General features: G+C 33.5%; 4 protein-coding genes across 5 annotated transcripts; 3 read left to right on the forward strand and 1 right to left on the reverse strand.

The window, feature by feature from the left end:
* Positions 1–17,010: 17,010 nt before the first annotated feature.
* LOC114284599 (phospholipase D alpha 1-like) lies at positions 17,011–27,396 on the forward strand. Its single transcript, XM_082909409.1, has 3 exons — positions 17,011–17,402; positions 24,553–26,422; positions 26,738–27,396. Exons 1-3 carry the CDS (start codon positions 17,310–17,312, stop codon positions 27,172–27,174), a joined length of 2,400 nt encoding a protein of 799 aa, XP_082765535.1. The 5' UTR covers positions 17,011–17,309; the 3' UTR covers positions 27,175–27,396.
* Positions 27,397–38,947: 11,551 nt separating this feature from the next.
* LOC145812889 (protein FAR1-RELATED SEQUENCE 5-like) lies at positions 38,948–41,978 on the forward strand. Its single transcript, XM_082908119.1, has 5 exons — positions 38,948–38,977; positions 39,353–40,555; positions 40,658–40,903; positions 41,625–41,780; positions 41,898–41,978. The coding sequence occupies exons 1-5, from the start codon at positions 38,948–38,950 to the stop codon at positions 41,976–41,978; spliced, it is 1,716 nt and encodes a 571-aa protein (XP_082764245.1).
* Positions 41,979–44,052: 2,074 nt separating this feature from the next.
* Positions 44,053–45,109, reverse strand: LOC114288694 (protein FAR1-RELATED SEQUENCE 5-like). Its single transcript, XM_082908120.1, has 2 exons — positions 44,242–45,109; positions 44,053–44,099 (listed from the first exon to the last, which is right to left on the reverse strand). The coding sequence occupies exons 1-2, from the start codon at positions 45,107–45,109 to the stop codon at positions 44,053–44,055; spliced, it is 915 nt and encodes a 304-aa protein (XP_082764246.1).
* A 10,707-nt stretch (positions 45,110–55,816) lies between these two features.
* Positions 55,817–59,213, forward strand: LOC114289270 (cytochrome P450 family protein). 2 transcript variants are annotated; one of them, XM_028232943.2, is made up of 2 exons: positions 55,817–56,394; positions 58,914–59,213. In XM_028232943.2, exons 1-2 carry the CDS (start codon positions 56,232–56,234, stop codon positions 59,126–59,128), a joined length of 378 nt encoding a protein of 125 aa, XP_028088744.1. In that variant the 5' UTR covers positions 55,817–56,231; the 3' UTR covers positions 59,129–59,213. The 2 variants fall into 2 exon arrangements, with proteins under 2 accessions (XP_028088744.1, XP_028088751.1); XM_028232950.2 differs by having other exon boundaries at positions 55,834–56,394; positions 58,917–59,213.
* The last annotated feature ends 12,876 nt before the right edge of the window (positions 59,214–72,089 follow it).

Consider the following 72,089-nt stretch of genomic DNA (forward strand, 5'->3'; position numbering starts at 1 on the left):
ACTGGACCAGATCCACCAATTTGCATGACTTCACTGTTGAACATTGAGGCATTCTGGCCTGCTACAGGCCTTGAAATAGGTTCGTACCAAGATTGAGGTGGTAATCTTTCATGAATTTGATTACTGATTTGACCATTAGAATGTCCATTAACTTGCATAGGCTGTTTATCTCTAGCCAATCTTTGCTGAGGGACATTTACTTCCTCCATGTGTCTTACATTTGTTGGTTGGTGGTTATTCATTCGATCCAAAAAGGATACTACCCACCTTTCCATTGTGTTTATTAATTACTGTCCCATAGCATCTACTAAGTCGCCCCACGGATTGACTGGCTGAGTAGATGGGACACTGGATGGTCCAATTCCTTGGTCTCGTCCACTATTACGAGCAAATGGTATTTGCTCTGAAGTATTGGTCTGTTCGACCATGGGTTCCGATAAGATAGGAGTCTCCACAGGATGTGTTATCACATTATCCTCTGGATTAGATATCTCTACCTTTCCTTCCACACCTTCTTCCAAACGTTCATTTTCTCTTTGTCTCCTACGTCTAGCCATTTTTTAAAGTGTCCCACTGGGCGTGCCAAAAATATATGTTGGCTTTTTGGCTTTCGAAGGTTATTTTTTGTAATTATGAGCGTGCCAGCAAGGATTAATCAGTCCTTACAGAATTGTAATTGTCAACCAATTATTCAGACGATTGTGTTATGGTTCTTTTAGCCTAAAAAAAGAGGACTTTTACTGGTGGCTTACTTTAAGCATAAGAACAGTTAAATAAATTGAAGCATTTCATTAGCATGAAAAACTTACAATGATCTCAGCTTCGTAGAGATTTATAGCGGCAATATACTCGAAAACTACTCCTACAAATGAAGTGCAGTGCAGGAACTAAAAATACAGAAATGCAAAGAACAGGAAATAAAACTGGAATATGTAAAGTAAGACTGGTTTTCTTTAGATTTTTCTCCGTCCCCTTCTCTGAAGTCCTTCCTGCTATTTATACTCTCCGAAGATAACCATCGAACTATATTTCAAACCGTCGAACTGCTCCTCCGTGATCGCTGATCATGCTACCTTATAAGTAGTTCCACTACGCCTTCTCTTGCAGTTAGGCTTCCCTCCTATATTTGAATCTGGATGTGAGCAACCGTTGAAGCCACGTCAACGTACATCTCTTTGTTGATCCGCTGCTACTCAGATCTTATAACAACCAATATTAACTGCCACGTGTATGATCAGGATCGAAGACCTGACTGATCTCCCCATATTACCCTTACTTTGCCACGCGTCAAATTGTCACTGGCTAGCACAAAATATGTAGCCAACATATATATTAAGCAAAATGGAGTTTTTAACCCCAAGCCTTGTGGAAATTCCAATCTCCCAATCTAAATTTCTTGATTTTTTGATTTAAAAAAAAAAAAAACTTAGCATTTATTAACTTCTCCCAACCTCCAAGTCTTACCCTTATAATAACACTTTAATGCATAAAGAATATGCATAAAAAAAATTCTTTAAAATCCAACACATGAATTCCTTGAAAAGACCCAATACATATGATTATTATCCCTCATAATAACACTTTAATGCATTAAGAACAAGTATAAAAAAAATTTCTTGAAAAGTCCAACACATATAATTATTATGAAAATATTAAATTTTAATATAATATAATAAAAAAAAAGACATTTAATTCCTTGAAAAGTTTGAAAAATATGATTATTATCAAAATATTAAACTTTAGTATAATATAAAAAAGAAAAAAAAGAAGGCATTTAAAAAATAAAAAAAGACATTTAAAAATCGCAATTCACATATATAGATAATTGTAAACGCAATCCATGCATAGCATGGGTGATATGCTAGTATCTATACAATATATTAAGCAAAATGAGGTTTTTAAACCCAAGCCTTGTGGGAACTCCGATCTCCTAATCTAAATTTCCTGATTTTTTGATTTAAAAAAAAAAATCTTAGCATTTATTAACTTCTCCCATCTCCCAAGTTTACCTTCATAATAACACTTTAATGCATTAAGAACAAGCATAAAAAAAAAAATTTAAAATCCAACACATATGAATTCCTTGAAAAGTCCCAACACATATAATTAGTATCCATCATAATAATATTTTAATGCATTAAAAACAAACATAAAAAAAATTTCTTAAAAAGTCCAACACATATGATTATTATCAAAATATTAAACTTTAATATAATATAATAAAAAAAAGACATTTAATTCCTTGAAAAGTCCAACACATATGATTATTATCAAAATATTAAACTTTAACATAATATAATAAAAAAATACATTTAATTCCTTAAAAAGTCTAACACATATGATTATTATTAAAATATTAAACTTTAATATAATATAAAAAAAACAAAAAAAGAAGATATTTAAAAAAAAAGACATTTAAAAATCGCAATTCACACATATAGATAATTGTAAACACAATCCGTGCATAGCACGGGATGATATGCTAGTACTATATATTAAGCAAAAGGGGATTTTTAACCCCAAGCCTTGTAGGAGTTTCAATCTCCCAATCTAAATTTCCTGATTTTTTTATTTAAAAAAAAAATCTTAGCATTTATTAACTTCTCCCAACTACCCTCACAATAACACTTTAATGCATGAAGAACAAACATAAAAAAAATTCTTTAAAATCCAACACATATGAATTTCTTGAAAAGTCCCAACACATATGATTATTATCCCTCATAATAATACTTTAATGCATTAAGAACAAGCATAAAAAAAATTTCTTGAAAAGTCCAACACATATAATTATTATCAAAATATTAAACTTTAATATCTATACTATATATTAAGCAAAAGAGAGTTTTTAACCCCAAGCCTTGTGGGAGCTCCAATCTCCCAATCTAAATTTCCTGATTTTTTTATTTTTTAAAAAAAAAACCTAGCATTTATTAATTTCTCCCAACTGCTAAATCTTACCCTCATAATAAAACTTTAATGCATTAAGAACAAGCATAAAAAAAATTCTTTGAAATCCAACACATATGAATTCCTTGAAAAGTCGCAACACATATGATTATTATCCCTCATAATAATACTTTAATGCATTAAGAACAAGCATAAAAAAAATCTCTTGAAAAGTCCAACACATACGATTATTATCAAAATATTAAACTTTAATATAATATAATAAAAAAAAGATATTTAATTCCTTGAAATGTCTAACATATATGATTATTATCAAAATATTAAACTTTAATATAATATAAAAAAGAAGAAATTTAAAAAAAAAAAGACATTAAAAAATCGCAATTCATATATATAAATAATTGTAAATACAATCCGTGCATAGCACGGGTGATATGCTAGTAATATAATAATAAAAAAAGACATTTAATTCCTTGAAAAGTCCAACACATGATTATTATCAAAATATTAAACTTTAATATAATATGAAAAAAGGCAAAAAAGACGACATTTAAAAATTAAAAAAAAAACATTTTAAAAATTAAGGTATATTATAATGTTATGTAAGAAATGCTACAATTCTAATTCTGTAAAATAAATAATACGAGACTTGGAGTATCCAATGCAAAAAATAAGTATCCGATACGTTAGAATAAATGAAAAATTAATAAAAGAGTTGCTAATACTTTTAATAAATATATGCTACATATTTGAGAGTATTAATATCCGATACGAATATGTCTCTTTTTTAGAAGTATCCATACTTCATAGTTCATGACTCATACACGTGTCACCAAGGACATCATATAGTATATAAGTAAAGTTGTGCATTTCATAAGTATAGTCTAGAAATGCGCCATGTGTCTAGCAGGTAGTATTATCATTAGTAGTACTAGTTTTAGAATAAAGCTTGAGACCCCACCCCAGTGACCCCAGTGTCACGTGACACCGCGTGATTGGAAGGAAAGAAAAAAAAAAAAAAATTGTTTTTGACCTACTGGGGTTGCTGGGGTTCCCTAGCACCACTGCTAGTTTTATTCCTGTTGTATTTTATGCATTTCCTTTTGTTTTGTGTTTTTGAGACTTTGTTCTTGTTTCTATCTGAGCATTGATTTCTATTTCTTTTTCTTTTTCTTTTTCTTTTTCTTTCTAATGTGAAAATGGAAAAGAATGAAGAGTCTCTAATAAACCCTATATATATCCTTTAAATATGGAAGACTAAAGGAGTATATTATATTGGATGATTATTGAGTACTTTTGGAGTATGGTCACATGGTGTTCTATAATATTATAATTGGTGAAAAAGGTGGAGTATTATGATTTTGTCCTGGGTAATTGAGGAACATATGAAGAAATATGGTGAATAATAATTGGTGAATGAATATGAACACGTAATATTCGGAGTAGCATTTTATAAATCTAGTGGTATTTCATGTACCGTAGATAATGCGCATTTATTAGTTACTTTTTTCATTGGTGCTATCTATCAAGATTATCTGTTACATTGCAGCTCTTTCAATCATTTTCTAAGGCCATTGAACGGTTAGCTACACTATGTGGGTCTCTAAAATTTTTAAAAAACGCAAAATGCGGGCTCAAGAGAATTTTTATGTCTCTTGGTAAAGATGAAATTTTTTATTTGTCATCTTGAGTAACAAAATGAATGGGCCATATACAATGATGTTTCCTCTATCGTTTGCTTGATTATTTTCTTCTTTCAATTATTTTTTGTTCAAGAAAAAAAACTCAAAATTAGATTGTAAACCTCAGTACAAACTTGTGGTGCATATTCCTTCCGTAGAAGCTCATATTTTTTTAAAATTATTATTTAGTGACTAACTCTTTTTTTTTCATGAATTACAATTCTATCATTATTTACATATATAAGTCAAATATTCAAAATACATATATAGTTTCTATTGCTTATCAAACAAGAAATTATTGAGCCTCCTTAAAAAAAAAATTGCAAATGATTGGTAGTCGAAAATTTTTATTGTTCCAATTTGAACTCTATTACATCACACAAGACTTTTATTTTTATTTTTTTCTTTTATGCGGTACATTGCTAATGTAGTTAATTTTTGTCCCTTATTGAACTACATTCCTAGAGAGTTTTTTGGTCTTGTATCTATATATATATATATATATACTATATATTAAGTAAAAGAGAATTTTTAATCCCAAGCTTTATGGGAGCTCCAATCTCCCAATCTAATTTTTTCAATTTTTTTATTTAAAAAAAAATCTTAGCATTAATTAACTTCTCCCAACTCTCAATTCTTACTCTCATAATAACACTTTAATGCATTAAGAACAAGCATAAAAAAAATTCTTTGAAATCCAACACATATGAATTCCTTGGAAAGTCCCAACACATATGATTGTTATCCCTCATAATAACACTTTAATGCATTAAGAACAATCATAAAAAAAAAATTGAAAAGTCCAACACATATGATTATTATCAAAATATTAAACTTTAATATAATATAATAAAAAAAAAAGACATTTAATTCCTTGAAAAGTCCAACACATGATTATTATCAAAATATTAAACTTTAATATAATATAAAAAAGGGGAAAAAAAGACTTTTAAAAAAAATTTAAAAATCACAATTCACATATATAGATAATTGTAAACACAATTCGTGCATAGCACTGGTGATATGCTAGTATCTATCTATACTATATATTAAGCAAAAGAGAGTTTTTAATCCCAAGTCTTATGAGAGCTCCAATCTCTCAATCTAAATTTTCTGATTTAAAAAAACTAAAAATCTTAGCATTTATTAACTTCTTCCAACCCCCAAGTCTTACTCTCATAATAACACTTTAATGCATTAAGAACAAGCATAAATTTTTTTTTGAAATCTAACACATATGAATTCCTCAAAAAGCCCCAACACATATGATTATTATCCCTCATAATAACACTTTAATGCATTAAGAACAAGTATAAAAAAAATTTCTTGAAAAATCCAACACATTATTATCAAAATATTAAACTTTAATATAATATAATAAAAAAAGGCATTTAATTCCTTGAAAAGTCTAACACATATAATTATTATTAAAATAATAAACTTTAATATAATATAAAAAAGGGAAAAAAAAAGGCATTTAACAAAAAAAAAAAAGACATTTAAAAATCGCAATTCACATATATAGATAACTGTAAACACAATCCGTGCATAGCACAGGTGAGATGCTATCAATACTATATATTAAGTAAAATGAGATTTTTAACCCCAAGCTTTGTGGGAGCTCTAATCTCCCAATCTAAATTTCCTGATTTTTTGATTTAAAAAAAAACATTAATATTTATTAACTTCTCCTAACTCCTAAGGTTTACCCTCATAATAACACTTTAATGCATTAAGAACAAGTAAAAAAAAAATCATTAAAATACAACATATATGAATTCCTTGAAAAGTCCCAACACATATGATTATTATCCCTCATAATAACACTTTAATGCATTAAGAATAAGCATAAAAAAAATTCTTGAAAAGTCCAACATAAATGATTATTATCAAAATATTAAATTTTAATATAATATAATAAAAAAAGACATTTAATTCCTTGAAAAGTCTAACACATATGATTATTATCAAAATATTAAACTTTAATATAATATAAAAAAGGAAAAAAATAAGATATTTAAAAAAAAAACATTTAAAAATCGTAATTCACATATATAGATAATTATAAACACAATCTGCGCATAATTTCCTATTTTTTTATTTTAAAAAAAAAATCTTAGCATTTATTAATTTCTCCCAACTCTCAAGTCTTATCATCATAATAACACTTTAATGCATTAAGAACAAGTATAAAAAAAATTCTTTAAAATCCAACATAAATGAATTCCTTGAAAAATCCTAACACATATGATTATTATCCCTCATAGTAACACTTTAATGCATTAAGAACAAGTATAAAATAAATTCTTTGAAATCCAACACATATGAATTCCATGAAAAGTCCTAACACATATGATTATTATCCCTCATAATAATACTTTAATGCATTAAGAACAAGCATAAAAAAATTTTCTTGAAAAGTCTAACACATACGATTATTATCAAAATATTAAATTTTAATATAATATTAAAAAAAAGACATTTAATTCTTTGAAAAGTCCAACACATATGATTATTATCAAAATATTAAAATTTAATATAATATAAAAAAAGAAAAAAAAATGAGACATTTAAAAAAATATATATTTAAAAATCACAATTCACATATATAGATAATTGCAAACACAATCCGTGCATAGCACGGGTGATATTCTAGTACTAATTTTCAACTGACGTGAGCCATAGGCAACCACTTTCCCTTCTTGCATCAACACACAACCCAGACCCTCTCATGAGGCGTCACAATAGACTGCATAACCCAACCCTCTCTCCGGAATAATCAATACTGGAGCGGTGGTCAGTCTAACTTTTAACTCCTGGAACGACTTTTCACAAGTCTCACTCCAAGCAAATTTGACTCCCTTCCGAGTCAATCTAGTCAAAGGCGAAGCTAACCTGGCGAAATCCTTCACAAACCGGCGATAATACCTAGCTAATCCCAGAAAACTGCGTATCTCAAACACACTCTTAGGCTGTGCCCAATCTTGCACTGCCTCCGTCTTGGATGTATCAACAGACACTCCTTCCCCAGAAACTACATGGCCTAAGAACTTGACCTCTTCTAGCCAGAACTCACACTTCCCAAACTTAGCATAAAGCTTATGGGCTCTAAGTAACTCAAGCACCGCTCTCAAGTGTTCCTTGTGTTTCTCCTCAGAATGTGAATAAATAAGGATGTCGTCCACAAAGACGACTACAAAGCGATCTAAAAATTCCCGGAATATCCGGTTCATCAAATCCATAAAAACTGCCGGTGCATTGGTGAGCCCAAATGGCATCACCAAAAACTCATAGTGGCCATACCGCGTACGGCATGGCGTCTTCGGAATATCCTCCTCCCTAACTCTCAACTGATGATAACCCGATCTCAAGTCTATCTTCGAGAAACAACGGGAACCCTTCAACTGATTGAACAGATCATCTATACGAGGCATAGGGTACTTATTCTTAACCGTAGCCCGATTCAATTTCCGGTAATCTATACAAAGTCTCAAAGCACCACCTTTCTTTTTAACAAAGAGGGCCGGTGCTCCCCATGGCGAAACACTAGGACGTATATAGCCCTTATCTAGCAACTCCTGGAGTTAGATCTTCAACTCAACTAACTCGGCTGGGGCAAAACGATAAGGTGTCATAGAAATCGGCGCCGTGCCGGGCACTAAGTCAATAGAGAACTCAATCTCTCTGTGAGGTGGCAAACCAACAAGGTCCTCGGGAAAGACATCCGAGTACTCACAAACCACCTGTGGCAACACAATCTGGGTCTCATCACACTCACTACTCAAAAAGCTAGCAAGTAGACCACTAAGCTCACTCCACCCTCGCGAATCATACCCCAGTGGCAAAACACTACCAACCCGGTCCCCCAGAAAATGAAAACATTCCCCGCTTACGGTACAACAAGTGACCCTCTGGCGGTAGCAATCAATAACTGCCCGGTATGACGATAACCAGTCCATACCCAAAATAACATCGAAGCCCTTCATGGGCATAACCACAAAAGGAAACGGAAGTCTATGATAATCGACCTCTATATCACAACCGCTAACACCTTGTTTCAAGATCAACTCACCCCCAAGAGGTGACACTACACAAATAGGAGATGCTAACTGTGCTAACTCCAACTCCAAAACAGATGCAAATGCAGCAGACACAAAGGAATGAAATGCACCCGTATCAATCAAAACACTAGCAACCGAGTTGCAAAACAAGAAGGTACCTCTCACAACTGATGGTGCCGGCACAAGATCCTGCGCGGTAACAGCGTACACGCGCCCAGACGACCTCTGATCAACCTGCTCACCCCTAGGAGCATAAGATTGCTGCACCGACTGGGACGATGAAGCCCCCTGATTGGCCCTCGAGGCCTGACCCGACTGAGCTGGCTGCTGACCCTGAATCTGCCTCAAACCAGATGCACTAGATGTGCCACCCAACTGTGGGCAATACCTCTTCATATGCCCTAGCTGACCACACTGATAACACGAGAGTAGCTGGCCTCTACCCTGACTCTGGCTCTGAGATCGAGCCGAAGATGATGCTGCTCTTTGCACTCCTCCCCTCTGAGGACAAACTAGAGACTTGTGGCCCAGCTGGCCACACTTGAAACAGGTAATGTCTCCCTGACTGCCTTTCCCCGAACTAGCACTCGGCACAGGAAAAGTCGATCTAGAAAAGCTACACTGAGACTGCTGAGGATTAAAACCCTTCTGTCTCCTATCATCACTCTGACCATCCTGACTTCTCTTGGAGCCCTTCTGTCCTTCCTCCTCCTCCTGTATCATGATTTCCATGTGGGTTGCAGCATCAACCATACGCCCATAATCCCGGATCATAGTTCCCCCAACTCGCAGCTTGAGGCCACGCCTCAACTTCTTCTCAAACTCGATACAACGGCGTTCCTCAGACGCCACCAACTCAGGTGCAAACCTGGACAAGCTAGTAAATGCAGCCTCAAACTCGGCCACTGAAGAACTCGACTGCTTAAGCTGGCAGAACTGGTCTCTCAGCTTCTCCCTAACTGCTGGAGATAAGAACCTCTCCTGGAAAGCATTCACAAAAGCCTCCCATGTACCTCCTATACGACCCTTAGTGAACTTCCACCACTGACCCGCATTCCCCTTCAGCTGGAAAGATGCCAAGGTCACTTTCAACCCCTCGTCTTCGATGCCAAGCATCTCAAACGTCTTCGTTGTCTGTTCGAGCCATTCATCTGCCTTAAGCGGCTCTTTAGGATCACCCACAAATTCATCCGGGTTAGATCGGAAAAACTCCCTCTTCAGAAAGAAAGGTCCTGCATCCGCAACAACAACCCGAGCTTGATTCTCAGCTCTGAGAATGCCTACTGACTCCCTGAATGCCCCTGCTATTTCTCGGGCTAAAGCGCCCATAGCCTGCTGGTCTACTGGCTCGGCCACATTGGCTTGGCCAACTCCCTCCTGTACTGTCGGAATCTCCTCTGGCACAGGCACCTCCTGCCTACCCGGCCTACCACGCCTACCGCGTCCTCGTCCTCGTCCTGACATCCTAATAAAGGAAACAAAGACGTTAGCACATTAATAAATGTGCCGAAGCTAAACACTCGCGTCCTAATACATTGGACAACAATAATTCATTCCACATAAGCACATAATCACATAAGCACCTACGAACTTCATTCCCGGATGATGATAGTTCCGAAGCGTTACTATAGTTCCGGTTGGAAGCAGCATTGATCAAGTGTCTTTCCAACAAGACTACTAGAAACTCAAGGGTCCAATCAACATCCTAGGAACTACATTCCATACCCACATAGTCACACAAACTTGTTATCATGTAAGCATATAACATTACACTAAGTCTCTATCAAACGAGACGAACCCATTGTGATACTAATCACTTCCCACGTACCCAAAGTATTCAAACCCAGTACGCTCTGATACCAAGTTGTAACGCCCTCAAAATAAACCCATTATATATATCATTGACATGCAATATTTAAAGAAACTAATTCATTAATTCATTCATTAGAGTATTACTAAATAAAAGCATTACATGTAACATCAAATTAAATGCCCTACGGGCCAACATCTTTCCAAGCCAACACTTGGACACAAAAATATGAGTTCTAACTCAAATACAAGTAAAGCCCTAGGCTTGAATGTTTACATGTACTAACAATTAAAAACAATTAACTAAAGCTAGTCTTCAAAATCCAAAAGCCAAATCCTCCCAAGCTAAGTCCTTGGAGGTAGCTTATCACCTGAACCTGAAAATGATGTTCCCATAAAGGGTGAGCCACAGCCCAGCAGAGAAATACTAAACCAAATATAAGCATTGAATAAAGCTATAGCATTCAATAGCTGGTTAACCAAGATAATCAATTATAACTAAATACAGTCTCATGACACTAATGTCTATGACATGTTTCAATTTCATTATTATCAATATGGCTCAGAACCTGGCCAAACTTACAACAGTGAACTATATATATTATATTCACATTACTTCCAGTATCAACAACACAGATGAGACTCAGGCTCATATCAAAACACTTCATACTTCCCGTTTGATACACATTTTAGTGCTGTATCAATGACATGTAAAAACACTTCAATATAATAAGCACACATAATAGTGATGCTAATGGAGTCCATCCCCTATCTCCTCCCAAACAAAATCCGGTTTAGAGGTCCATCCCCTATCTTCCCCTAAACCGTGGAGTACATCCCCTATCTCCTCCCAAACAATATGCATATGCAATGCTCAATCAATACATGTATTTTCTGTATTAATTCAATAGTCTAAATTTATGACTTAAACAAATTGATTAGTTTCAATTTTCCCTAATCCACATGCAATGTCTACAACAAATACGACTATCCTCCACCGATAGCCCAAAACAGTTATTTCTAGACTGAAAATAAATATATCAACATTTAAATAGGCGAGTGATTTAAGTTATCCAACTACACCATTTAATCAGTGAATTCCTCAATTTCATGAATTAAACCAAATTCCCCAATTTCCTTAAATTAATTATACAAATTAATTTATTAATACAACTAGGGTTTTTCCCAAAATTATCAAAGTACCCCCAACATATCAAAATACCAAAACTTAGAACAAAACTTATAAGATGGAGTAGGAAATCCCTACCTCGAAGAAAATAACCCGAATGGAGAAGACGGAGATGAAGACCCAAATTCCAATGTGCTCCAAACCACCAAACGTTCAGATTAAATGGAAGCCCTCGACTCACTCTATCTTTTTAACAAAGAACTTAGGGTAGAAATACACTCTAAGTAGATCAAACCTAAGAGAGAAGGTGTGTAGGGAGAGGGAGAAGACAGTTCTAGGGTTTTAGAATCAAAAGGGAGATGAAAAATGATCCAGAAAGTCGGGTCTCGGATTTATGTAGTCGACTCCCTGCTCGAGCGTGAAAATCCCCGCTCGAGCGTCAGACACAGACTCACGCTCGAGCGTGAAAAGAGCCGCTTGAGCGTCGATTGCACACTTCCAGAAGTTTTGCAGGCGATGGTACCCGCTCGAGCGCCAAACTCTCCGCTCGAGCGGAGGGACTGCAGAGTAAAGTACTGGGAGATGGAAAAACACGCTCGAGCGTCAAAAATCCCGCTCGAGCGTATAAGCAACAACGAAGAGCCCGCTCGAGCGTTAAAACTTCCGCTCGAGCGTGAAGGCCAAAATCTGGGCATCACCTTTTGGTTTCAAAGTGCAACCAACCTGTTTCAAACCTGCCCATCACAACCTAAGACCCTAATACAAAGAGTAAAGGCTAGAAGTGATAATGATACAAAAACAAGTCCACGGAACCAAGTCCAGAATACAGTATACAAAGGAAGGAAAAACCGGAATCGCTATAAAAGCATTTCATTAATTTAAATTTAACTTCCCCCCAACTCACAAGCTTTTTTGATTTCTCCCATACCTACTACTACACTTTTTTCAACTTCTTCCATACATTATAGTTAGTGATAGGATTGTTAAATTATTTTTATAAAAAATATAAAAATATAAAATTTATATATTAAAAAAATATCTAAAACAAATATAAATTTTTATTAAATCTATCTATCTATATCTATATATTATATAAGTAAAATGGCAAGTCTTGTGAGAGTTCTAATATCTCAAACTAAAATTTCTAATTTTTTTGATTTTAAATAATTAAAAAAATCTTCTGTAGCTTTTATTCAAGCAACAATAAAAATATATGTATATATATATAATATCTCTTAATTTATGACTTTCAAATTGAAGGTATATCAAATACATAAAATAAAAAATAGAAAGTACATAAATCCATTTCCAAATTTAAATTTGAGGGGCACTAGCATTTCATTAATTTAAATTTAAAATTATAATGATTTATCTCATAATATATAACTTGCTCCAATATTCCAATCTCAATTTTCTATTTTTTTTATTTAAAAAAAAAACTCAGCATTTATTGATTTCCACGAACCCACAAGTCTTTTTGACTTCTCACATACCTAGTGCTACACCATTTTCAATTTCTTCCATACACTATAGTTAGTTATGAGATTGTTAAATTATTTTTATAAAAAATCTAAAAAAATATAATTTGTATATTAAAAAAAATATCTAAAAAAAATATAGATTCTTATTAAATCTATCTATCAATCTATATCTATATATTATATAAGTAAAATGGGCAAGTCTTGTGGGAGTTCCAATATTTCAAACTAAAATTTTTAATTTTTTGATTTTAAATAATTAAAAAAAGTGTCTATAGATCTCATTCAAGTAAAAAAAAAAGTCACTTGATTTATGTCTTTCAAATAGAAAGTATAGCAAATATATAAAATAAAAAAAAATAGAAAGTATACTAATTTATTTCAAATTCAAATTTGAGGGGCATTAAATATGGAAAGCATTTCATTAATTTAAATTTAAAATTATAATAATTTATCCCATAATATATAAGTTTTAAATAATGATCTATTTCATAATTTATTTATATATCCATATAACTATATACTATTATAATTACAAAATATTGTCATTTCATTAAAGTCGAAAGTTGTAATTCTTTTTTCTCATTTTTTTTTTTAAATTTTTTGTTAATATGTGTTACAATATGATTAGTCTATATATTAATTTTATATTCTTAAAATAAAATTTCAAATTTGAATTCTTACTTAAATTATGTTACTATAATTGGAATGAGATCAATATTCATTCCTTAAATCTTACATTCTTTATTAAATTATAAAATAAAATTTCAAATTTAAATTCTTCTTCAAATTATATTACTAATGGAATTAATGTGTCATAATAATGCCTCATAATATTATTTGTCTAAATAAAATTTGTTTTAAATACATTTGTTCAAATTATTAATCGCTATTGTTTTTTTTCTTTTTCTTTTTTTGTTTTAAATTTTATAAAAAAAAATTATATCCTTCTAAACTATAAGGACTTGAACAATAATATTTTTTAATATAATTTTTTTTAACAAAAGAATAAAACATAACTTTTTTAGTACTTATAAACATGGGGATTTTGTTAGATTTTTTTTTAAATCTCAATTGTCAATTAAAAAAATTAAAATAAAGAATAAAGATATCTTTGGCTCAAATGTTAAAAAGTTACTTTTGCTAAAATACATTAGAAAGAAACATTATTTTTTTTTAATTAAAAGTGATAGTTCGTCAAACTTTTTTTATTTAAAAAAAAGAAGAAGTTATAGGTGATAATTTATTGTTTATCTAGAATTATTTTCAGATTAAATAAAAATATCATATTAAATTTTCTTCTTACTTTTTCTTTTTCAAATACTTTTATTTTGTTAGAAATTTGTTTTTATTCTATTTAATTTTTTATTGTAATTTTTAAATTAAAAATAATTTCTAAAAAATCATATTTAAATTATTTATGCGATTATAAAAGGTATATTTTTTTAATATCAACTCAGTGGTAGCTTGGGAAGTATTAAATAAGTATAACTTTTAATAAAAATATGTACAGAAAATAAGAAATGCGATGTGACCCAAAAAAATAATTAAGTATGTTTTTTTACTTTTTACGAAAAGATGAATAGAAAAGTAGAGATGTAATGTGATCCAAAAAAGATAAAAAGATAAAAAAGTGAGCTAATATGGTTATTCCCAAACAACCCTTTATTCAATGATCCCTTTCTAAAAGTTGTATTTTTTAAATATTTTCAAGAAAATTTCTATTGGTATTCTTAAGTATATTGCTTTTGCTTTTGTCCATTAATATTAAACTTTTAATTAATTTTATTTATTATTTAAAAAATAAATTAGCAAATAATTTGTATATTTATATATAATTTTGTTTTGGTTGCTCATGTTATTTGGTGTTTTTGCCCAAATTCACTCAAATTTAATTTGAATTTTTAAATTTCTACATAGGTCCTCACTTAATTAAAAACTATATTGTTCAATTTTTAAAAGTTTTTAAGCTCAACTCAAGTTACTTGGGTTGAGCTCATCTAAGTTTGCAATTCTAGCAAGGCGTTGAAAGTTATATGATTAAATTTGTGACAAATTAAAAAATAATAAATAAATTGTGATAAAATTATGGAACTTAAATTGTAAATTTCAATCTTCTTTTTTTTCATGCAAAAATTTAATTATTTATATTATTTTGTATAAAAATAGATTATTAATTTTTTTACATGCCGGGCATAGCATAGGTTACAATTAGTTTACTCGTAAACCAAACGGAGTTTTTCATTGTCAAAAAGACCAAAAAAAAAAAAAAAAAAACACTATTTTTAAAATTAACTCAATTAGTTGGAAAAAAAATTTAATTAATTTTTTTACCAAAAACAAAAAAAGTTAAAAATAATTCAGTGTGTTTAGTTTTAGCTTTCTTAATTTAATTTTCTAAAAATTGAATTTTTTATTTTTCGTGTTTTTTTATTTTTAGTGAAATTTTTTAAAATTTTAAGCAATTTTTACTTTTTTAGATACACCTTACTTAGATGTATCTAAATAGTAAAATATTTGATAAAAAATATTTTAAAAAATTAATAAATACACAAAAATATAAAAAAAAATGTACCTAATTTTTATTTTTTTTTGAATTTTTGGTATTTAGAAAATTTTTTTATAAAAAATTCACAAATATTATACTTTTTAAATTTATTTATGTTAGGTGTGTTTAAAAGTTTTTTTTAAAAAAAATTGCTTAAACTATTAAAAAAATTCATTGTAAACAAAAATATAGAATTTTCTGAAAAGTGTTTTTTAAAAATCAAAACCAAACAAGCAGATTGGCTTTTTTTTTAAGTAAATTTTTTTTCTCAACTTTTTGAATTAATGAGTGTTTTGAAAAGTTTGTAAAAAACAGACTTTTTGACTTTTTTGGTATTTTTTTACTAAAAAAGTTTACTTTTTGTAACTTTTTTATGATTTTTTTAAAGAGTCAGCCTTTTTAGCATCTTTACAAAAGACCTCCAAATTAACAAAAATATTTAAGACCTCTAAATAAAGAACTCTACAAGTAAACCCCATCTTATAATTTAATATTTTAACGTGTGATATTATAATTTTTTTTATATATTATCACATCACTAAAATTGACATTAAAACTTCAATTATAACGCACTCTATCATTCCTCCTCATATTATTCTCTCCCACTTTCATTCCCACATAAACTTCCACTTCCACTTCCACTTCCACTTCTCTCTCTCTCTCTCTTTCTCTCTCTCTCTCTCTCTCGCTCAACTTTAATTTCTTTCACCGTCCACTCTCTCAATCATCCCTTCCACTTCCACTTCCACTTCTCTCTGGCCCTTTTTTTTCCAGAAATAAAATAAAGGAGATTCATAATATGAAAATTAAATAAAATTATGTTTATTTTGATAATAATTATTGATGTAAGAATTATTAAATTATTTTTATATAAAATAATAAAATAAATAAAAAAATAAAAAATATTAAATATTAATATTCAAAAAAAATACCTAACATGTAAAAAATTAAAAAAAAGTTCAGCAAATTATTTTTCTAATACCAAGTGGTGGAGATCCATCTAAATCCCTTCTCCAAGGGGATTGATAATATGAAAGGTATTACGAATCCCTTCTCTATCTTCCAAAATAAACACAAAGATAATGGGTCACACTTTACTATCAATCTCAATCTCTTTCTGTAATCGCAAACAAACGGGCCTCTCTCTCTTAACTTTAATTTCTTTCACCGTATACTAGCTTTCGTTTGAGATATAGATTGACTTTTAACTTTTTAATTTTTTGACTATTTTAACATGGAAATAAAAAATTTCGTTTGGGATAGATTTTTTTTACTTTTTTAACTTTTATAAGAGAAATAATTAAATAATTATAATTTAAATATAATATTTTATTTTATTAAATTAAAAAATTTATTTTATCTTTATATGACTATTTTAGCACAAACATGACATGCCAAACAAAGTCTATATCATCCCTTCCCCTTCCACTTCCACTTCCACTTCCACTTCCACTTCTCCTAACTTTAATTTCTTTCACCGTACACTCTCTCAATTATCCCTTCACAGCATGTATCACACACACATTCACTCTATATAATCGGATCCAATTTTGCTCCTCATGTGTCTGTTTTTTGGAAACTATTTGGGTTCAAATGTTTTGATTTTCCTTGTTTTCTGATTTATTTTGGTGGGTGTGATTGATTATACTCAGAGAGAAGTAACTCACAAGTGAGTGAGAGTTGTTGTGAAAGATGGCTCAGATTCTGCTTCATGGAACTCTTCATGTTACTATCTATGAGGTCGATAGGTTGCATACTGGTGGACCTATGGACATACTCAAAAAGGTAAAATTTCATTAGAAATTTATTATACTAATGATTTCATTACTTTAGTTTCCCTTTAACTGTTTATTTTATAAATGAAGTTATTAATTATTTCACAAAATTGTGTGTTTTGCGAATCCATATCCTTTTAAAGTTGAGTTGTGCAATATTTTATAAAGCAAATTATTAATTGGTTCACATAATTGTGTGTTTTGCAAATCTAGATCCTTTAAAGTTGTGCAATATTTTATTAGGGACTTACGTGTGGGTATTGTTGAAGGAGGAAGGTTAGAGATTTTAAATATTTTATCAAATATCTTATATATAAGTGTAGGATCCACATAAAACTTGTATGGTGTGGGTCTCACACCTATGTGACATATTTGGTAGAATATTGGATAAAACATTGAGTCCTTAGCATTCTTCTTGTTCAATAGATCCTGTGATAATTAATAAGATTTTTCATCATACACTATTAAAAAATATCACTAATAGTTAATTTTCAGCATCAGTTTAAAAATTTTGTCACAAAATATTTCACTAATTTATTTTAGTGACAGTTTAAAAAAACAGTAAAAAAAAAAGTCACTAATTTTCAACTTTCAGCGACAGTTTAAAAAATTCGTCATAAAAAAGGTACTAATTGTAAATTTGAGTAACAATTTATAAAAATAGTAATAAAAAAGTTACCAATTGTCAATTTTTAAAGATATGTAAAAAATAGTCACAAAAAATTATCTTTAACGGCGATTGTGATAAGATTTATTTTCAATAGACTAGATAGAAATTAAATCTAACTATTAGACCTATTAACACTTTACCCATTTTTTAGGTTGGTGATTGGTTTACATAATTTTTAAACAATGATCGAGTGCTTACGTGTATATATTTATGTATTTTCATCCTTATAATCTTAGGCCTATTCATGTTCAAAATTTATTGGTCAATCAAAAATTGCATTATAATTGGGTTTGGGGATACTGCTGCCTAAAGGGCAGCAGGAACTGCGGTGCCTTCCAACGATACAATTTTGACCCTTTTTTTTTTTTTTAACTTAAACGTAGTCACAGAAGACATCACTTTGTTAATTACATACAACTTGTTTAGATATGTGCATTACATGTAGAGAATTTAAAATATGTATATAGAGTATTTATATAATTTTCAATACCAAAAAGTGTTTCATAATTTATCCACTAATTAAGGTATTAATATTATTTAATTACTTGATTTCAAATCTTTTATATTTATTTTTAAAATTAGCATAATAAAATATTTAAAATTTTATGGTTGATATTGCAATTTTTTGTTACGTTAATTTATGACGAGATTATGTATTTTGTAGTCGATACAAAATTTTGTGATAAAATTATGCATTATTCATTCTCGATTCATTATAAAAAAATAATTATAAATATATTACAAATAAAATTATTGTAAAAGAATAGTAATTCAACTTCATTCTATTTTACCTTAGTGAAAGGATTAATAATTCCATAAATTGGTGTAGGATTAATAATTCTACAAATTAGTGAGAGAACCATTTATCATGTATTTATTATTTTTCTTTCATACTTGAAATCATGATCCTCAATCCCTCGCAGTATTAAAAATTTGTCAATTTTGTCAGATTGAATATCTGCCGTAGATGTAATTTGATTAATAAAATTTGTAATCAAATATGAGATTGTGAGTTCATAAGACTAACAATCCCAATCCTATGCTATAATCCTTATAATTAAACATGCCTTAAATGTTCAAAATTCTATATATTGTGCATGTGTGAAATTAAAATATAGTGTATTTACTTGTAACAATATTTTATAAATTATTATGATATGCACATACCTTATTGGTCAAAAATGATGAATTATGGGTATAATATTCCGCTCATGTATTATTTTAAGAGTTAATTATCTAAAAGTTTTATTTAGAAATGTTATGGTAGCTTACGTCCTATTTAAGATTTTTTGAACCAATTAGTCCTATTTAGTAAAACGAAAAATATTTGTAGTTTTTTTTAAAAATTTTTAAAACTAAGAACATTATCAATTTTGCATAGTAATGTTCCAGATAATTGTTTCATTAACTAATGAAAAAAAACAGAGCATGAGATTAAACGCTTTTGCCATTCAATAAAATCGAGAATATTAACAGTTTTTTTTTTCAGTTTTAAAACTAAAAACTTTATCAGTTTTTTTAATTTTTTATTTTTTTTTTTCAATTTTGCACTCAATATTCCATCATCATGCTCCTTTATAGACACAAAATTTCAGTTTTGCCCCAAAAAAAAATTCATTTTTTACAAAAAAAAAAAGAATTTTTTTTTTTTTTGTACATAATTTTTTCTTATAGTTTTTTTCAATTTGAAAGTTAATATTTTAAAGTTTTAAAATCAAAATAAATGTCAAATTATTATGTTCCTTAAATAAGTAATTATAAATGATGAACAATCATTATTTGAAAGATAATTTCAACTATTAAAAATTTAATGGGCCTTAAAGGTCCAAAAAATCTTAATTATGACCTAATGGACAATAAGTTCATAAATTAGAATTTGGGTGTAAATGTCACTTATTTTAATTACAGCAATGATTGAGACCCTCACCTTCAGAAGACCCCCACAAATCTGAATCACTCATGATATGGATCCTACACATACATCAGTAAGCCCTACACATACATAGAGAGCCAAGATCACTTTGGGGGTACGGGAGTCATCTCTAAAAAAAGTTCTAAACATTTTCCTTTTAATCATGCTTGCTGACTAACATTCACAAGTTACATCGTAACTAAAGTCACAAATGTTTATACTATCAATCATAAAATTTTAAACATTTTATTTTGTAAATTTTAAAAATAAATCTGGAAAATTTGAAACCAAGTAATTAAATAATATTAATACCTTAGTAATTTGGTAAATTGTGAAACACTTTTTGGTATTTAGAATTATAAGTAAATATATATATATTTTTTGAATATTCTCTATAAGTAAATATTAGCTTTGTTCTCTATCTGAATGTATAATTCTCTATCTTTGGTCAAAAATAAAACAAAACAAAAAAATAAAAATTGTCAATTGTGCCGTTTGATGGCACAGCAGCTCCGGTTGCCGTTCAGGGGCAGCAGCTGTGGGATATCATCCCATGTGAGGGATGATTCCCTTCACATGTGAGTGCATTGCCAACCTGCAAAGCCAACAAAGATGTGTTGGCCATGTGAAAGAAGATGCAACATGTGGAGAAAGAGCTGGCCATGTGCATGGACAGCCAAGCTCTCCCTCTGTTAGTGTATAAATGGAGGTTGTGGTGAGAGTTTAATTGAGAGAGTGAGAAAACAGAGCAAGTCAGAGAGTGAGATATGTGAGGCGGAGAGACCGTCTCTCTCGGTGTGAGCGAGGGAGACAGGTGAGTGGGTGAGTGAGGAGAGTGTGAGCTCTTCCTCTATTGTAATCTTTCTGTAATCTCCTCATTGGTATAGTGATAACCGGCTACTCTCTCGTGGACGTAGGCATTGAGGCCGAACCACGTTAAATATTGTGTCTCCTTGAGTGTGGGTGTGTTTTTCTGCATGGAATAATTTCTATAAGGTCTTGGGCGGGATCCCAGATCCCAACAAGTGGTATCAGAGCCTCGTCGGTGGCGTTTCGGAACAAAAACAGCGTGTTGTTTGAAACTGCCCAGAAATCAAATTGCTCGAAATCCAGTTTTGAGCATACCAGGAGCAAGGGCTCGACGAGAGGAGTCCAGAAACATAAAACAGACACCCAACGGACGCCGGACGCGCCCTCACGCGCCCCTGGAAGTTGGCGCGTGAGTCCCAGTCTCTGCACGCGCTCCCACGCGCCGTGACAGCAGCCGGCGCGTCGGCCCAGTCTCACGCACGCGCCCCACGCGCGGCGGAAGGAAGAAGACGAGTGGGGGAGGCGCGTGTCAGACACGCGCGTGCCACGTCAGCAGCAACGTGTCAGAATCGCCGCCACGTGTCATCCACGTGGCAGCCCCGTCAGCAACAGCGTCAGCAGCCAGGTCATCGACGCGTGGCAGCCATGTCAGCGCCACGTCAACACTGTTGTGCCACGTGTCTGCCACGTCAGCAGTGGTGTTGACCAGTCAACCAGAGGCAGGAGGAAGAATCCTGTGTTTCGCGGCGAAGGTACAGCCGCAGATCTGAGGCGTACAAAATGTTTTGGCTATATCGAAGCCATTTGGAGTCCGTTTTTGGTGATCCAATAGTGGTTTCTGACTATTTGGAGTATTCCGGACACATCCGTACGGTCAGATTTTGGAGACGGAGTTTCTGTAAAAGGAAGGCAGATTAAAGTGGCAGACGGCGTCAGGGACATTGGACGGAATATTTCGTTGGTACACGGAATATTCCTTGAACTTCTGAAAATTGCAATTTGGCCCAGAATTTTCAGAAAATTGTGGTGTGGCCCAGTTTTCGGGGATAGTTTTCAGTGAGGTCCCCGGAAATGCAGCGAAGGTTGCTTCTAGCTAAACGGACCGCTCCGGACGCAACCGCGAGAACAGAATAGTGAAATTCTGAACGGTTTGGAAAGATTGTCAAAACATGGGTGTTTGTCATCTTCAATACTCAAAGGAAGGTTGCCGGATATTATGAAATGTTGCGGATTCACTGAAGAGGTGAGAATGGGCAGATTCTGACCAGATTGGACAACCAGATACAGATTGAGATAGATCATTGAAGACCAGAGGAGATCAGGCTTGATCAAATGGCAGATCGAGGGAGATCAGGATTGGTCAGGGGCGATCAGAGGATTGCAGACATGATTATCTCAAAGGTCTAGGAAAGTTCTGTAAAAAAGACACTGTCTAAGGAGACTGGTTCTTAAGTGGGACCGGTTGTGACCCCACCAGTCTTTCCTGGGAACTTTCCTGGTTGTTGAGGTGATTGGAGGATCTGGTTCAATCAAAAGAGAAGACCATTCATCGACGGATAGATGATTTGGCAACCAGTACAGGCTCAGGGAAATACTGTGGCTGTTGGAGCTACTGTATACGAGAAGGTACTAATGGTATGTGGACATGTAGAACAATAGTTGCAGAGGAGCATACTAAGCGCAGAAGTACAATTGCAGACGTGCAACAGTGCAAGGGTACGCTAGAGTGTCGTACAGAGGCGCGAGAAGAGTGTGCAGCAGCGGGTTGTTGACAGTTCACAGGAACTTCCAGACAGAGAAATTGAGACAAGTAAAACGCAAGAGTGCGTGCCAAGGAGTGGCAAGTCTTATTTCTCTATGGTGGTTTCTTTAGTTCCATGGCAGCGGAGGATAGAGTTGATGCGGATCTCTCAGGCGAGCTCGACGCAAGGAGACCAGAAGCCATGGGTACGGGCACTATGCAAGGAATTGCATAGCTGACGATGCTTTGACAGATGGAGCTACTGTCAACCATCAATCTACTGGACAGCAAATCAGGGATTGCAAAGGCACAGACAACAAGCGTATGTGGAAACGCCAGGAGGTTGTTCAGAAGTGCAGAGGGCAAAGGCTGAAAGTTCAGAGGAAAAGCTCCGAGCAAAGAAGACAGAGGACGTTGATGAGATAAACAACGAGTTTTCTATTGCTCCAATGACTAGTCCTGCGAGGTAATGCATGACAGTCAAGGGCATTCCAGCAGGGGGTGCAGGACATCCAATCAGGGGGTGTCGGATATCTTGGTTGCGCAAGTTCAAGCATAGCAGGTATAGACATCCGAGACAGCAGCATGGAAGAGATCTGTGGGAGATAGGAGCAGAGGCTCTCTCCAAATCAGAGAGTGGTGTGAGTTGAGTTGAGGATGTAGGATTCCCTCCTCCTCTTGTATCTCTGGTGTATTATCTCTAGCTTTCAAGGGATGCAGCGTCTCAGCGAGGAGATGCAAACTGTGTTGAATTTGGGCGTGACAAGATTGGCAGCAGGTTTTGTTGTGAATCACCTCACATGGGCTGAGGGGGTGATTTGTGGGATATCATCCCATGTGAGGGATGATTCCCTTCACATGTGAGTGCATTGCCAACCTACAAAGCCAACAAAGATGTGTTGGCCATGTGAAAGAAGATGCAACATGTGGAGAAAGAGCTGGCCATGTGCATGGACAGCCAAGCTCTCCCTCTGTTAGTGTATAAATGGAGGTTGTGGTGAGAGTTTAATTGAGAGAGTGAGAAAACAGAGCAAGTCAGAGAGTGAGATATGTGAGGCGGAGAGACCGTCTCTCTCGGTGTGAGCGAGGGAGACAGGTGAGTGGGTGAGTGAGGAGAGTGTGAGCTCCTCCTCTATTGTAATCTTTCTGTAATCTCCTCATTGGTATAGTGATAACCGGCTACTCTCCCGTGGACGTAGGCATTGAGGCCGAACCACGTTAAATATTGTGTCTCCTTGAGTGTGGGTGTGTTTTTCTGCATGGAATAATTTCTATAAGGTCTTGGGCGGGATCCCAGATCCCAACAGCAGCATCCCTAAACCTTTACTAATTAATCATAGAGAAGTGAGATTCATGTTTTGCAACTATGAGAGTCGAACACGAGATTTAAAAATTACACCATAGCGAGATGACAAATTCTTTACTGCTTGCTTCCTGACAGTTCACTTTCTATCACTTAATTAGGAAAACCCTGAATCCTCTTTCAATCAAGAAGTTATTTGGTGGTTTTGAGATACGGCCACATGGTGTGCCTGGTACATTTTGATTGACGGAGAGAGTGAGACTCATGATTTTGTGTTGTATAATTGAGTTACAAGAGGGGATATGGTGATTTGTGATTTGCCAGGGAGGGACATGGCCACATGGTGTTCCTGGACGAAGAAATAATTTTTCCATTCAACCTACCTGTTTCATACCTTGATTCTCTATCCTTTGCAACCCTTTTTCTTTTCTTTTCTTTTTTTTTATTATTTTAAAAAAAAAAGAAAAAAAAAAGAAGCAATCTTCTCTGATCACCCTTCGAGAAAATCTGTTTTCTTGAAAAATTCTATTTATGGACTAGCATTTGGAAAATTATATCCAATTTATGTTTGTTAAGTGTTCATTTTAATCTTCCTTGAAATTTGGAGATCATTACTTGGTGGTTGGAAAAAAAATTTAATGTTAAAATTAGCAGTTAATTAACTTAATTTCGATATGTTTTATTTCTTAGTTTACATTTCGGATTGGTGAATGAATTCTTGTAGATTACTGGTTTGGGCATAGGGACTCCCAAAATCTATGCAACTATTGATCTAGAAAAGGCTAGGGTTGGCCGAACCAGAGTCATCCAAAATGAACCTCAAAACCCTAGGTGGTACGAGGCTTTCCACATTTACTGCGCTCATATGGTTTCAAATGTAATATTTACTGTCAAAGATGATAATCCGATTGGGGCAACTTTGATCGGAAGAGCTTATGTACCTACTCAAAAAATTTTGGACGAGGAAGAAATTGATGAATGGGTTGAGATCTTGAACGAAGAGAAAAAGCCTATACGTTCTAAGCTCCACGTAAAGCTACAATATTTTGATGTCACGCGAGATCTTAATTGGGCGGGTGGCGTTAGAAGTTCCAAGTTCCCTGGAGTTCCATACACATTCTTTCCACAGAGACAAGGATGTCGGGTTTCTTTGTACCAAGACGCTCACTTGCCTGATAAATTTGTCCCGAAAATCCCCCTTGCTGGAGGAAAGTTTTATGAGCCCCATAGATGTTGGGAAGATGTTTTTGATGCAATAACTAATGCGAAACACTTGATTTACATTACGGGTTGGTCTGTATATGCAAAAATTTCATTGGTAAGGGACTCGAGGAGGCAAAAGCCGGGAGGAGACATGATGCTGGGTGAATTGCTTAAAAAGAAGGCGAGCGAGGGTGTTCGGGTACTTGTGCTTGTTTGGGATGACCGGACTTCTGGGGGTCTTTTTAAAGATGGACATATGGAGACCCATGACGAAGATACTGAACAGTATTTTGAAAAGAGCGAGGTTCATTGTGTCTTGTGCCCGCGTAATCCTGACGATGGTGGAAGCATAGTTCAAGATATAGAAGTTAAAGCGATGTTCACTCATCACCAGAAAATTGTGGTGGTGGACAGTGAGATGCCTAGTGGGGGAACAAAGAAGCGGAGGATTGTGAGTTTTGTTGGTGGAATTGATCTTTGTGATGGAAGATACGATACCCCTTTCCATTCGCTTTTTAGGACTTTGGACACGGCGCATCATGATGATTTTCACCAACCAAACTTAAGCGGTTCTTCGATTACAAAAGGCGGACCAAGGGAGCCCTGGCATGACATTCACTCCAGACTTGAAGGACCCGTTGCGTGGGACGTTTTGTTTAATTTTGAGCAGCGATGGAAAAAGCAAGTCGAGAAAAATGTACTCGTTAATTTGAGAGAGCTCGAAGATCTTATCATTCCTCCATCTCCGGTTATGTTCCCAGATGACCACGAAACATGGAATGTTCAATTGTTTAGATCAATTGATGGTGGAGCGGCTTTTGGGTTTCCTGACACTCCCGAAGAGGCTGTAAAATCTGGGCTAATTAGCGGTAAAGACAACATAATTGACAGAAGCATTCAAGATGGTTACATTCACGCTATCCGAAGAGCCAAGAACTTTATTTACATAGAAAATCAGTATTTTCTTGGAAGCTCTTTTGGGTGGCACTCTGATGACATTAAGGTTGATGATATCGGTGCTATGCATCTAATCCCAAAAGAACTTTCTTTAAAGATCGTTAGCAAGATTGAGGCCGGTGAGAGGTTCACTGTCTACATTGTGGTACCAATGTGGCCCGAGGGAAAGCCAGAGAGTGGAGCGGTTCAAGCAATATTGGATTGGCAGAGGAGGACGATGGAGATGATGTATAAAGATGTTATTGAGGCTCTTCGTGCCAAAGGCATTGAAGAGGACCCTCGGAACTATTTGACATTTTTTTGCCTTGGCAACCGCGAGGTGAAGCGAAGCGGTGAATATGAACCTTCGAATAAGCCTGATCCTGACTCAGATTATTCCAGAGCCCAGGAGTCTAGGCGATTCATGATCTATGTTCATGCCAAAATGATGATCGGTGAGTTACTGTTTTACTTTGCAATCCTAATTTTGTTTTGGAATTTTCATACTTCAAAAGATATAATTCTAATATGTAAAAAAAAAATTTGGGTTTCTTCTGATATAATTTTAATCTTTTTGTTTACTACTTTGTTTGGAGTCAATCTAATAAATTGACCAGTAAAAATAACAAACTTGGGTATAGTTTTTTGAAATTGAGGGAAATTAAATTGAGTAAAAATTAGACATTTCTTATGAATAATTTCATTTGGTTTGATGTAAGTCAACTTGTTGGGGGGGGGGGGGGGGGGGGAAATACCAATGTCTATTGCAGTTGATGATGAATACATAATCATTGGATCTGCCAACATCAACCAGAGGTCGATGGATGGTGGTAGGGACTCCGAGGTAGCCATGGGAGCATACCAACCATATCACTTAGCAACAAGGCAGCCAGCGCGGGGCCAAATTCATGGGTTTCGAATGGCATTGTGGTATGAACACGTTGGCTTGCTTGATGACACATTCCTCTATCCACAAAGTGTTGAGTGTATTGGGAAGCTAAATCAGATGGCCGATAAGTATTGGGATCTCTATGCGAATGAGAGTTTTGACCGTGATCTTCCTGGCCATTTGCTTCGCTACCCTATTGGAATTGGCAGTGAAGGTGAAGTCACTGATCTTCCAGGGACTGGGGAGTTCTTCCCTGACACCAAGGCTCGCATTCGGGGTGCTAAATCTCCTTACTTCCCTCCTATCCTTACAACATAGTGAAATTTCATACTTGAATTTTAACTTGTTCTACTGAGTTTGCTGTTGTAGTCATCCTAAGTTGTGTGCCATATGCCTATATTATGCAGATATGTTGTAGTCATCCTAAGTTGTGTGCCATAGGCCTATATTATGCAGATCTGTTCATATAAGGTTATTAATGGTGTTGTGTGATTTTGATGCTGAACAGCATATGCAATTTATGAGATGTGTTTTGGTCTATCTTCTAGACATGCAATTTGCCATTTTTGTTACTATTCCTGGTTTTTTTTACTTTTTTTAAGAGTGATATTAGTTTAATATTAGACTGATCAAATTAAATTAAACATTTAAGTTCCGTTTGTTTCGACGTAAATTGATTTTATTGATTTTTTCTTGCAAATTGATTTTACATAGAAAAAATGATAATGATTTTGTTTTTGCTTTTCGATGTTTGGTTGATATTTGAAACAAAAATATTTTATTGCTAAAAAGAGAAATTTTGATCCAATAAAGTGTCATTTATGATTTTTTAGTGAGGTAAGATATTTATTTGAAAATGCTAAATGTTTTAAAAATATAGTGAGTGAGATAAAAATTGACTTACGAAACTTTTTAAGATAAGTCATTTTTAAAAAAGGGAAAATTATTGATAAATCCCATTTAGAAGTGTTTTAACCCAAGAAGTCCATAATTGAATTTTTTAACCCATTTAGTCCCATGTATGTATAGTTTTATTCCATAAAGTCATTTTTCTTGATTTACACTATTTTCTTGGACACTTATGCCCTTATATTTAATTTTGATACCCTTATAAATATTTTTTGAACGGTTAGCAATTTTATGATGTGAACATTCATATTTTAAAATTCACATTGGTAGGAATGTAAAATTGGCCCGTGGGCAGCCCGAAACCCGCCTGCGAGCCGGGGCGAGCCCGGCCCGTTGACAATGTGTATATTTAGACTGACATGTTAACATTCACATTAATAGGAGTGTAAAATTGGCCCGCGTCCCGTGGCGGTGCGAAACCCGCCCGCAGCCCATGGGCGGCCCGGGGTGTGCCCGGTCCGGCCCGTTAACAATGTGAATATTCACATTGACATGTTAACATTCACATTGATAAAAGTATAAAATTGGCCCACGGCCCGGAACATGCCCGGCCCGTTGACAATGTGAATATTCACATTGACATGTTAACATTCACATTGATAGGAGTGTAAAATTAGTCCGCGTCCCGTGGTTGCCCAAAACTCGCCCACAGCCAGTGAGCGGCCCGGGGCGGGCCCGGCCCGGCCTGTTAACAATGTGAATATTTACATTGACATGTTAACATTCACATTGATAGGAGTGTAAAATTAGCTCGCGCCTCGTGGCTGCCCGAAACCTGCCCACGGGCCGTGGGCGGCCCGGGGCGGGCCCGGGGCGGCCCGGCCTGTTGACAATATGAATATTCACATTGACATGTTAACATTCACATTGATAAGAGTATAAAATTGGCCAACGGCCTAAGGCGGGCTCGACCCGGCCCGTTGACAATGTAAATATTCACATTGACATGTTAACATTCACATTGATAAGAGTGTAAAATTGAGCCGCAACCCGTGGGCGGCCCGAAGCCTGACCGCAGCCCGAGGTGGGTTTGGCCTGGCTCGTGATAATGTGAATATTCACATTGGCATGTTAACATTAACATTGATAGGAGTGTAAAATTTGCCCGCTGCCCGAAGCTTGCCCACTGCCTGGGGTAGGCCCGACCCGGCCCGTTGACAATGTGAATATTCACATTGACATGTTAAAATGCACGTTGATAGGAATGTAGAATTGGCCCGCGGCCCGTGGGCTGCCCGAAGCCGCCCATGGCCCGGGGCAGGCTCGTTTGGGTCCAGGCTCGAGCATGTCCGAGACCCTAGGTTAGGGCCTAGGTCATCACTTTGAAGCCCGGCCCGGCCCATCGGCCCGCTTAAGGCCCATTCAAGGCTTGATCCGAGGCCCAGCCTGCCCGAGACGCAATGTATTTTTTTGTGGAAAATAATAAAATTTTGGTAGAAAAAATTAAAAAGAATTAAAAAAAAATGGCCAGACCTGCCCAAGCCCAACCTAAGCTCGTGGTTAGGCTCAAGCCCACCGGCCCTACCCGAGGCTCGACCCATCAAAAGCCGGAATACCCTTATGCCAGGGCTAGGGCCTGGCCTAATTTTTTGGCTCGTGGGCCGACCCGGCCTGGCCCGAGAAAGGCTCGTTTGGGCCCAGGCTCGAGCCTAGTCCGAGACCCTAGGCTAGGGCTTGGGCCATCACTTTGAAGCCCGGCCCGGCCCATCGGCCCGGTTAAGGCCCATTCAAGGCTCGGTCCGAGGCCCGGCCCGCGCCGAGGCCTAGTGTCTTTTTTTGTGGAAAATAATAAAATTTTGGTAAAAAAAATTAAAAAGAATTAAAAAAAAATTGCCAGACTCGCCCCGGCCGCCCACGAGCAGTGGGCGGGTTTCGGACAACCACGAGGCACGAGTTAATTTTACACTCCTATCAATGTGAATGTTAACATGTCAATGTGAATATTCACATTGTCAATGGGCCGGGTCGGGCCGGCCCAGCCCTGGGCCGCTGGCCAATTTTATACTCTTATCAATGTGAATGTTAATATGTCAATGTGAATATTCACATTGTCAACAGGCTGGGCCGGGCCCGCCCCGGGCCGCCCACGGGCCGTGGGCGGGTTTTGGGCAGCCACGAGGCACGGGCTAATTTTACACTCCTATCAATGTGAATGTTAACATGTCAATGTGAATGTTCACATTGTCAATAGCCCGGGCCGGGTTCGCCTCGGGCCGCGGGCTGGCTTTTTGCCACCCATGGGCCACGGGCCAATTTTATACTCTTATCAATGTGAATGTTAATATGTCAATGTGAATATTCACATTGTCAACGGGCCGGACCGGGCTCGTCTCGGGCCGCCCATGGGCCGCGGGCGGGTTTCGCGCCGCCATAGGACGCGGGCCAATTTTACACTCCTATTAATGTGAATGTTAATATGTCAATGTGAATATTCACATTGTCAATGGGTCGGGTCCGCCTCGGCCCGACTCGAATTTTTTCGGGCACCCACAAGGATCGACATGGGCCGAGCCCCTACACATTAACGATATGAGCATTCACATTGACGATGTGAACATTCACATTAGCGGTATTTTGATAATTATGTCACCCATAGGACTTATTAAAACGTAAGAAGATAATGTGAACTAAATGGAACATAAGTAGATGAAAATGGTATTTTGGTCTTCTTATCTCAAATAGGACCTAATGGAATAGTAAAAAAGAAAATGGGTTGGATGGAATAAAACTCTTAGAAAGTGGATTTATCAAAAAAGTTCCCTTTAAAAAAATGATACAAAAATATTTTACTTGCTTTTTCTTTAAACAAATAACGAAAAATAAATAAAATATTTTTAACACATACAGTTTATGTCAAAACAAACAGAATGTTAATGTTGGACTTTACATGGCTCTAGCAACATTACCTGATGTGCCCATCTAAACATCAACATTAACATTAATATTTTGCACAGTTTAGTAGATGATTTGAGTAGTACAATGTAAAATTCAAATGTGATTAGTGTGTTTAGTTTCAGTTTTTTAAATTTAGTTTTTAGAAAATTTAATTTTTTATTTTTCCTATTTTTTTTGTTTTTAGTGAATATTTTTAAAATTTTAAGCAATTTTTTATTTTTTTAAATACACCCGATTTAGATGTATCTAAATAATAAAATATTTATAAAAAAATATTTTAAAAATTAATAAATACAAAAAAATACAAAAAAAAATACTGAATTTTTAATTTTTGGTATTTAGAAAACTTTTAAAGATTTTTTTCACAAATATTATACCTTTTAAATGTATTTATATTAGGTGTGTCTAAAAATAAAAATAACAAATGCTTAGAATATTAAAAAAATTAGTAAAATCAAAAAAATACCAAAAAAGAAAACGTAAAATTTTTTAAAAAATAAATTGTAGAAGCTGAAACCAAACATTTTAATTTTTGTTGCTCTGGATAATGTTAAGAGTGACCATTGGTTCACCTACTCCACCAATTCGCATATTTTAAGATTTGAGATTAATATCTAAATTCATACAACCGACTTTGGGTGAACTTTTAAACTCTTTACTTCGCAAGTTTTAAGGTTTGAAATTGACATCTAAGTTCATACAATTGAGTTGAGTTGAACTTTTAAGCTTTCGTTTGGCATATTACAAGATGAGATTTTTTTTTTGGTTAAAATAGTCACAAAAAGATAACATAAATTTTTTAGCTTAATAAGACGAAAATGTCACATTTAAATCATAATCATTTTATTTTTTTCTCTCACAAAAGTCAAAAAAATCAAAAAAACTTAATCCAAATAAAACTTTTTAATCTCAAATTAAAAAAGTTAAAAAGTCAACTCACATCTTAAACCAACCCATGAGTTGGGTTTGAAAGCAATCTTTGAATTCAACTTGGCTTGATCTGATTATTAATATATTTTATATAACTTATATATTATATAAATGAATATATATTATTTATTAAGTTTTAATGAACCAAAGTTAATTGTTTGTTTCAAATTAATTGCAAAATTATATTTTTTGTTTTTGTTTAATATATTGAGTTATTCGACGGCTTGTGATTGTAAATTGTAATGTACATTTATGGCCCGTCTAGTAGGGATTGAACTTTTCGAGCTGACCACAGGCTCAGCCGGACTTGGACACGATGTTTTTTTTTATATTTTCAAAGTTTTGTTTGGTACAATCTACAAAAAGTTAAAAAATCAAAAAATTATTTAAAAAATTAAAAAATTCAAACTATTTGATTGAGAAAAGCTTGTTAGGAAAGCTTAGAGGACAAAATTATTATCTTGTCATTTGAATTCAACTACCCAAAGTCAAAAAATTAAAAGTTAAAAAGTCAACAAGAATAGAATGGTCATTTTAATTTTATTACACATCTTTTTATAAAAAATCAAAAATTTATGTAAAGCATACATAATTTTTTTTCTCTATTTTGTTAGCCAAAAAATCAAAAAATCAATATAATAAGACAGAAGGGTTTTTGAAAATATATAAAATGTATTAGAGATACATTTTAAATCAATGGTCTATATCAATCCTGAGTATATATCAATGGCTCAGATCTATGTAGTTCTCGTCCAAACATTTAGGCTTCCACCTACCCACGTCTCCTCTCCATTCTATCTTTATCTCTGTCTCTCTCTCTCGCCCTCTCTGTTCTCATCCACGTCTCCCTCTCTCTTCTTCTTCTTCTTCTATACCCTCCCTCTTCAGTCTCGACTCACAAGGTAAGATTTATGCTATCCCCCCCTCTCTGTTCTTCTTTCCTACCCTCCATTTTCGCTCGCTCCCATTCTCTCTCTGTTTCCCTAGCATTTTTCATCTTCCTTATCTGGGTTTATAACTTGTTTATCTGGGTTTGATTGTTTAACTATGTTTAAAATGGGTTTGATTATACACAAACTGATTTTGTCAGGCAATCAGTTTTTTGCATATTATTTGTGTCTATACATCTAACTTTTTGGCTTGCCAATCAAACATCTTCTATGAACTGGTTTGTATCTCTGTATCTGATTGATTGGGGTAAATGATTTATTTTCATTTTATATTGTTGGGTTTGATTTATATCTCTTTATCTGATTGATTGGGGTAAATGATTTCTTTTCATTTTATATTGCTATCAGTTTTTTGCATATTATTTGTGTCTATACATCTAATTTTTTGGCTTGTTAATCAAAAATATCTTCTGTGAATTGGTTTGTATCTCTGTATCTGATTGATTGAAGTAAATGATTTCTTTTCATTTTATATTGTTGGGTTTGATTTATATCTCTCTATTTGATTGATTGGGGTAAATGATTTCTTTTCATTTTATATTGCTGGGTTTGATTTATGTGGTGCTTCTGGGTAATCTCTTTTGCCTAAAAAAAATCCTTAATCGATTGTTAGGCTAGGAGTTTGAGGTATTCTGCACACACTTGCCTTTTTTCTCTCTTTCATTTGCAATATATATATATTCTGCACACACTGGCTTTGAAGTATATATATATTTTTGATTATTTTTTTGGGTTCGGCAACAAAGAAATTTGGTTAATAAATTAAGAGAGAATATTCAAGAGAAGGTGGAGGTCAAGAAGTCATTTTCAACAATTTTATTAGTTTGGTTGAAACTAATTCTTTTCTATTATATTAAAATTGCTGTAAATTAGAGGATGATTAGTCAATTGCAGATTTCTTCATGGCAAAACATGCACTCAATGTTACAAACTGATTAAATGTGGTGACTATTGTAGGTACATACTTCAAAGCCAGTTAATTGTGAAAAAAAAAATGTAATGTTTGGACAAAATAGGTTGCAGTTTATTCACGCCAAAAGAAATAGGTTGCAGTTTACAGCAATTTTAGGTACACACTTACCTTTTTTCTCTTTTTCATTTGCAATATTTTTTTTGGTTCAGCAACAAAGAAATTTGGTTAATAAATTAAAAGAGAATATTGAAGAGAAGGTGGAGGTCAAGAAGTCATTTTCAACAGTTTTTGCTGTTTTTTTAAGTTCATTTCCATGTCCTGTTACTATTGCCACTTAATAGTTTATTTATAATTAGGTCGGCTGGTCTTCTCTCTCTATTAATGCTTGGGCTACATTCCGGTGTTTGTGAATGCATAGGACACATTCCAAACTCATCATTTGTTAGTTGTATACATATGTGTCAAAACCCTTTAATAGTAATTCTACTAATTGTGTCTCTGTATCTAATTTTTTTGGCTTGCTAATCAAACATGCACACACTTACCTTCCCTTCAAACTAGCAAGGTAAGATTGATTGTTTTGATTTTGGTTACTTCGCGAAGAGGAGTTTTTCGGATGATTTATTGTTTAGTAGTGTTAGGTATACGATTACACCATTTTTGGAAATCCACTGATACAGATGGGATTAGTAACATTAAGTGTAGATACACAGAAATGCGGATTATAAATGGTTTTGGTTTATGCTTATATGGTGTTTGAAGAATTATCTCTTCACATAACTATGTAACACTCTTTAACTATTACTTTTTCCGTGAATCGTATAGTTATATGTAAATGAGGTTTGTTGTTAGCAGTTACCCAATTTGATATGTTGGTTTGATGCTCAATAATATTTAGGAGCAATCATGTATGTATTGTTTAAATGTGTTTTCAAATATAATTGTTTATTTATTTTGGATATGCAATGATCTGAGACATAATTTTGGATGTGAAGAATGCATGAACAAATGGGAGAAATAGGGAATTTCTTAAGTAGGTAGGAGGGGTTTTTGAAACATGTATCAAAATGTATTAGAGATACAATTCTGATCAATGGTTAAAATTCAACATGTCTAAACTCCAGATACCAATTATTCTTTATTTTTTCTTTTCCCCTCCCCTTTCTGCGTCTGTTACATTAATTTTGTTTCCTAGCTCTTTAATTTTGTAGTTCTTTTTTATTTTTTAGATAACTAAATGAAGAATTTTGTTCAAAATCAAAATTACAGCGCTGATAGGAAATTGACTGACTGGAATACAGGAGAAACTGAGCCTGGGCTTCTCCTGATGATGGTTTATCAGACAAACTTATGCCACTGGGACTCAAGCATGTGTTCCAACTCTAAGGTTTATTTGGCAGCACAACTCACATTGTTGTTTATTGTTGGTTTTCAAATAATTTCTTCTTTTATGTGTTTGTTTTTTTAAAATTTTTAATTTTTTTGTTTTTAATTCAATTGGCCTTCCATGTGTTGTTCATGTGTTTTGTATTCAGTTGGCCTTCCATGTGCTTGATAAAAAGATTTAGTTAGAAGGATCATTTGTTGACATATGTATTATCATGTGCAACATGTCTCCTATTTGGAACTCTAGAACCTTTGCACACTTGAGAAAGTCTAATATCTATATTCAAACATATTATTGTGATTTGTGAATATGGTACTGCAAGTCGAAGGAAAAATCAAACACTAAATTTTCATTATTGATGAGTTCGTTTTTTAACTTTTACATTTGATTCATTGTTTCTAGATTTATAGATGTTCATTTAGGTGATCTTTGTGTAGTTACTTCAATTTATAGTTATAGTTACAGTTATAGTTAGTTCAATTTATAGACAAAGAGTATAGTTAGTTTAGTTTAAACCTATTTTTCCTTAACCTTTTGGTATGATGATGTTGAGAGTGGAATGAACAAGAGCCTAATTATAAAGGTTTCTTCATTTTCATTTTGGTTTCAGTTTGAGAGTGGAATTGTTGTCATTGTCTTGTGAAGTAATATTTTCCTGTCATTGTCTTTTGAATGTTGCAAACATATTGACAACAAATTAAAGGCATTGTTTGAGAGTGGAATGAAATTGTTGTCATTGTCCTATGAAGTAATATTTTCCTGTCATAGAGGAGATATTATATAAATTTTTCTTTCCTCTCATTGCAATAGACAATTGTTACTAACAATTATATATAATTTGTTCCTCAATGGGTTTGAATCATTAATTTTTGAAATTCCTCGCTCCTCTTTCATTGTTGATTCATTGTTTTTCCCAATTACCAAATAGAAATTTCCGACTCTAAGAGCAGGAACTGAACTCATTCTCACCAAGGTAATCTCTTTCTCCTTCTCCTTCTGCTCTGTTTTGTTACCCACAAAAGGTACAAAATAAAAACATTTGATTTTTGGTATTATGGATTTTTAATTCTTGGAACTCTAGAAAATGAAAACCTCAACATCATTTTGATAGGTAAGAAAATCCACCATTTTGATAGCAATTTGTTAGAAACCTTTTTTTATTCTTCAAGTCACTGCCTCACTTCTTAGGGGTTTGTTTGGTTGCTCACTTTTAATTCTGAATAATTTGAACTGCTAATCCCAAATCTTGACAAAACTTCACCTTTTTGAAACATTCATATATGTGGATGTATGCTTAAGTATATGGTTGTAATCTTTGTTTGAAAAAAATAGTACAGTTAATTTTATTTAACGAACCTTGAGTTTAATTTTAGTTAGATTTGCCTATTACCATTGATTTCAAGTTTGATTCTTTTTTTGTTGCCTACTAATTGTTATACATAATGTTTTAACTAGAAAATGAGTTATACATTATCACAAGGATGGAAACTCAAAGGAGCGTGATCATCTAAAAATGGATACTTCACACAAGGTAAGCTTTAATTGTTTTAAAATCTAATTTTGTTTGGTTTTACAGCCTTCAAAAATTCTTCTTCCTTATAACAAGACTCTCTTAGTCTTAATAAATAAAATTCAAAAATGTTTCATGCCTCCTTTTCCCCCACCCCCTTTGACCCCCCCTCTCTCTCATTGGTTACATTTTCTTTTTCTTTTTTCTTTTTTTCCTGCTCCTCCAATCACCACCCGCCACGTGTCTGTGGGGTTGTGGGGGTGGTGATTAGAGGGGGTCTTTATCATGACTCAATAAAATTATTCACTCCCCTTACAAAATTTGATTTTAATTCTATTTGGAGGTTTGTATGATTTATCGGTATTTTCAATTGGTCTATCTATACTATTATTTGCTTTTCTATTCATTTGTTTACTTTAGTAATGCATACATATGTCTATTTTCACTTCACCATTGAATGACATAGTTCAATTGACCATAATAGTTATGTTCAATTCTTCTTAATTCATAACTATTGATTTTACTATTTCTCATATGTATTTTGATGCGATTTTTCATGTTACAGTTTCTTTTGATGCAATTATTCTTCATTGCAATTTCTTTCCATTTCTCATATGCATTTTGATATGATTTTTCAAAGCTATTGGTTTTTTGAAGCGAATTTAAGCGAGTGATTTTGTTGCAGGTGACTAATCCATATTAGAAACATTGGATTACGTTGTTTCTATTTGTGTGTCGTTGGTTGGTTCTCTCATGCTATTTATTTTTATTATTTTTTTTTTTGGGGGGGGGGTAGCTAGGATCAAAAGGGTTACTGGTTATAATACTAATTAAATAACATTCTTTTATTGAAGGTTATCCCATTCTAACTTGCTATAGCATATAGATGTGTCATTTTGACGTGGATAAAAATCTAAAATTTGTTATTTGGACTTTAATTTTATCAAATATTTCTAGATTCTTTGTTTATGCTACATTCAAATATATAATTCATTTTTTGGACTTTAATTTTGAAATTTGCTATTTGAAATTTATAAATGTTTTTGCTAATTCAATTTGTAGAAACAATTTCAGTTTTTTATATGTGAAGTTTTAAATTGGAGTGGTATTACCATTTTGAATTGATTTATTACAATTGAGTTTCGTAGCACGTGATACCAACAAAATTGTTGGCAGTGCCTTCAGGCACGGGTTATCCCTAATACACTTATATAGCACATTCCAAACAACTTGAGGCTCATACTAAAAACATCATTTCTAAATTGTGGCAAGTAATTATAAACAAATTAATAATTCATATGCAACTATCCAGGTCATTAGAATAAATTTATGGTGATATTTTAGAAATTTTAAGTAATTTTAAGATAAATTACAAATACATCTTTTAAAATTTGTTTAAAATATAGCTTCATGTGATATGAAAATTACAAATATCCCTTATTAGAATTTTTTATTTAATAGAATCAACTAATTGCTCTCTTGTACAATGATAAAATTACTAGAATTATTAATTGAAATAAATTTTTGATATCATTGAAACTATTAATTGACTTGATGATTTATTAATAAAATGAGTAATTTATTATGAAATTAGAAATTTCAATGGACGGAATACGAGGGGTAAATCGTATTTGAAACAAATCTGAAGAGTGTATTCAAATTTGTTTCAGAATTCAATCTTTGTAATTTGTAAACATGAGAAATACATAAATTGGGGAAATGAGGATTCTCTGTTACCGAGAAATCCATGTCCACCAGATGAGAATTTTGCCCACCTTTATGCATTTGTTGTTTCAAGTTTAAGCCACCAACTTAAATCAACACCCCCTAAAAAAAATTATTCAAATAGTCCTAAAATATCATTTTAATACATTGACATTGTGATTAAAAAAAAAAAACACACACACACACAACCAAGTCAACAATCAAACAATCAATTTACTGGGGAAAAAAAAAATCAACTTTTGATGTCAAATGTGCCCTAGTGTAGAAATTATTAGGTGAATCAAGAATTTCAACATGGTTGCATGCTCATTGAGTTATTAATAACACATATTCAAATTATTTCAATTTTTTCTACATGCTCCTATTATTAAATGAATACATAGTCACGTGCCCTTGTATCTATGGTTTTCTTAGTTGATTTTCTTATATAGTTCAATGAAAAATAAGGACTCCACACTTGTTTTTAAATTATTGTCTAGCAAGAAAATATGGTCAAAGATATAAATTTATAGGGTGTGGCTTCTCTCATGTTGGGGCTAAAACTGGACTAAATAGTCCAATCAACAGGATCGTGACACATCAACAGATATAGCAATCAAAGGTTGAGATTCGGCCACACATGTAGAGTTTTAACTCTTACATCAAACGGCATCGTTTTGTATTAACGGAGGATCACAAACTAACGTTGAGGGCTTTTCATCGTCATCTTCTGGTGAGACTTCTCATCTTCACGCTCAAAAGCAATAGGTGATTTTTTTCGCGCTAAAAAACGATAGTGATTGTTTTTCTAGAAATTTTCTCTCCTCACCAAAAATCTTCATTCGTAAAAAATGAGTGGATGAATCAATGTGTACTGAAGCTTTTGAACCTCCATGGATGAGAGATTTGTTGGGACCAAACAGGTGATTTGTATGCTCTGTCTCTCAATAGCTAGTGTTATAGGAGTTTATAAGTTCATAATATACATACACACACACATATATATAGGGATATATATTGTATATCTGTGGCTTCTTTTTTTTCTTTACCAGATGTTCACATGGTTTATATAACTTTTGTGAATGTACCTATATACAATAACTTCTATACTTCTGGGACTAATTTATAATTTTTCCAATCAATTTGATAGGTGTAACTTTTTATTTAGAAAATATCATAGGTATTTATGTTCTCAATTATGTGTTCACTAGAAACTATATAAAAAGAACGTGGTAAGGTTATATTACTGTGAATGATTTCATAATATAATTTATTTTGTTGTTGAAAATTAAAATAAGGATGCCAATCCAAACCTCAATATACCAGATTACAAACCCCGAAGAGGTTTGGAGTTTGATTCATTGGATGATGCAAAAAAATTTTACAATGAGTTCGGAAGGATTACTGGTTTCAGTGTTCGAATTGAATACTCTAACACATGCAAAAAAACAGAGAGGATCACTTCTAGGAGGTTTGTTTGTTCGAAAGAAGGGTTCCGACGTGAAGACAATAGGGATATCAAAACTAAAAAGCCGCATCAAGAGACAAGAACTGGTTGCAAGGCCCTTATGACAGTTGTATTGAATAAAAAGAGCCAAAAATATGAGGTTACTGATTTTTTTGATGATCACAATCACCCACTTCATATTCAAGAATGTGTCCATTTGATGCCTTCGCAACGAAAAATTACAAAAGCTCAAGCAATTGAAGCTGATTTGGCAGAGGCCTCTGGGATTAGATTACGATCATCGTTTGAGCTTGCATTTCGGCAAACAGGGGGATGGGAATGTCTTGGTTTTACTCGCCAAGATTTGAAAAACTATCTTTGGACCAAACGACAACGGGACTTGAAGTTTGGGGAAGCTGGAAGTTCATTGGCGTATTTCGCGGACAAATCAATGAAAGATTCTTCATTTCACTTTAATATGCAATTAGATGTTGAAGAACAAATTACTAACATCTTTTGGGCTGATCCGAAAATGATAATTGACTATAGTGTGTTTGGGGATTTTGTTAGTTTTGACACAACATATAGAACCCATAAGGATTATCGTCCGTTAGCAGTTTTTTTGGGGTTTAACAATTATAGAAAGAGTGTTATATTTGGGGCTGCACTTCTCTATGATGAAACTGTTGCCTCGTTTGAATGGTCATTTAGGAGTTTCTTGGATTCTATGTCGGGAAAGAAACCGAAAACATTTTTCACCGATCAAGACCCTGCTATGGCAAAGGCTATTTCGTTGGTTATGCCTAGCACATTCCATAGAATATGCACGTGGCATATGAAGCAAAATGCAATTAAGCACTTGGGAAGTAAATATGTAGGTGATCATGGTGGGATTGGTGCCAAGCTTAGTAAATTCATTTACAATTATGAGGATGAGGAAAGCTTTTGCATTGCTTGGGAAGAAATGCTTGATAGATTTGATGTTCATGATAATAGTTGGTTGCCTACTATATATGGGGTGAGGGAAAAATGGGCAAAGCCTTATGTTATGACAGTTTGGTCGGCTTGGGCTGATACTACATAGGTAAGTGAAAGCTTCAATGCCAAGCTTCGTAATTTCTTGCAATCGGACTTAGGAATAGTGCATTTCTTTAAGCATTTTGAAAGGGTTGTTGATGATATTAACCACATAGAGTTGGAATGTGAATATGCTTCTCGTCAAAAGCTGCCGAGAATCGGATTACCCGTTCCCATGTTGATTAATACAGGAGATTTTTACACAAACCAGATTTTTGAATTATTCAAGATAGAATATTTGAATAGCTTGCATGCTTTTGCTTGGAAACAAGATGACAGTAACCTTTCACATGACTACATGGTCAAGATACCTGATGAGCCTATGGTTCGTGAAGTAAAAGCCAACCCACAAGGCCCTCAAGTGTCATGCTTTGAAAGATGTGGAATTTTGTGAGATGTGGAATTTTGTGTTCCCATGCTTTGAAAGGCCTTGACATGATGAACATCAAAGAGATACCAGAATCTTACTTGTTGAAGAGATGGGCAAAAAAAGCCAAAGATGGATTGGTGCAAGAAAATAATAGGTGTGTAGCTAAACAAGTTATGACTGATTTGGATATGAATTCTCGTTATAGAATGTTGTGCCCGAGTTTGATTAAGTTGGGTTGTCGTGCGGCTGAAAGCAAAGAAACTACATGCATGCTTATGAAAAATTCTATTGAAATGGAAAAAAAGATTGATGATGTCTTAAGCAAACAAGCTAGTGTGAACGAACAAGAAATGATGCTCATGCACCTTCATGTCCACAAAAATCAAGTGAAAAGGTTGCAGAAGAAAATCAACCTCATAACCCACATGTTTTTAAAGCGAAGGGGTTAAAAAAAAAGGAGGGTTTGGGGAAGGGTAGGCCGAAAAAAAGGCCTAAGAGTTGGGTTGAATTGCAACCCAAAGTAAAGAAAAGTAGACGCAAAATGGGATCTCAATCAGCCCCTCAGCCGTCTATTACAGATTCTACAATACATGTTAAAGGTTATTTTCTGTTTATAAATGTTTTCTTTCTTAATCATACACTTCTTATTGATTTTATATAAATTTGCATAATATAGGATAATATGCCTCTTTATGTGCCTGCGTTCGAAGATAAGAACATGGATCAAAGTCCTCTCTATCCACAGGGTGTTGAGATGCCCAATTCCATGTCATGGATGATCCCAGAAACACCTCAAGCTTGGAACCATCTTTCATTCACTCATTTGTTACAGGTGAAAATGAGTTTTACTGAAGTTTAATTATTTGGTTTTATACAACTTATATTATTCATGTCAAGACTGCATAGTTTTGATTTGTTTTATGACACATTACTTTCTTTTTTGATGTAGGAGTCCTTACTTTGTCCTTCAATTGAAGATTCTAAAGGATCCTCAAGCGCACAATATAGTAAATTCATCGGACTTCAGTGAAACTAGTTTAGACAATTTTTGTAAAAGAATTTTTTGATAATGGCCTTTTTTGAGATCTTAGACAACAACATGCGTGTTATTTACAGTGGCCTTTTGTTCTTGGTTATGCTTTTCATGTGCTTTTGATGTTGATTATGGGGAAGGTTGTTGATAGCAAAGAATTATTTTTGTAAGTAAATATCAGCAACAATATTTCTGCAAAATTGGAGATAATAACACTTTGTAATTGTGTATGGATGGAGGAGATGCCTAACTTCCTTTTTTAAGTTGCTACTGCTGAAACAAATTTTGCTTTGTAATTGGTTTTTGGACTCATGGCCACCATCAAAAAAGGGAGGAAAAAAAAAACCATATGTACTCTGCTTTTTCATTAACATAGTTGAACAAGCACAACATTGTATATATTATATATATACAAAAAAAAAAAAAAAAATCCTGGTGCCTCTCCAAATTCATTTATAATTTGTACTCTGTTTTAGAACTGTTATTCACATAATTGAATTTCAAAACTAGATATAGATATAACCTTTGTATTATATGCACAAAGTGGCTGCATTTTGACTTGATTCAACATTTTCCCTTTTGGCAGCGTGAACTTTTACCATTGCACCAAGCAGTGCCTTTATTTGATAAGCAAGGCAACACTTCAGAAATAATTGTCACTTACCAATGGTTTGTACTTTTAGGCGTACAGATTTGACTTGCCACTAAACAAGTTTAGTTGAATTCAATTCTTAAATCCTGATCATGAATTGCAAAATTTATATCAAATGTGATTTTAATGACAGAAGTCTTGAATGATACTAATTTTCTGTTCCCAATTCCAGCCCAGCAATCAACTTCCGTGTTTATGTTGGTTGTCTATCTACAATGATGTGCTTGGGATTGGTTGTATATTTTTTATTTAAGCTTTGTTTATAAGATAATTTGCAATGAATTTTAAAAAATGTATCATTTTTCATGTAGTTGTTCTACATTTTGAACTTTCTACTTCTTTTTGTGTTTGTATTTTTTTTAATCTAGATGTTTATAGCTGTTCCTTTTTCTGCAAAAATATTTATATGCTGTTCTGGTTTCTAATATTTTTCTTTTGTGCTTCCTATATAAAGGACTGAATCTGAAATGATTCTTATATTTCTGATGCCTTCAGTTGTACAGTTAGACCCATGTTTCTTTTCTATAACAGTTATATGGATTTTGTTACCCTTCTTGCATAAAAATTATAAGCTACAACTTTTGGATGAGATTTATAATTTATACAATCTTTGAATCTCTTTTTCACTATTTTTAGTCATTAAAGAGAATGAAATTATGGGAGAAATTCTTACAAATGCTTTGACTTGGTTTTTGTTTAGTTGCTTGCACAGGCTGGGAAGAAAATTTTTGGTTCTTTGAACAGAGATAATGATATGCTGAGTATAGATGATGGGGGATCTGATGCAACTAGTGCTTGTGAAAGCTATGCTAATATTCCAGAGTGGGTACAGTTGCTGGAACCTGTTAGAAAGTTGCCCACAAATGTGGGAGCCCGAATAAGGAAGTGTGTATACAGTGCTTTGGAGAAAGGTCCGCTAGATTGGGCAAAGAAAATATTGGAGCATTCAATCAGCAAGGAAGTTTATAAAGGAAATGCTTTTGGACCGACAAAGTTGATATTTCTTGATAATCACTCTCTTCTGTAGTTGTTGATGAAATTCCTGTAGGATGTTGATAAATAAACAGTATGGGTATGTGCTTTATTAATTGGCATGTAGAGTAGTTTTTGCACTTCTGACTGATTGATTTGTTTCCTTCAGATATGTTGCTATGTTGTCAGAGTTTGTTATGCACCCTACTATCCTTGTGCTTTTAATTCTTTTTTCTATGTTAGATATATGTCCAATTGGTGTTTCTTCTCTAGGACATGTCAATCCTTTTTGGGTTAAAAAAACTACTGGTTGTATTCCTTGGAATGAACCACTACCTTGCCCTTTAGAAAAGAAAAAAATGCTTTAATTATTAGTTATATATACACTCCAACTGGTGCCTCTCAACAGTCCCTTGTCAAAATCCTCTTTGTGCTCAAAATTGTTCACTAGGAACCTTTTCCATGGTTTACCATAGGCAGAGATTCCCCCAAACCTGCAAAACAAATTATAATCAGTGAACTCTAAACCCAAAACACAAAAACAAATCATTTTTGTCTATAATATTTTCTAAATAAAAGTTACAATTTTTATCAAATTTATTGAAAATATCATATAATATTTTCTATGGAATGTGCCAGGCATAACCAACGAAATAGCCTTTGCCATAGCAGGGTCTTGATCGGTGAAAAATGTTTTCGGTTTCTTTCCCGACATAGAATCCAAGAAACTCCTAAATGACCATTCAAACGAGGCAACAGTTTCATCATAGAGAAGTGCAGCCCCAAATATAACACTCTTTCTATAATTGTTAAACCCCAAAAAAACTGCTAACGGACGATAATCCTTATGGGTTCTATATGTTGTGTCAAAACTAACAAAATCCCCAAACACACTATAGTCAATTATCATTTTCGGATCAACCCAAAAGATGTTAGTAATTTGTTCTTCAACATCTAATTGCATATTAAAGTGAAATGAAGAATCTTTCATTGATTTGTCCGCGAAATACGCCAATGAACTTCCAGCTTCCCCAAACTTCAAGTCCCGTTGTCGTTTGGTCCAAAGATAGTTTTTCAAATCTTGGCGAGTAAAACCAAGACATTCCCTTCCCCCTGTTTGCCGAAATGCAAGCTCAAACGATGATCGTAATCTAATCCCAGAGGCCTCTGCCAAATCAGCTTCAATTGCTTGAGCTTTTGTAATTTTTCGTTGCGAAGGCATCAAATGGACACATTCTTGAATATGAAGTGGGTGATTGTGATCATCAAAAAAATCAGTAACCTCATATTTTTGGCTCTTTTTATTCAATACAACTGTCATAAGGGCCTTGCAACCAGTTCTTGTCTCTTGATGCGGCTTTTTAGTTTTGATATCCCTATTGTCTTCACGTCGGAACCCTTCTTTCGAACAAACAAACCTCCTAGAAGTGATCCTCTCTGTTTTTTTTGCATGTGTTAGAGTATTCAATTCGAACACTGAAACCAGTAATCCTTCCGAACTCATTGTAAAATTTTTTTGCATCATCCAATGAATCAAACTCCAAACCTCTTCGGGGTTTGTAATCTGGTATATTGAGGTTTGGATTGGCATCCCTATTTTAATTTTCAACAACAAAATAAATTATATTATGAAATCATTCACAGTAATATAACCTTACCATGTTCTTTTTATATAGTTTCTAGTGAACACATAATTGAGAACATAAATACCTATGATATTTTCTAAATAAAAAGTTACACCTATCAAATTGATTGGAAAAATTATAAATTAGTCCCAGAAGTATAGAAGTTATTGTATATAGGTACATTCACAAAAGTTATATAAACCATGTGAACATCTGGTAAAGAAAAAAAAGAAGCCACAGATATACAATATATATCCCTATATATATGTGTGTGTATGTATATTATGAACTTATAAACTCCTATAACACTAGCTATTGAGAGACAGAACATACAAATCACCTGTTTGGTCCCAACAAATCTCTCATCCATGGAGGTTCAAAAGCTTCAGTACACATTGATTCATCTACTCATTTTTTACGAATGAAGATTCTTGGTGAGGAGAGAAAATTTCTAGAAAAACAATCACTATCATTTTTTAGCGTGAAAAAAATCACCTATTGCTTTTGAGCATGAAGATGAGAAGTCTCACCAGAAGATGACGATGAAAAGCCCTCAACGTTAGTTTGTGATCCTCCGTTAATACAAAACAATGCCGTTTGATGTAAGAGTTAAGACTCTACATGTGTGGCTGAATCTCAACCTTTGATTGCTATATCTGTTGATGTGTCACGATCCTATTGATTGGACTGTTTAGTCCAGTTTTAGCCCCAACATGAGAGAAGTCACACCCATTTATATAGTATTGCTAGCAAAAGGAAAAAAAGACCCCCCCCCCCCTCCGGCGGTTCTTTTCTATTGTCATCCTTAGGTTTCATGTGACTACAATTAAATTGTTAGCTTTTTTTAAAAAAAAAAAAAACTTATTTTTGTCTTTTTGAAAAATTTTAATTTTGAGTATAGAAAAAATTTACTTTTAAGGTCTGCCTCAATTAGGCGATTCTTAAAAAAAATAAAAAAATCAAAGTTCACTATTAACAAAAATAAGTCATATTTGATCAAAATTTGGTTTATTTTATCTTTTCTGAACATATTTTTTGAATTTTAAAATAACCTAGTCAAGACTGAAATAAAAAATAATAAAAAAGGACATAATTTACAATAAAAAAATGAAAAATTCACTGAAGAAAAACACGAGATGAATTTAAAAACGGCAACAATGATGCTTTTTTTTTTTTTAGAATCATCTAAAAAAAAAAGGAGCTTTTTGTAGATATATAATTTGACGAGGAAAAGAAAGAAGAAAGAGAAATGAAAATACTTCTTATTGGTTTTTTTATGATTAACTAAATAGAAAAATGATTTTTTTGAAAAATATCTATCAATTTTTCTTTATTTTTAAAGGAAATTTAACTCTATTAGTTTTCGTCCTTTTCACTTTTTGTTTTAATATTTTTTTTTTTAATAAATACAAACTTTAAACTTCAAACATAGCATAATGGTCCTATAAAGGTTTTCATAGGAACCTAACATTAAACAAACAAAACAAAATAATTGTTTAGTTGATTTTGTGATTTTTTTTAAAAAATAAATTAATATAACAAAAATAAACATAAAAAAGACATATTTATTTTAGTTCCAAAAACGAAAAACTATATGAAAATAATAATTGTTTTCATATATATATTTTTTTACCAAACAATATTTTAAAAATATTTTTAACAGTATACCATATTTTTATTTTACATTTTAGCCTATCTCGTGTATAATAATTGTTTATATATATATATATATATATATTTACCAAATTATGTGGGTGTTTGGGAAATTATTTTAGTAAGTTAAAATTTTTATATTTGGGAAGATGATTATATTTTGCAATGGATATGATGTTTATGAGAGAAAAAATAAAATGATTATAGGTTTGATATGACATTTTGTCTTATTAGTTATTTTAGCTTATTTTTTCTTTTTGTGAATTTTAACCTAAATTAGGCTAAGAGCATCTCCAACAGTAATAGGCATTTTACCTATCTAAATATTACTATAAAATATATATTTTATTTTACCTATCAACTATTTCATATTTCTACTCCACCCATGCTCTTTATTTTAGCTATTTATCTAAATACTATTAATTTTAGAAAATGCCACATTAGCAACAAAGATGGAGGGAAATGATCCTAATGATTAAATTCATTTTACCTAGCCTTGAAGGCTAACTACATGTAGCTAGTAAATATGAGTTGAGCTAAAATGTCTAATTATATGCTTAGTGCATTAAAGTTGAAAAAAATGAGTTATACTAGGCATTTTAACTAACAAGCATTATATATCTAGTGGGTTGGAGATGCTCTAAAATCCCACTTCCCAAACATATATTTTAAAAAATAGTTTTTAACAGTATATCAATTTTTTTTCTCACTTTTTTAGCCTGTCTCATATATACAAATCTAAAAAGTAAATTGTTTCAAAGTTTATTAAATTTTTTTTAAATATTCAAAATAAACCCAGAAAATCTACTATTTTTTTGCTTATTTTTATCTTTTCTAGATTTTTTTGAAATTTTTTCTTTTTTTTAATTTTTCAATGAATAATATTATACAAACAAAAAAAAAATTATACATAATAATTTGGTTAATTATAAATCTTTCACTTCAAAATAAAATAACATTGAAGATGAGTTTATTTATAATAATGACATTATCATATTATTTTTATAAGATTTTATATATAAATAAAAAAATTCAAATCATCCCGTTGAGTAAAATCTAAAAATATATAAAAAAAAAAAAAAAATTGAAAATTAAAAAAAACCCCCAAATACCGACTTAGAAAAGTCTAGGAGAATATACAAGGTAGTGTTTTCCTCCCTCCCAAAAATAATTACTAACTCATAGAAAAATGGAAAATTTACCCATAAGTCCTAGTTTTTGAAACGTTGAACCATTTAGTTCTAAAAGTTTTCTTATGCTCCATTTAGTCCCATTTTTACATCAACATGATGTGAATGATGTAAATGATCTGATGTTTCATTCTATAATTTCAAAATTTATTGAAATCTGATGAACATTAGATGTTTTTCATCCTATATTTTCAAACATTATTAAAATTTGATGAACATTAGATGTTTGAAATCCAATGTTTGTAACATGACTCTGATGTTATTAACATTGTATCTGATGTTATTAACATTGTAATGGGACCTTTCAGTCTATAAGAAAACTTTTAGGACTAAACAGTGCATAAGTTATTAATTTGGGATTTATTGGTGCATCCCCCTAGAAAAATATGATTTTAATTTTTAACATTTATAAAATTTATCATTAATTTAGAATTATTTTTATAAATGTACATTGACCTGTTAATTCTCAAAAAATTTATCTCTTGCGTTGTGTTTGATTGAAGAATTTGAAAAATGATTTGAAAAAGAAAGGAAAAAATAGATGAAATATGAATAAAATATATTTATATTTTACTTAATTTTATATATATTTTTCTTTTTATTTTTAAACCTCTTCTCAAATTTTCCAATCAAACACAATGTAATTCAACCAAACAATTTACGGTGGTATTACATACACCAATTAGTGTATCAATACTAGTTATGATATTATTATTGACCCCACTCATTAATTATATTACAAATTTTAAAAATTTCTTAAATTATGTCGCATCGTCAATTGGTAAATTGATGAATACATAGGGCATGTTTGATTGGGTAGATTAGAGTATAGGATTGAGATTATTAATCCATGGGTCCAATTATCCTATGTTTGTTTTAACATTTTGGTTTAGAATTATTAATCCAATGGATAATTAATTCAACAAATTTGTAGGATTATTAGTAATGGGATAAGAGCACAATTATTAATCCAATAGATATTAATCTAATTGAATAATGAATATCACACTAATTTAATAGGATCATTAATACTTCACTATTAATCTTATGAATCAAATATAACTATATAGAGTAATGCTAGAGACCCCAAATATTCTATCAAAAATTTTATCAAATGTCTCACATGGGTGTGGGACCCATACAATGTGGGTCCCATGTGAATCCCACACCCATGTGAGACATTTGATAAAATTTTTAATAGAATTTTTGAGACCTCTAATATTTTTGTAACTATATATTGTTATTCAACAATTTAGATTCCTTTTCTATCCTTTCGTAATCCATCTTTCTAACCAAGTCACGTGTAGAAGCGGAGTTGCAAGACGCGTGGTGCACTACGATTAGCTATACCGATAGGGGTTACCATTCTCACAAGTGTTAAAGGTCCAAAGTACCACGCGTCAGTCAGCTATCCGCCACTAAACTTCCACGTGTGGCAACCTCCCAATATACACTATTTAGAGTTTTCTCTATTTATTAAAAAAATTAATTTGTTAAACTCAGGAAAAAGAATATTATAATGAGGAAAATATTTTTAAATATAATATTCTTCATAATGTCATGATAGGGGTATATATAAAAAATAGAAAAAATTAGTGCAAGATCACTAATTTTGAGTAATAAAAGAGATCTAATATATATATATATATATATTTTATTAGTTAAGGTCCCTCACCACTAACCTAGCCAACTCTCTCTCTCATCTTGATGTTCATGGCCCAATCTGGACTAATGATCATATCGCTAGTGGCTTGTTTGACCATAGAATTCACTATCTTTGCTTCGTATTTCAAACCTTGTAAATGTCGAAGACGATCGAAATTTAAGAATCTAATCAACAATGCATTTTTTCAGTGAGATCACGACTAAATCCAGAGAGGCAACAACTCTTTGCTTCGAATTTCAAACTATGTGAATGCTTGAGACGATCGAAATCTAAGAATCTAATCAACAGTACACTTTTTCGGCAAGATCATAACTAAATCCAAAGAGGCACCGATTCAATTTGAGTAGATCAAGCCGAAATCCAAAACCAAAGTAAAAAAATTTGCTAACTCAAAAATGAAAAACAAATCGAAGGGTCTTTAGACCACATTTCTCTCATCTGTCTTTAATAATCTATTATCTCTCTTGTTCTCTTTATGTGTGAAAATTATAAATTTGTTTGTGGTTCAAATTTCTCTGTGATTGAAATTTTTTGTGAAGTCGAAATTTCTCTTTGGATAGTCGAAATTTCTCTCATCTCTCTTTAATAATACTCTCTCTCTCTCTCTCTCTCTGTATACGAAAGCCATAACTTTATCTATGATTCAAATTTCTCTGTGGTTTAAATTTTTATTTGTGATTTTTCTCTGGATTAGATGTATGGATTGAAAAATTAATTGGAATTGTGTTCAAATATGATTTTCTGTGTTTTTGTGGAATAGCTAGCAATTTTCTGTGTGTTTAACATGTTTATAAGTTTGTAATTTTCTCTGAATTTTTATTTGTAGTTTATAATTTTCTCTGTACATGCAAGTATGTGATGATCAAAGAAGATCAACATGGCAAAGAAATTTTCTCTGGTTTGAACTCAGAGAAATTTCAATTTTCTCTGGTTTAAACCTAGTGAAATTCTTTGGGAAGTCTAGAATTTCTTTGAAAAGAATTTCTCTAGGAAGTCCAGAGAATTTTTTTGGGATTGAAATTTCTCTGGATTGATATTGAAGGATCTTAAACATTATGAAAATATTAGATGTCCTTTATGCTATAAAATCTTTGAAAAATCTAGAAATCCGCTAGATGTTGATTTGTGATTATGTATCAATTTTAAACAGTAAACAACAATCCCAATAAAACAATCAAGACAAATCGACACAACGATTTTACTTGAAAAAACCACAATTGGACACCTCCAATTGTGATAAAAAAACTACGGGCAACAACCACAAAATAATCTACTAAGAAGATATAAAGGAATTACACAGATATACTCTCAATTACCTAGCGAATCCACGCCCGAATTGAACCAACCTCTATGTGCTTCTTCCAACCCCGTCTTCACCTCGGAATTGTCTTGACGATGAGCCACTCCGGAATCCATCAAAGCTTCAGGCTCGAATTCTTCAGAATCCACCGAAGATCAACTCTCTCTTTTGTGTAGAATAAACAAATAATCCTTTGATGTATACTCTTTAAACCATGAGTTGAATACTCAATCAAAACATCAAAGAAAACTAGCAAAATATCCCCAGATATAAACCCTAGAACCCAAGAAGAAAATCTGGAGAAGTAATCCTAAAATCTAACAGAAACCCGTACTTATAGAAATCTGAATCGCGAAACTCGCTCGAGCGAAGACTCTCTCGCTCGAGCGAGTAACCAAAAATGCGTGTTTTCCATAAGTAGCTTCGCTCGAGCCACGCACCCTTCGCTCGAGCGCACATTCATCTCTTTCAGGTTTTTTTGCCAGACGCAGTCTTCGCTCGAGCGAGCAAGGGCAGACATGCAACTTTGAATGCAATTTTGCATTTTGCTTCGGGGGCGCTGCCCCTCGACCCCGCCTGGGCGCTGCCCCCTGGACTCCCGCGAGCTGACCGGGCAGCTCGATCCTCATCATAATCAGCGAAGTGGCAATCTTGAAAGTATTAACATCACAAACTTCTCTGCAAGGCACAATTCGGGTTGGATTCGCATCTAAACACTCATAGCCTAACTGAAATAAAAATGCGAACAAAATTACAACTCAAAGGAGTTTTGTCAAACGGGATTGCCAAAAATAAATACCTAACAATCTTAATATCCGGAACCCTAAAAAAAATCTCATGCTTCATAATTGTGTGTATTTTAATTAAAAAAGCTGCTATATATTATCAAAATATTTGTCATGTGATGTTATAATATATGTACACTTTTATTTTTGAAATATAATGATAAATCTTAGACAAACAGATGAATTTTATTACATGAATATAAATAGAAAGTAAACTGAAGTGATAAAATAATTTTATATCCTAATTGCCGGCATCAAATTATTGTTAACCAAATGATTTTTTTAAAATTATGTTAAATTTTTATAATTTTATGATTTGTCTAAATTAGACAATCATAAAAATTGAATAGTTCAAAGAATTTTGAGGGAAAAAAAACTTAAAAATAAATGAGTCAAATTTTAATGAAATCATGATAAAAATTGACTTTTCTTTTTTGATTTCACTGAATTTTTTAAAATTGTTTTAAGACCATGTGGAACTAGAAAACAAAAGTTAAAAAAATACTAAAATAAAAATAAATCTACAAATCATTCTAATATAAAGTCACAGCATTCATGTACTATAAAAATTCTCTTAAAAAAATTATAACATTACAATTATTATCATGACTTGAGAAAAATGTTTGAAAGAGGAAGAAACCATGAACCCTACGTCTTCTAATGATCACACACGTAGTAGTCAAGAGAGAGACAGTCAAATGATACACATCCAAAAAATCAAAAACACTTCTGGACTCCCAATTTGACCAATATTAATTATCCACCATTGATTCATAAAGAAGCTGACTCCCAACCTAGGTCTCTCTCTCTCTCTCTCTCTCTCTCTCTCTCAAAAGCCAGAACAAATGCTTTTTTTATTTGTAATCTTTTTTTTTTTTTTTTTTTTTTTATTATGAGTGACATGCTGGATAGGTTCTGGCTTCGTTTGTGAAGCAGGGTTAGGGTTATTTTAGTTAAAATAAAATAAAATAAAATAAAATAGATTTTTTAATTTAATAAGACAAAATATCACATCTAACTTATAATCATTATATTTTTTTTCTCACAAAAAATTAAAAAACTCTTCTCAAATGAGACTTTTTAACTTCAAGTTGAAATAGCCAAAAAGCTAACCCACTCCCCAAATGAACCCTCTGCAAACAAACAATTTGAGTTATACTAGGGATTTTAAATAATTTATTAAATTTTTTATATGTGTGTGGAATTCATATAAATTAATATGTGTGTGGGTCTCACATCTATGTAAAAGATTTGGTAGAAAATTTAATAAATTATTTAAGATCTATAGCATTTTCCAAACAATTTATATTATTGAAATTAACATTGATATTAAAATTTAAAAATTAGATTTATTTTTTAAATTTAATGATATGACAATTAATTAAGATATATAAAATAATTTTCAATCTCATAAATTCTCTAATTATTAGTCAAACATTTCTTACTTATTATTAAATTTAAAAAGAAATTTAAAAGGTAGACTTATATATAATTTTCTTATTAAACTAAGCTCAGGACGAGCCCAAGCAATTTAAGGGAAACAATTTGTTTTTATGACGAAACCCCATTTGATTTGTACAACTCTAAAATTACTTTATGTAATTAATTCCGTATTTATAAATTTATAGATACAAAACGCATCATTTCCTATTGGAATTGGGGTCACTGACTGTTGTGCCTCATTTTGTAGTACATTATAGATTTATTTTTATAATCTGAACCATCATGTTGTAGGGTTTGTTAAGTACTTTATGGCTATCAAAAATCATATTAATCGGATATCAATAACTATATGATTGATAACCAAAAAAATAAACAAGATGTTTGTCTTTTGAAAAATAGTATAAAAATATGCAATTCGATCATATAGTTATTGATATCCGATTAATATGATTTTTGATAGGCATGAAGTACTCAACAAATCCTATAAAATGAACGGTTCAGATCATAAAAATAAGTCCAGAATACACCTCAAAATAAGACACAACAGTCATTGCTGTATTGAATCTCCTTCTAGAAAAGTAAATTTAAAAAAAAAAAAAAAATTACAACAAAATTTAACACAGAAAATATATATAAATTGATAAGCCTTTTCAAATTAAACCTTAATATCTTATCTATGTTAAAAGAAGAATTTTTAAGATTAGATCTTATTAACAAACTCGATAATATTGTAGGCAGTAAAATTGAACAAAAACAAAAAAAATCACGGGTAGGTTGTCGATTTATTATTCAAGGAATCATATGATAATTAATGATATTTTTTTTATCATATATTATTTTAAAAAATTATTAATTGTTAATTTTCAATGACAGTTTAAAAATTGTCACAAAAAATGTCATTAATTATAAGTTCTAACGACAGTTTAAAAAATTCGTCACAGGAAAATGTCACTAATTGTAAATTTCAGTGACAATTTATAAAAATCGTTATAAAAAAAATTACTAATTGTCAATTTTTAACAACATATGTGAAAAAATTGTTATAAAAAAATTATTTTTAACGACAATTGTAACAAGGCTTATTTTCAATAGAGTAATGATACATAACTCTAACGAAAATGCTACAGGCCCCAAACTTTCTACCAAATAAATAACCAAATGTCTGGGGTCCACAAAATTGCGAACCCCACGCCCACGTGAGACATTTGATTATTTATTTGGTAGAAAGTTTAGTATCTCTAGTATTACTCTAACTCTAATTCGAGAGCTTTAAATGGAGCTTTAGTGAGGTGGAAGAGAAAGATAGAAAAAGGAGTGTGGGCTTCCACCTTCACATAAGTACTCTCAACATTATTAGAGTTGTATTAGAGTTCTCAAATTAAAACTCTGAAACATTATTTACATATAGGGCAAATTACATTGACACTCTTGAGGTTTGTATTTATTACAATTTCTCCTCACATTTTGGAAATTGCATCTCCCTTCTTGAGGTTTAAAGTTTCATTACAGATTGCTCCCTCTAGCTATTTAATTTTTTTAAATACCAATTTTGCCCTCACTGGGTAAATTACATTAACACCCATCACATTTTAGAAATTACAATCTTTCCCCAAGGTTTAAAGTAGTATTATCAATTGCCCCTCGGTTAGTATTAGTTAAAAAAAAAATTTATTGAAAAAAAAATAAATTGGAAGAAAAATTAATTGAGAAAAAAATTAATTGAAAAAATATATATTTGAAAAAGAAAATTAATTGAAAATTTTTTTTGTTAGTCAAATTTTGAAATTTCTGTTTAAAAACCAACGTAAGATAAAAATTACACTAACATCCTTTGAGATTTATGTTTATTACACTCAAAAGATAAAAATTATATAAAAATGATAATTATTTTTTATTTTTTAACCAAATTAATTTTTAATTTAAATTTTTTTTTTCTAAAAATCAAACCATACATAGCCTAAGAATCTTTTGATAAGTCATTTCTTACGTGAGTAACTTATTTAATTATTTGTTAATTTTACTACATTTTTACCATCTGAGACCTGTTTAGTAACCATTTTGTTTTCAGTTTTCAATATATATTTACAAAAATTTTAACAACTGTTATAAAAACTTGTTTGATAATTTGTTTAGTTTATAAATGGTTGTTTTAGTTTGTAAATTTGAGAAAAAAAAAGTAAATTCAAAAAATGAGTTTACGTTAGTTTTTAAACAGAAATTTTATAATTTGACTAACAAAACTTTTTCAATTAATTTGTTTTTTTAAATAATTTTTTTTCTAATGAATTTTTTTTTTCAACTAATACTAATCGAGGAGGCAATTGGTAATGCTATTTTAAACCTTGGGGAGGAGATTATAATTTCTAAAATGTGAGGGGTGTCAATGTAATTTACCCAGTGAGGGCAAAATTGGTATTTAAAAAAATTATATTGTTAGAGAGAGCAATCTGTAATGAAACTTTAAACCTTAAGAAGGGAATGTAATTTTCAAAAGGTGAAGAAAAAACTGTAATAAACATAAAGTTCAGAGTGTCAATGTAATCTATTCTTATATATATATATATATAGAGAGAGAGAGAGAGAGAGAGAGAGAGTAGAGAAGTCCAGATTCTTACCCTTACTATTTAATTCTCATGTTAGAAAAACAATATGCATACATATATGTACAAGTCTCTCTCTCTCTCTAAATGTATATTACGTGTCGTCTCTTAATCAAACTACAACGCACTTCAAGTTGTTCATATACATTGATGATTGATGTGTGTGGATATATATGTAGTTGTCATTTAGCTGTACAATCCATATAATCGGTGTCATTTTTTTATTTTTATTTTTTCATTTTCTTCGTCGGTGGTGAATTCTCATTTATATCCATTTTCTTTTCATTTTCACCTATCTCTACAAGAAATATTATCAATTTTTTTTTATTTTTTTTATTTTTTATATATCGGAATTCAACCAAACATGTCTTCGATTCTGAGCTCGCCTGGGGTAGTGTTGGTGACCGCCATGGCGGTCTCCGGCACCGTGATTTTCCTCTCGTTTCGCCGGGAAAAGAATTTCCCAACTACCCAGTTTTCCGGGAATCGTGATTCAAAGCAAGTTCTTCGGTCCTGCCTTTCTTCAGGTACATATGGGTCTCTCTTCTCTTTCTCTCTCTTGTCTTTCATTTCCATTAATTAGTTCTAATTTTCTATTATGTTTGATTTTTGTTTTCTTCTTTTTTTATGGCTAAAATTTGGAGAATCTTTTTAAAGGTTTTAGGAGAGCTAGATAATGAAATTAAATCGTTTATGAGTAATTTAGTAAATAAAATTTGTAAACTGAAAACTAAAGTTGTAGAATTTAGGGGAAAATACATGTCAGTGCAATTCTTAAAAGTTAATTACTAATTAATGCAAAAAAATATTATTTATTATTTTAATATTTGTAAAGTTTACCAGTAACTTATAAATATTTTTTTGAAATTTCCAGTGACAGTTAATATCCCCTAGAATTTATTTTAAAAATTAAAAGAAAACTTTTTTCGGAATTTACCATTTTAAATTTACAGATTTGAACTTTTTTTCAAAATTGGTAGGGCCTTTTATAATGTGGGCCTATCTGGAAAAAAAAAATAGAGGTGGGTGTTTTTTTTAATGATGGGTGTGGAGTTTGTTTAATTATTTATTTGTTTTTTTTTTAATATTTTAATTGTGTTGAAGAATTGAATTCTTCAAACTAGATCTTCCCAAAAAAAAGAGTTTTGGGGTCTTTTCAATGATGGGTGTGGAATTTGTTTATTTATTTATTTATTTATTTTTTTAATATTTTAATTGTGTGGAAGAATTGAATTCTTCAAACTAGATCTTCCCAAAAAAGAGTTTTGGGGTCTTTCCTAAAGACCACTTCAAGTTTAAAATCAAAATAAACGTATTGTTGAGTCGTGATGGGCTCAATTTTGAATATATTTTAATAATTCAAATGGTTGAATATGTAAATTTTGTCCGGTATATTATATTTGTAAAAAATTATATTAATAAAATATCGATAGTCATTTGATCAGCTTGTATTTGTTTCAATGATAATTTTGATTTTAAAAATAAATTACAAATACAAATATAAATTGATCAAATGTCTATCGATATTTGATTAATGTAATTTTGTGCAAGAGTGATATATTCGATGAGCTGTATATATTAAATAATTTAGATTATTGAGATAGATTCAAAATCAGACCCGCCACGCCAACAATACTATCCAATCTGTTTCCAAATTAGACTGTGATTGAGACCCCCTCAAGCCCCCGCCCTCACTCCCACCCCCACCACCACCACCACCACCACCACCCCACACACACGTGGGGGCTTTGTTTCTAAATTGGATTGTGATTGAGACCCCTTCATGCCCCCACCCCCACCACCCTACACACACGTGAAAACTGATAATTGAGAAAAAAAAAAAAAAAAAAAAAATTGACCAATCACAAACGAACGGGGTCGATGGGTGGCCTCCAACGGAAGTCCAAATCATTTTTCTTCCAAAGAGGAACTAGATCCTTTTCTAAAATGGAGGCTAAAACTAGACTACTTTATTGGCTTTACACTTTTAAACCGCCACCCTAATATAATATTGAGGATATTTCACCGACGCACCTTAATTATTAATAAATATTATTTTATCTTATAATTTATACTCATGTATTTTCATTTTTTTTAATTATAAAAATATATTATTTTCACTTTTAAAGTAGTATATTTATATGTTTTCATTTAAAAAAATTATATACAAATCTACTTTTTAAAATAATAATGTATAAGAAAAATGATCAATTGATAATTAAAGAAAATATAAGCGTTTGTTACATTTGATATTCTAATTAGTTGGTGTATCACTGGGTTTGAAAAGTGAATTTAATTTTTGGGTTTGATAGTAATATACTCTTTTCATAAAGGTCAATAGGGTAATGTTAGAGATATAAAAATTTTTACTAAATGAATAATCAAATGTCTCACAAAAGTGTGTGATCAACAAAAAATGTAAATCTTATACTCATGTAAGATATTTGGTCATTTATATTTGGTAGAAAATTTAGGACTTATAGCATAATGTAAATGTTACCCCCATGTGAGACACTTGATCATTTATTTGATAAAAAATTTGGGATTTATAACATTTTTCGGGTCAATATGTACGGGTTTATAAATGAGAAGTAATTAATAATTACTGAGATCTTAATATAATTAACCCTATAACATTATGGTCTTCCGGTTTGGACAAATTAAATTAGATTGGATTGATTAGTTGGGTTAGTATAGCGACTATCAATTTTTTTGAATTATATATACATATATTTTGACCGGCAACTCTCAAAATCGGATTTACTTATGACCCGACCCTAAGAGTCAACCCACTATAAGAAGGTTGGTATAAGTTTTGAACCTGAGGCTTGTGGATATGCAAACCGTTGCTTTACCAACTCATCCTACCCTTTATATATCTTATTTCACATTTGGGTAGGTTCAAAATTATGTTAAGGAATTAACAAAATTTAATTAACTGCATATTAATTTATCTGGATTATTAGTCTGAAGTATAATTTTCTTAATCAAATATAAAATTATATATTTGTATTGAATTATTAAGTGATTTTCTTGGTGTATACAGTAGATGACAAGAAAAAGCAGAGAAAGAAGAAGAGAGTTCAATTTGCAGAGAGTGTGAAGGACCAAACAGGGAATGGAGAGGAATACAGAAAGAAGCGCAACAAGAAAACCTCAGGAATTCAGAGGAATTGCCGTCGTGGAATTCCTGGGAATCGGATGGCTTTGTACAATGGAATTCTTAGAGATCGTGTACAACGTTTGGAGTTCTCTTATTGATTCTAATAATGTTTCTCTGTTTCTACTTTCCATTGTAATTTAATGTAAAAAAAAAATTTAATAAAAACATAACTTTGAATTGTAATTTGTAATTGTAATGGGGTCAGAAAAATTTACGACAAAGATGGGGGGGGGGTGGAAAGAAATGAAAAAATTGTAAATCAGTTGAAACTTCACAAAATATTTGCAATTTTATGATTGATAAAGTTTCCTTTACCATCAATTTAAAATTATTTTTTAAAACATACACTGACTTGTAATTTTTTCAAAAAAAAAATTTGAAAGCTAATTTAGTGAAAAATAATAATAAATAAAATACACTTACTATTTTCATATAATTTTACTCTTTTTGAGGTGAAAATAATTTTAAAATACCTTATTGGTGTTTATTTTTATGAAATTAATTTTTTCAATATTTTTTTTTAAAATTAATTATGAAATTGAAACCAAATTGATGTGAATTGTAAATACCGTAACTCTGGACATGATCTTTTGGTTTTCCTCTTTGAAAATATTCAAAATTCAAAAGTTTAAATTATATGGTTTTTATTATTGTGCAAAATATAAAAGACTAAATTACATAGACATCAATTCCGGGAAATCGCTCAAGCAGTTGTGGAGAGAGTACTTACATGCCAAGGCGAGTGAGGTTTCAGGTTCAAGTTTATGGAGAGACATTGACATGCGTTATAATTTAAATGCTAACATATAGTTGTTGTCTTAGTAAAAAAAAAAATTACACTAACATCTCCTAAGGATTTGATAAATATAGTAAATCTTATAAATTTAGCATGCTTATATTGGATTTTTTAAAAAAAATTAATTTACGTAACACTTGTCTTATTTTTAATTATTAATTTGTTAATTATATAGATGACAAAATAATATTATATTTTTTTGCATTGAAATATATATTTTATTCCGTTTATTTGTATCTTTACATTATCTATACTCGGTTTTGATACAGACTCTCACAAAATCCAACTCCACGACCCCTATGCACCTGTGAGGGAGAGAGAAACAAAAAAAAAAAAAAAAAAAAACATACATACATACATGCCTTGTCCACATCAATTAGAGGTTTTGGAGATCACTCATTTTGGGGTCTCAAGCATTAATATCTATCTGTATTAGTTCTGATCCGTGCAACTTCCCAAAATAAAAAGCTTAACAAATATTTGAAATATTTCCATTTAATTTAAAATATGAATTGCTTTCATAATATTGTTAAAAGTAGTTTGTGAAAACAAATTAAATGACTTTTTCGTGTCAGCTTTCTTATTTTTTACTTTTAGAATAGGAACAAGAAAATTTAGAAGGAAGTAGAAGAACTGTAAAAGCAACCAAGTTAAGTTTAATTTGTATATAGTTTATTAAAAATTTGCTAATTAAATTTTTATATTTTAAAAATAAATCAACCTTCCTTTTCTAAAAAATAAATAAATAAATCAAGCTCAAATAAATTCAAACTCAGTATTTTTTTGAATTTGACTATAATTCGACTAGATAAGGTTAATTATAAGAATTGTAACACTAAAAAAAATTACTCATAATAAATTTAAGTATATATATATATTTAAAAACTCATCAACCCTTTAAATTAATTAATTTTTAAGGGTTTGGATTTTTTAAATTGGTCATTCAACTTGAGAGAGTGATTTGGGCTTAGTTAGTTCATTTTGGGATCGATTTCGGTAATCTGAATCGTTCATATTTTAAGATTCATTAAATAGAATATTCATACAAAAAATAAGATAATCGGACATCAATATCTATATGTTTTAGTTTGTTTGGTTTCAAAACTCAGGATTCACTTTTTAAAAAATTAATTTTTTTTGTTTTTCGTGTTTTTACTGATTTTTAAAAATATTTTAAGTGACTTTTTAAATTTTTAGATACACCTAATATGAATATACTTGAAAAGTATAATATTTGTGAAAAAAAAATATTAAAAAAATTCACTAAATATCAAAAATACAAAAATAAAATAAAATAAAAATTCAGTACATGTTTCATATTCTTGTGTATTTATTGATTTTTAAAATATTTTTTTATTGATATTTTACTTTTTAAATATATTTAAGTAAGGTACATCTAAAAAAGTAAAAAAAATTGTTTAAAATTTTAAAAATATTCACTAAAAACAAAAAAAAAGAAAAATTTAAAAACTCAATTTTCAGAAAATTAAATTCAGAAAATTGAAACTAAATTTGTATTACAAAAAATAATTGACTATTCTTGAAATTATAATTGTTATCTATTTTTTAAGATAAATGTGATTCAAACATATAATTATAGATATTCGATCATTCTGGTTTTTTATATAAATATTCTATTCAATGAATTTAAAAAAGTGAACAATTTAGACAGAAAATGTCCAAAATAGACCACTAAGCCCAATTTTTCTCTCAAATTTAATAACTAACTTGAGGAATCAAACTCTAATTTTAAAACCTTTGTAGGTGATTTGATTCAACAACAACCGTAGGACTTTATTCCAACAACAAATATCTTTAGTGATACATATCTCATGATAAGCTTTTTTTAGTCAGCATCATTCACCCATTGGAAGTGGGTTTTTGGAGTCTAACAAGCTAATAATGCTGCGGAGTGACTCGGAAATGAATTAATCTTAAACGGGTCAACCTCTTCAATAATTGAGTCATCCCAACCTCAAAGCTTTAGTTATCCCATCTCCTTTTTGTTGGTCTAGAATCTCAACTAACTTCACCAAACCACTGTATTGGAAATGATGTATATATTAGTGGTAGATGCAAACATATTATTACATTTATAATTTACATTTAAATGTTTAGATGATTTGAAGATTGATTGACAGTTTAAAATTGTTTAGCAACTTTAGACAAATTGATGAGAAAAAAAAGATATTTAACAATTATTAGATGTGCAATTACTGGATGTGATGAAAAAAGGCAGAGCACCTAAAAGGGAAAAAAAATGTGAAAATGTGCATACTAAATAAAATGTATATTTGCAGGGAAAGGGTTGAATCTGAGCAGTGATTAGAGAGGTAAAACTATGTTAATGGTCCAATAATGGTGGAATGATTGGAAAATTGGTAGCTAGGTGAGGGTGAAGCAAGCAACTTAAGAAGAAATGTGTGGCAATGTACAAATGGGTAGCATCTCCCTCAAATCTCTAAAATTCTTCTTTTGGACATTGGGAAATTGGGTCCTATTTATAAGCTTTTTCTTGGTACCAAGAGGACCAAGTAGCCAAACAGAGAGAAGACAGGTGTCCCTAAGGATCACATAGAATATTCTGCCTTGAGCCACCAGGCTGAAGGTGGTACGCGTCCCTCTGGATGTACTGTGTACTATCTGCTTGCCTCCGCAACTACCTTTTTGAGCTTCAGCAAGTGTAGTTGCAGAGGGAATGTTTGGCGTTGCAAATATTTTTTGAGCCTCAACAAGTGCAATTGCGGCCGGAGTGCTTGCCGCTAGACTTGCCTTCTTAGCTCAAATCTCAGCAAGTACACTTGCAGTGGTAAACCTTGTTACTGCACTTGCCTTCTCAGTTCTATTTAGCAATTACATGCATTCTCAGGACTTTATAGCCTGCTATCAACCATGTTTTTGTGTTCACCTCAACGAAGCCTTCACCTTCAGCCACCTAATCACAAACTCCCCAATTTCCTAGGACGAAGGCCACAACCAAGCTTGCTATCAGCCATGTTGTGCCTTAGTACTAAGCCCAAGGGGCCTTCATTAGTCTTGCTTATGCGACTAAGGCAAGTCCATGACCTGGGTAATGGAAAGGGAGTCCCTTATACTCGTGCTACCCTGCTCCAATCTTTTCGGGATCACCGCGGTATACTGGTGTCTTTGGGCCTACTATCGACTGTAACTAGTAAGCCTTAGGGCTTGCTATCAGCGCCAAGCTAGTGAGTTTTGGGCGTGCTATCAGCGCCGAGTTAGAAACGACTTTGGAGAGGAAACCTGCTATTAGCCCTAGGCCAATAATGCCTCGGGGCCTGCTATCAGCACCAAGCATTGGCCTCTACTTATGGAGGGAAAACTTCTCCTAAAGGCTGCTATCACCTTGGTGGGACGTTTCCTCTGCAAGTTAGTTGTGGTGGCTGTAGTTACTGCGACAATCATTTCCCGCGGCAAGTTCAGATGGCGACACCAACAAAATGCCTCAATAACTTGGTCGCTGCAAGTGTTGCCTCTGCAACTTAGTTGCTTCGACTTTCTCTTTCCCTCAACAACTTCACATGGCGGTGGAATCGACAATATTGGGAATTGTGGCACTGAGGCAAAGTGCCTCAGCAACTTGACTGCTGCAAGTGTTGCCTCTGCAACTTAGTTGCTTTGGTTTTCCCTTTCTCTCAACAATTTCAAATGGCGATAGAACCGGAAATATTGGGAATGGTAGCACTGAGGCAAAGTGCCTCAGCAACTTGATCGCTACAAGTGTTACCTCTGCAACTTAGTTGCTTCAGTTTTCTCTTTCCCTCTGCAACTTTAGATGGCGGCGGAACTGACAATATTGGGAATGGCGGCGCTGAGGCAAAGTGCCTCAACAACTGGACCGCTGTAAGTGTTGCCTCTGTAACTTAGTTGTTTTGGTTTTCTCTTTCCCTCAGCAACTTCAGATGGTGGCAAAACCTACAATATTGGGAATGGTGGCGCTAAGGCAAAGTGCCTCAGTAACTTAACCACTACAAGTGTTGCCTTTGCAACTTTACTTAGACATTTTCTTTCGTGGAGTTTGTTCGAATCTTTGGCCGGTCCGACCTACTTTCCTTGGGCTTTGGCCCATGCTCTTTTAATTATTCCTAGTCACTTAACAGGGGCAACCTCCGCACTTAGATTCATACTTAATTTTGACTTTAATTTCTGACCCACTACATTTGCCCCCTGCATGCGTGGAGAGCATGTGTTTTTCTGCGCGTGACCTCATCAGTAATGTTTCTTCATTTAGTACTCCTTTAACTTTGGTGGCATAAATGTGTCTTTCTTTGTCTAGGATCTGTTCATCTCAAAGAGGGACAATGTCTCTACTATTACTCTATTAGGCTTAGGTAGCCCATCCAGTATTGTGGGGCTTTCTTCAGACTTCGATGATGGTGATGATGTACCTATTGGCTTGTTGTTTCATCGGTCCAAAACTCAAAGCATAATGACTTTTATGTAACAACCCTCATACTGTTTACTGATTAATGACCGATTGATCACCAGTTACTGTTAAACGGAACTGATAATGACTGATAACTGACCGATAATTGAACTGATTAAAAGTACTGAACTGACTGACTGAAACTGGAACTGAATTGACTGAGTATATGTTAGTTAATTTCATTCTATCTGTTTGATTGTCTGATTATCTGTTCATGTTGATATGTTTAAACTGCTAATTGAAGGCCTTATCGGCGGCCGAATTAGAAACCGATTGATGTTCCGTGACCCTCATAATTAATGTGATTTTATGGTATATTTATCTGAAAATTGATTAGGTATGATTAAATTAGATTAAATAAGCCAATTAAAGAGTTTGCCATATTTACCATTTTGCCACTATCTCATATACACACACTTGAGCCTTATGTACACACTTGAAGAACATTTTGCTCAGCCATTTTGAGCACATCACCGACCTTGAGGGAGAGAGGGAGAGAATAGAAGTGTTCTTGTTGATTTAGCTTGTGAATCTTGAAGAATTGAAAGTGTATTTGCATGTTTGAGCTCCCTCACCTCTAATTCTACACCCAAGGTAGGACATCCATCTTCTTGTTGCTGTTCTTGAGTTCATTCTTGCACAATTCATGCCTCATTTGTAGAGCTAAGCCATGATTTGGTCCATTAATGATGGATTGAAGATCAATTCTTGCATGCATGTTGGTATTGTTGCATTTTGAGGTTGATTACATGGACATTAGTGCATGCATGCTCATATTGTTGTTATAGACCATGTTTCCATCTGATTTGAAAAGAAATGAGCTCATTTGATCAAGCTTTGGAGCTTTGATTTGGTTTAAATCCTTGCATGTTTGCATGTTCTTCATATTCTTGAAAATGGGTTTGAATATGGTTCTAATTGACTCACCTTTGGGGCTTGAATTCATAAATTGAGCTTTGAAACTTGTTATACATTGAATTTAATGATGTTTTCCAGAATTTGGGCCCAAGAGGTCGAGTTTGGAGTGGTTGAATGCTTGGTTTGAGCTTGGGAGGCAAATCTGGAAATTCCAGATTTGGCTTCCTCGCTCGAGCGAAGGATTCCCCGCTCGAGCGAGCACCTTTGTCCAGGGCTCCGCTCGAGCGACCATCGAGCGACCATCGCGCGTAAAATTTCAGCATCCAGTACTTTTACTGTTTTGCAGACCGCTCGAGCGAAGGATTCCTCGCTCGAGCGAAGCCTTTGATTTTGGACTTACGCTCGAGCGTAGAAAGTCTCGCTCGAGCGAGGCTCCTATTTTCAGCAAACTTTGCGAAATATTTTCTAAGTGTATTTTTGCATCCTCATCCCATCCTAGGCATTCTTAGGCCTAGTTTAAGGCATCTTGACGAGGATATCATTGTAGAACACACCAAGGCAAATTAGGGATTAAGTTATGAGATTTCCCAACTGTGTAGCTTAGTGTGTTCAACCTGTTAACTGTGTAGGGTTGGCGACTGGGGAGACACGCTCTAGCATACTGTAGCCCAGAACTCTGTGAGTAACAATTGTGTAAAGATATGTTCAACTGATTATCTTCTGAATACTGAACTGAACTGTTTACTGAACTGGTATTATTTACTGAATGAATGTATGTCCTTTATTTCTGAACTGTACTGTGGCATCCTTAGTATCTACGGTTTACTGTTACTGTTACTGTCACAGAGATCTCTGTCGGTTTCCTTGTGGAACCACTACTGTTTACTGACTGATGGCCATCATTACTGTTCGGTCTTTTAAGACCTACTGTTACTGTTATGCTAATGGATGTACCACATATGACTGTTTACTGTACTGAGCAACTGAATTACTGATTGAAATGAACTGTTTTCATTACTGTAAGGACATTCATTCTAAACCCCTTTACGCTTTATGTTATTCACTGGGCTTTAGCTCACTGCTCATATATATATGTAGGTGTTCAGGCACCAGACCGCAGCTAGAGGCGTCAGGGTTACTCCAGTTTTGTCAAGCCAGCCTTTGTGCCTCACTGTGAGGTTCCGAGTTGCCATGCTATGGCTTGGGGGTGTTTTGTCTGTTTTTCCCCCTTCTGTACTGTTTTACTGTTTTGTATAGACCGTACTGTTTTGTACAGACGGAATGTTTCTGTACTGTTCTGTAGGGTTGAGTCCCTAGTTGAATGGATGTGAATATTGTGTATACTGTTCTGTACTGTTTATGTATAAATGTGTGAAAAGCCTTTTTGCATACAGACTGTCACAGCTCAATGGACACTATTTATTTACTGTATTGGCTTCCGCCAGGCCCTGTACTCTGTTTTACTGTATTACTGTTCTGCAGGCCTTCGGTAATCTCAAGCCAGCCTTTGTGCCTCACTGTGAGGTTCCGAGTTGCCATGCTATGGCTTGGGGGTGTTTTGTTTGTTTTCCCCCGTCTGTCTCCATACTGTTTGGATTACTGTACTGTATAGACTGACTGTTTTCGTACCACATATGACTGTTTACTGTACTGAGCAACTGAATTACTGATTGAAATGAACTGTTTTCATTACTGTAAGGACATTCATTCTAAACCCCTTTACGCTTTATGTTATTCACTGGGCTTTAGCTCACTGCTCATATATATATGTAGGTGTTCAGGCACCAGACCGCAGCTAGAGGCGTCAGGGTTACTCCAGTTTTGTCAAGCCAGCCTTTGTGCCTCACTGTGAGGTTCCGAGTTGCCATGCTATGGCTTGGGGGTGTTTTGTCTGTTTTTCCCCCTTCTGTACTGTTTTACTGTTTTGTATAGACCGTACTGTTTTGTACAGACGGAATGTTTCTGTACTGTTCTGTAGGGTTGAGTCCCTAGTTGAATGGATGTGAATATTGTGTATACTGTTCTGTACTGTTTATGTATAAATGTGTGAAAAGCCTTTTTGCATACAGACTGTCACAGCTCAATGGACACTATTTATTTACTGTATTGGCTTCCGCCAGGCCCTGTACTCTGTTTTACTGTATTACTGTTCTGCAGGCCTTCGGTAATCTCGGATTACTGGCCGGTTACGGTACTAAACCCATAGGGCCGGGTTTGGGTCGTGACAGAGTGGTATCAGAGCGATACTTAACCACGAGTTATACCGCACACACGTGTTCAAATGAGCTATAGGGTGTCCTAGAAAGTGATTAGGGCATCTCATGAGCATGTTAAGTGTGTGATTACGTTATGACTGAATATCTGTTAATGTGTTAAACTATGAAACAAATGATTGCTTATGTTTCAAACTGTTATAACTGCTTATAGTGAAATGGACAATGCAAATGAACCTGAGTCCTCATCTACTGAGGCAAGAATGGAAAGAATGGAAAGAATGATAGAACTGATAACTGCTAGACTGGAACAACAACAGAACCAACAGCCTCCTCCTCCTCCTCCTCCGGTACAGCCGGAACCTAATGCGAATGCGGATGATGGGGATATTATTGCTCTCACCCATAAATTCAGTAAGATGAAACCGCCATCCTTCCAGGGAGGCCTTGAACCGTTAAAAGCTGAAGCGTGGGTGCTTGAGACAGAGAAATTATTTGAGGTGTTCCCGTGCTCTGAAGCGAATAAAGTACTGTTAGCTACCTTCACCTTACAAGAAGAAGCTAGAAGGTGGTGGATGTTAATCCGTGAAACAAACACTGTTATGACTTGGGCTCAGTTCAAGGAGTCCTTCTTTGAAAAGTACTTCCCTCAGTGTGTCAGGGATAGAAAAGTGACTGAATTTGAACAGCTGAAGCAGGGCACAATGACTGTTGCGGAATATGAGACGAAATTTACTGAGCTTGCTAGATATGCACCGCATATGGTGGATACTGAATATAAGAAGGCCAGGAAATTTGAAGGTGGCCTTAATGTGGCAATACTTGACCGGATAAATGTTTTGAAATTACCGACTTTTGTGGGTGTTCTCGACCGGGCATTGATGGCCGAGTCGAACATTGCAGCAGTGAAACAATCTGAAACACCAACGACTGAATGGCATGGAAAAAGGCAGAGTTTCAAATTTAAGAAAGGCAAGCACAACCCAGCCAACAAGAAACAGAATACGGGGTTGACAACTAGCCCCAGCCAAGGGAGTGGTTTCATACCACCCTGTTCTGAATGTGGCAAGAAGCACAAAGGGGTTTGCTACAGAATATCTGGAGCCTGTTACAGGTGTGGCAAGGTGGGCCACATGGTTAAAGACTGCCCCTCTGCTCCACAAGCCAGTGGTAAAGCTGCACCAAGCGCAGCAGCATCAAATGCTCCACCAAAGCCTAACCCCAGAGTTACGGGGAAAGAGCCTATGAGGCAAGGCCGAGTGTTCGCACTAGTACCGGGAGATGTGCAGAATACCGAGACCGTTGTGTCAGGTATTCTCTCTATCTGTACTCAAAATGCATATGTACTGATTGATTCGGGGTCTACGCATTCTTATGTATCGCATGCTTTCTCACGGAAATTGAATAGACCCTTAGAACCTATGAACTATCTGCTAGCCGTATCATCACCCGTAGGGGGATCCATGACATGTGCTTATATGTACCCCGCATGCGAAATTATTGTTGGGGATATGCATCTGTTTATTGATTTACTGCCATTGAACATTGATCATTTTGACGTAATATTGGGGATGGATTGGTTACAAAAATATCATGCCACTATTGACTGTGTGACCAAGCAAGTTGTTTTCCGTCCACCTGGTTTGCCTGAATTTGTGTTTAATGGGAGTGGAGTAGTACCTCCTCCGTATTTGATTTCGTCAGTGAAAGCTGTTAAATTAATTAGAAAGGGGTGTAAAGGATATCTGTGTTCTGTACTGACTGTGTCTACTGATGATAGTGTTAAAACTGATGTGAATTGTATTCCTATAGTCAGGGAATTTCCAGATGTTTTTCCAGATAATCTTCCAGGAGATTTGACTGATAGGGAGATTGAATTTACCGTTGATATGATTCCCGGAACACAACCAGTTTCTAAAGCTCCTTACAGAATGGCTCCAACTGAACTGAAGGAACTGAAAGTGCAATTGCAAGAACTGTTAGATAAAAAGTTCATCAGACCTAGCACTTCGCCATGGGGTGCTCCTGTTTTGTTTGTCAAGAAGAAAGATGGCTCACTGAGACTGTGCATTGACTACCGTGAACTGAATAAGGTAACTGTAAAGAACAAATACCCTTTGCCACGCATTGATGATTTATTTGATCAGTTACAGGGTGCACAAGTGTTTTCTAAGATTGATCTCAGATCGGGGTATCATCAACTGAAGGTTAAACCGGAAGACATCGATAAAACTGCTTTTAGAACGAGGTATGGACATTATGAATTTTTGGTTATGCCTTTTGGAGTCACGAATGCCCCTGCTGCCTTTATGGACCTTATGAACAGAATTTTTAAACCATACCTTGATGACTTTATTGTTGTATTTATCGATGACATATTGATTTACTCCAAAAGTATAGAACAGCATGAACATCATCTGAGACTTGCCCTACAAACCTTAAGAGAACAGAAACTGTATGCTAAACTGTCTAAATGTGAATTTTGGCTTGACCATGTTATGTTTCTGGGGCATGTTGTTAGCAAAAATGGAATTTCTGTTGATCCGCAGAAAATTGAAGCTGTAGTGAACTGGCCTAGACCAACAAATGTGACTGAAGTCCGAAGCTTTTTGGGATTGGCTGGATATTACAGAAGATTTGTCAAAGATTTCTCCAAAATTGCCCTACCATTGACTCAGTTAACTCAGAAGGGGACATCATTTGACTGGACTGACCAAAGAGAATCTGCTTTCCAGGAGCTGAAAACTCGATTAGTGACTGCACCGGTTCTTACCTTACCCTCAGGTACGGATGGTTATACTGTATTTAGTGATGCTTCTCATAAGGGTTTGGGATGTGTTTTAATGCAGAATGGGAAGGTTATAGCTTATGCTTCCCGACAACTGAGACCACATGAAAAGAATTACCCGACCCATGATCTGGAACTTGCTGCAGTAGTATTTGCACTGAAAATCTGGCGTCACTATCTGTACGGGGTGACATGTGAAGTATACACCGACCACAAGAGTCTAAAGTATTTCTTCACACAGAAAGAACTGAATATGAGACAGCGGAGATGGCTGGAACTGATTAAAGACTATGACCTACAGATATTGTACCATCCGGGAAAAGCCAATACCGTTGCCGATGCATTGAGCCGGAAATCGATTGGAAACTTAGCCTATTTGCTTACAGGACAGAAAGAGTTGCTTTGTGACCTTGAAAAATCTAAAATTGAAATTGTTTTGAGAGAACAAGGTGGAACCTTAGCTGCTATTTCTGCTCAACCGGCGCTGATTGAAGAGATTAAAGAGAAACAGCAACTGGATGACTTCTTGAAGAAGATCATCGAAGAAAGAGAATCTAAACCGAGACCGGGATTCAAATTTGAGAATAACGTACTGAAATTTCAAGAAAGACTGTGTGTACCAAATGATACTGAACTGAAAAGAAGAGTTCTGCAAGAGGGCCACAACTCAAGATTGTCTATCCATCCGGGGAATACGAAAATGTACCAAGATCTGAAACAAAATTTCTGGTGGCCGGGAATGAAGAAAGAGATTGCCGACTTTGTGTCCAAATGTCTTCATTGCCAACAGGTCAAAGCTGAACATCAGCGACCTGCCGGATTATTGCAACCTCTACCCATACCAGAGTGGAAATGGGAGCATATCACGATGGATTTTATCGTTGGATTACCTCGCTCCAGAAAAGGTATGGATTCAATTTGGGTTATTGTTGATAGACTAACCAAATCTGCTCACTTCTTACCTGTCAAGACGATTTATAATGCGGACAAATTGGCTGTTATCTATATTGATGAAATCGTTAGACTGCATGGAGTGCCTGTGTCTATTGTTTCTGACAGGGATTCGAAGTTTACATCGAGGTTTTGGCAAAGCCTACAGACTGCATTGGGTACTGAATTGAGGCTGAGTAGTGCCTATCATCCTCAGACAGATGGCCAATCTGAAAGGACCATCCAAACTCTGGAGGATCTACTGAGAATGTGTGTCCTTGATTTTCAGGGAAACTGGGAAAGTCACTTGCCCTTAGCTGAATTCGCCTACAACAACAGTTACCATTCGAGTATTGGTATGGCGCCTTTTGAGGCATTGTATGGCAGGAAATGTAGATCTCCAATTTGCTGGGCAGAAGTTGGAGATGGGCCTTTGCTTGGGCCCGAGATTGTATATGAAACAACTGAAAAAGTGAAACTGATACAGCAAAGATTGAAAACTGCACAGAGTAGACAGAAAAGTTATGCAGACGTCAGAAGACGGGACAGAGAGTATGAAGTGGGTGATCACGTTTTTGTGAAAGTGACACCAATGAAAGGCCAGACTCGTTTCGGAGTCAAAGGCAAGCTAGCACCGAGATACGTCGGACCATACGAGATTATTGAGAAAATCAATCCGGTGGCGTATCAAGTTGCGCTTCCTCCTGAAATGGAGCACATGCATAACGTCTTCCACATTTCTATGTTAAGAGATTACCTTCGGGATCCCTTCCATGTAATAGAGCCTACCCACGTAGTGTTGAGTGATGACTACACTTACGAGGAACGGCCTATACAGATTGTAAACCGACGGATCAAGAAACTGAGGAACAAAGAGATCCCGTTAGTGAAAGTTGACTGGCAGAACCATGGTGGCGTGTATGCCACTTGGGAAAGGGAAGATGACATGGCCAAACGATATCCTGAACTGTTTCCACTGAATCCTGTTTTCTTCCAGAATGAAGGTAACTCGAGTTTAGAGGACTAAACT

Source organism: Camellia sinensis, chromosome 15 (assembly GCF_055761805.1).
Source record: "Camellia sinensis isolate YWXY chromosome 15, ASM5576180v1, whole genome shotgun sequence".
Classification (NCBI taxonomy): Eukaryota; Viridiplantae; Streptophyta; class Magnoliopsida; order Ericales; family Theaceae; genus Camellia; species Camellia sinensis.

Bases quoted from the DNA above. Each gene is read 5' to 3' on its own strand.
- LOC114284599 (XM_082909409.1), top strand. From the start codon at position 17,310: ATGGCTCAGATTCTGCTTCATGGAACTCTTCATGTTACTATCTATGAG. The intron at 17,403-24,552 runs GTAAAATTTCAT...GAATTCTTGTAG, and splicing joins CTATGGACATACTCAAAAAG to ATTACTGGTTTGGGCATAGG. The intron at 26,423-26,737 runs GTGAGTTACTGT...TGTCTATTGCAG, and splicing joins TCATGCCAAAATGATGATCG to TTGATGATGAATACATAATC.
- LOC145812889 (XM_082908119.1), top strand. From the start codon at position 38,948: ATGGATGAGAGATTTGTTGGGACCAAACAG. The intron at 38,978-39,352 runs GTGATTTGTATG...AATTAAAATAAG, and splicing joins GATTTGTTGGGACCAAACAG to GATGCCAATCCAAACCTCAA. The intron at 40,556-40,657 runs GTTTGGTCGGCT...CATTTCTTTAAG, and splicing joins CAAAGCCTTATGTTATGACA to CATTTTGAAAGGGTTGTTGA.
- LOC114288694 (XM_082908120.1), bottom strand. From the start codon at position 45,109: ATGAGTTCGGAAGGATTACTGGTTTCAGTGTTCGAATTGAATACTCTA. The intron at 44,100-44,241 runs GCACATTCCATA...TTTGTTTTGCAG, and splicing joins TATTTCGTTGGTTATGCCTG to GTTTGGGGGAATCTCTGCCT.
- LOC114289270 (XM_028232943.2), top strand. From the start codon at position 56,232: ATGTCTTCGATTCTGAGCTCGCCTGGGGTAGTGTTGGTGACCGCCATG. The intron at 56,395-58,913 runs GTACATATGGGT...TGGTGTATACAG, and splicing joins TCGGTCCTGCCTTTCTTCAG to TAGATGACAAGAAAAAGCAG.